General features: G+C 47.4%; 1 protein-coding gene and 1 long non-coding RNA gene across 2 annotated transcripts; one reads left to right on the forward strand and one right to left on the reverse strand.

The window, feature by feature from the left end:
• The first annotated feature begins 24182 nt into the window (after positions 1 to 24182).
• Positions 24183 to 49676, forward strand: Vps26c (VPS26 endosomal protein sorting factor C). The gene is made up of 8 exons (XM_048422333.3): positions 24183 to 24647; positions 30426 to 30569; positions 31909 to 32058; positions 36930 to 37010; positions 39713 to 39787; positions 42798 to 42948; positions 46035 to 46187; positions 48380 to 49676. Exons 1-8 carry the CDS (start codon positions 24591 to 24593, stop codon positions 48460 to 48462), a joined length of 894 nt encoding a protein of 297 aa, XP_048278290.1. The 5' UTR covers positions 24183 to 24590; the 3' UTR covers positions 48463 to 49676.
• A 4030-nt stretch (positions 49677 to 53706) lies between these two features.
• On the reverse strand, positions 53707 to 60293 carry LOC146895739 (uncharacterized). The gene is made up of 3 exons (XR_015000663.2): positions 60197 to 60293; positions 58817 to 59015; positions 53707 to 54112 (listed from the first exon to the last, which is right to left on the reverse strand). It is a non-coding gene; the product is annotated as an uncharacterized LOC146895739 (long non-coding RNA).
• Between the last annotated feature and the right edge of the window lie 655 nt (positions 60294 to 60948).

A 60948-nucleotide genomic window follows, 5' to 3' on the forward strand; every position in this document is an offset into this window, starting at 1 on the left:
TGCCTCTCTGTTATAAACTAAATTTGTGGTGGCAAGGGTAGAGGAATAGAAATCTCAATAGACTCAGAAAAAACTTCTGACAAACTCCAACATCTCTTCATGTAAAAAGTCCAGAAGAAACTCAGAATAGAAGGAACATATCTCAAAATAATGTGGAAATTTATGAATATATATATGAATATATATAATATACATTATATTAAATGGGGAAAAGCTCAAAGTATTTTTACTAAAATCAGGAACAAGACAAGGGAGTCCACTCCCTAACTTTTTACTTATTTATTTTTAAAACAATCTTATTTTTAATTTTACTTACCAATCCCAGTTCCCCCTCCCACCCTTCTCTCCGCCTGCTCCCCCCACCTTCTCCCCACCCCACCCCCATCCATCCCTCAGGGAGGGTAAGGCCTCCCACGGCCACTCCCCACTTGTATCTGACAACACAGAAAGCCTTATTGAGAAGAGAAGGACGGGAGACGAAAGGAAAGGGAGCAGTGGGAAAAGAAGCTCAGGGACCCATTTGCTGTGACAGGATTCTGTACAAAGGAGGCCCAAAGGGCTCTCAGAAAACTCACAGAACTGAACTTTTCAGCCAAGTAGCAGGATGCAAAATTCATATATAAAAATCAGTAGCCTTCTTATATAACAATGGCAATCATACTGAAAAAGAAATCAGGAAAATAATCCTATTCAGAACAGCTTCAAACAATAAAGTGCCTTGAAATATCCCCAACCCAGGAAGAGAAGGACCTGTATAATGAAAGTTTTAAACACTGGAGAAAAAAATTGAAGAAGTCACTATTAGATGGGAAGATCTCTCCTGTCTGTGGGTCAGTAGGATTAATGCTGTGAAAATGGCCATCCTACCAAAGCAATCAACAGATTCAGGGCACGCCCCACCACGATTCCAGTGACATTCTTCACTTAATTAGAAAAAATAAAATTTATAGAGAAACCAAAAGGAGCCTGGATAGCCAAAGCAATTCCAAGGTGAAAGCCCACTATGAAAGCAGTCACCTTGCCGAAGTTCATGTCATACTACAGAGCCACAGTGGGGAAAACAGCAAGGCGCTGGCCCAAGGACAAGACGCATGGACCACGGAAGTAGCATAGGAGACCCAGACACAAGGTCATGCAACTGCAGCCACCTGACTTTTTACACAGACGCCAAAAATACACACACGGCGCAGGGGAACCGCATAGCTGTACGTAAAAGGAAGAAACCTGATCCATATAGCTCACCCTTCGCAAAACTCAGCTCCAGGTGGATCAAAGGCTTCGACATAAGACCCCAAACTCTGAAGCTGCTAGAAGGAAAGGCAGGGAGTACATTTCATGAAGGAGACACAGGTAAAGGATTCCTGCACAGGACTCTGTTCCCTCGGGAAACAGGGCCAGAAACGGGCAAACGGGACCTCCTGATGGTAAAGGAAACCTTGTCCATCACATGAAGACACTGACTGCAAAATAAAAGAGAATCGTTGTCAGCTAAACATCTGACAAAGGGTTAGTGTCCAGAACTTAGGATACAAAGAACTCAAGAAGCTAAACAAAATAATCCAATGAAAAACTGGGCTATAGACCTGGACATCATTTTCAAAAAGATGAAATACAAACCGTTGACAAGCCCTTTGAGGTTTTCAACATCATTAACCATCAGGAAAATGTTAGTTAGAACTCTCTGAGTGTCCAGTCGTCAGAATGGCTACCCATCAAAAAAAAACACATCATAACAAACACTGGTGAAGATGTAGGGAAAAGGGAATCCTTATCCATTGTTGGTGGGGGGTAAATTCATGTGGTCACGTGGAAATCAATGTAGAATTTTCCCTAAAACCTAAAAATAGGACAATCATATGACCTAACTGTACCTCTCCTTGGCATACACACAAAGAATTGTACAGCCTACTGGTGAGTGGGTGAAGAAAATACGATACAAGTACACAATGGAACTTTATAAAGAAAAAAACAAGTCAAGCAATTTGTAGGAAAATGGATGGAATTGGAAGATAATAAATTAAGAGAAGTAACTTAGGCCTGGAAAAGACAAGCCCTGTATGTTCTATCTCATATGTGGATCCTAACTTCAAAGATTTAGACTTGTGATTTAATTTGGAGTATCTGGGGAGGTCCGGAAGCTAGAAAGACTCCTGAGGGGGAAGGAGGGAGAGTCCTTAAAGCGGGGGGGAGTATCGTAACACATGTAATGAAGAACTATGGGGAGGGATACTGGGGTTAAAGGGTTAAGCAGGGATGGGAAGGGGGACATGAAGGAGAGGAGAGTGTGGGTAGCAAGGGTGTATGAAAAAATCTTAAAAACTCGGTTTTGTAAACTAATGAAAATTATTATTTCTTTTAAAAAGAAGTTTGTTGTTTTTTAAAAAATATTTATTTATTTATTTATTATGTATACAATATTCTGTCTGTGTATATGCCTGCAGGCCAGAAGAGGGCACCAGACCCCATTACAGATGGTTGTGAGCCACCATGTGGTTGCTGGGAATTGAACTCAGTACCTTTGGAAGAGCAGGCAATGCTCTTAACCTCTGAGCCATCTCTCCAGCCCTTAAAAAGAAGTTTGAACAGAAATGTCTTGCCCAGGTAGACAGTGGTTCACTTCAAAACCATAGGTTTTTAAATGGAAGTCTTAGGGCCAGGCATTAGAAAATTCCCTATGAGTTACTGATCAGAGACACCTAGAGACTCTCCAGACAGTGCAGGCTGCTGTTGTTGCACCTGGTTGTCCACAATACTGAGATGGCACGTCCCTATTGCTGAAGACACCAGACACTTGGCCTGCAGGCCTTAAAAACAAACAAAAACTGTATTGGACAGGCGGGAACCTTTCTCTCCACTGACTGGTTTGTATAGTGTCAGAGGGTACCATATAAGGGAATGGGGAGACAGGCCAACAGAAGATCTACCCAGCGCTGGACACACAGGACCAATACAACATGTGTCTATAGGTGTAATAGTGGCATAGCTGCTATGGGAGGCAACTAACTGCTTAAAAAAACAACCACTTAAAAAATTAAGGGTTGAGGCTTATTCAACCAGAGCGAGTCCGTGCTCGGTGCTGTAAACATCGTCAAAAGCCTGTATTTGGGGAGGTCGTCCCTAGAGGGAAACTTAACTATGATTGCTTTGATAAATGGACATGTCGGCAAACGACCTGCTAAATATTTATGTTTTCACGTATAGCTTAGTGCTCCTTTCAGCCTAGGTCAGAGAACCGTCTGTCTGCGGTGAGCAGCAGTCAGCAGAGAGAGGCGGCAGGACCAGGAAGGGCTAAGACTAAGTGACTGTTGCCTGCTCAGCTCTGATTGGGACACAAGGCTCAGGGAACACTGTGGAAGAGGAAGAGCTGGAGGATCGGGTGGGGTGCCGCTTCGGAAGTGCTGTGCCGTTTGTGTTCCGGACGTAGTAGGGCTGCTATGCTAATGAACTCACAGCCAGCTGCTGTGGTTACCGTCGAGCCAGTCAGCATCCTGGCACACCGTCAAGCGCTCCGGCACAGATGCAGAAGTGACGGTGCTGCTCTAGATTGCTCTTTCTGATTAGGATTGTTTTGGCTATTTGGGGTCTTTTGTGCTTTCACGTGAATTTTAGGGTTATTTTACCTAGTTTTGTGTTTACCTTGGAGATGTGATAGGGATTAAAGTGACCCTAAAAGTGGCTTTCAGTATCGTAGCCGTTTTTAGGATAATAATCCCGTCTATCCATGAGCATGGGGGCTCTTCTCATCTTCAACTTCTTTAGCATTTAAAGTTTCCATTGTAGAGATCTGTCTCTTCCTTGGATGAGTTTATTTTTGTATATTAGTGTTTTAAAAATGAAATCGTGGGTTGAGGTTGTAGCTCAGTGGAAGATCTTGCCTCAAACGCATGCTCCCCTGGGCTCTATCCCCAGTATTAAACACAAGGAGGAGGCTGGAGCCTCAACGTTACAAGCTTACCCGACCATGTCTATCTTTATCTCTTCTGGCTCAGTTTGGTTTGAGTTCTGATTTATCAGCTATCAGAATCCACTCTCTTGATATATTGACTTGTCCTTTTGACTCTCAGTCTGTGGTAATGTCAATGGAGTCTGTTTCACAGGCAGCAGAGTTGTCTAAAAACAGATCTTGTTTTTTAATCCGGTCAACTAATCAGTATTTCTTTATTGGTGGGTTAAACCTATTAATATTTAAAGTTATAATTGAACAATATTTAATAATTCATATCATTCAGTTGGTCATTTTTCTGGCTGATTTGATTACTGTTATTTTCTTTTTCTCTTTATTAGAACTGGGGATTTGGGGCTGTCAGTGTTAGACATGCTAGATTCCTTCCTAGCTCCCTGTGTTAAACATTCTGTCACCCCAGACAGAGACCAAACCTGGCGAGGCACTGAGTCTTGTTGGGGTTATTTATAGGCATATGTGTGAGGGTTCCTTAATAGAAGCAGGAACAGCTCAAAGGCTCAGCATCGCCAAAAGCCCGCCCCACTTCATGACAGTTGGACCCTGGAGTTCACTGCACAAGCTGCAGATGCCTGGGAGGTTGGAGAGAGTCTCTTCCAGGAAGCTCAGCCACTGGTTTCTGTCCCTTGTAGGTAGATTGTCTTGTCTCTCTTTTTCAGGCAACTCTGTTCTGTCTCCTCAGCAGCCTTACTGGTTTTATAAACTTAAGGAGGGAAGGGCCTTGTGCATCTGGTCAGTTTCAGGGACTTCCTGAGTCTTTTTGATTTGTTTGTTTGTTTTGTTGAGCCTTGGCAGGCCTGGGACTCACTATGTAAACCAATCTGGCCTGGAACTTGGAACTCACAGAGATCTCCTGCCTCTTTAATCCTGAATGCTGAGAGTAGAGCTGTGGGAGAAATAAACCATGCCCCGTTTATTTCTCAAATCTTAATAAATCTCCCTTTAAAGAATGTCTGCCTTTAGAATTTCATGAGTCTTGAGCTTCCTTTAGAATGTCTGAAATCTTGAGGGGTTTCATAGGAAATTACTACCAAATAATCCCCTTTGTTCACCAATTTCCCCCAAGAAATGAAAAGTTGCCTGTGCCTTCATGCTTCAGACTGCCTTCCTCTTCCCGTGTACAGTACTCCATTAGACATCAGAGGATGCGTTGCTGGCTTGGTGGTCAAAAACTGTCATAAGCTCGTTCTTGTCCAGAATGTCCTTATCTCGTCAGCAAAATAATGTTGCTAAATACAATTTGATTGGCAGTTATTTTCTTTTGGGGTTTGAAATACATTGTTTCATGCTTTCCAGGATTTTAGTGTTTCTGATGCATCTGATGCTATTCTGATGGGTGTGCCTTTGTAGGTGGCCGCTGCTTTACTCCTTACAGCTTTGAGTGCTGTTTGTCCTTGCCTTCAGGATTGCAATACCCCACAAAGAAGCCCTCTGGACATGCCTATTTAGGGTTCTAAGTGCTTCTTGTATTTGGATGGCCATTTGTTTTTCTAGGTTTAGGAAATGTTCTGCTTTTATTTCACTGACTAGAGTCCTTAGGTGTTCAGTTTTTATTCTCAACTCCTTTTATGCCATCTTAGGTTTGGCCTCTCACTCATATCCTTGGGTTCTTAGATGTTTTGGTTATGAATGCTTATTTTTTTCCTTATTGAGGTTTGAACATGGCTCTTCCTTTGCCCTGTCCTCCATCTTTGATGTCCTTTCTGCTGCTTGGTCAAGTTGGTTGGTGATGTTTTCCGCTGTGTTTTGGGTTTTTTAACTTTAATTTTTACTTTATCACCGTTATTGTATGTGTTGCCCGTGTGTGTTCATGAGTGTGGGGGTTCCTGTGCCACAGTGAAGATGTCAAGGTCAGGAATTCAGAGCCCAGTTGTCTCCTCCCTTACAGGGAGGGGCAGAACTAAAGTCACCACAAAAGGCCAACCCTTTTACCAACTGAAGCGTCTCCATGGCCCACACCAAGTTTTCCATTTCTAATTTTTAAACAACCTCTATTTCTTTGCTGACGTTTTCCTCCTCGAGTTCATTGACTTTTTCCTCTGACACTGGTTTTCCTTCCCAGGTCCTGGACGAATTCACCTGCTCTCTGTGTCCTCTTTCAGGAAACTTTTGACATCTTGATCTAGCCTCTTACCTATCTCAGGGTCCTTGGGTTCAGTGGGCTGGTGCATCGTTTCTTCTACTTACTCTTGTCCTGAAGGAGTCACACAGAAACTTCCAGAGTCCACCACTTGTTGTGATAATTCCTTCCCTAGAAAGGTTTCAACAACAAGCCTGAATAAAGAAAAAAAGAAAGGAAGAAAAGAAGGAAGGAAGGAGAGAAGGAAGGAAGGAAGGGAGGAAGGAAGGGAGGAAGGAAAGAAGTAGGGAGGGAGGGAGGGAAGGAGGGAAGGAAGGAAGGAAGGAAGGAAGGAAGGAAGGAAGGAAGGAAGGAAGGAAGGAAGGAAGGAGAGAAGGAAGGAAGGAAGGAAAGAGGAAAGGACATGTCTGTTCCCTGGTATAGTGGTGGTGAAGGTTTACTGTAGATAAAATAGAGACACAGCCAGAAACAGACATCTGGGAGAGTCCAGAGTGAACATGACCAGACTGAGCTGTGCCATGTGAGGAGAAGGGAGCAGAAAGGAGCCACTGAACAAGACAGACACCTTGGGCCTAGAGATTGACCAAGCATGTGCCAAAACCAAAATGACTGAATTGCACAGGAAAGGACAGCGGGGAGAAGAGAAGGGATTCTAGCTGAGGGTCCAGTGACCTCCCCAACCCCTCCTTCTCTGAGAGAACACGGACTGCTGACAGGCCTGCTGCTCTGGTGACTCCGTCTGTCTTGCTCAGGGGACATTTGACCTAAAACCTCTTTCATTTCTAATGCCACATAAACATGTATCTTGTCCTTTATTCTCAGTTAGTTTGGTCAGAATTTACTCACATTTATTGATCTTTTCAAACAAATTGTTATCTTCTCGTGTGTGTGTGTGTGTGTGTGTGCGCGCGTGTGTGTGCACGCGCACACACACATGCGCACGCGTGTACTAGGTGAATGTGCTACCATTGAGCTGCATCCCTAGCTCTCTTTCTACATGTTTGTTTCATGATGGGCTTCACCAAAATATCCCAACCCGACAGTCCTTGAATGTGTCATCTCCCTGCCCGTGGGAGAAGAAGTTTTAGGCCTGAAGAGCACACCCAAAAGCCTTTGACATAATAAAAAAATGCTTTGTATAACATGTTCAAAATATTAGAATAGTCTCAGTGAGTAGCGTCTTCTTGGATGTTTATTAATAAATATTAGCTGTTGTTTATAAATAAAGCTGTAGCATTTGCTATCTGTGGCGCAGATAGTTCACGTTACCAACACCACGTTTTCCACTGAGCAAGTGCCTCGGTCGCTTGTCTGTTGCTGGGCTAAAACACCATGACCCAGGCAACTTACACACAGGTAGATTAGCTCACAGTTCTAGACAGTCCTTAACGGCAGGGGCAGCGTGTCGACAGGAGGCCAGCGCAGGTAACTGAGAAGTCCTATGTCTTACTACATGACACAGAGAGGATGAACTGTCAGTGGGATGAAGCTACCTCGAAGGCCACCCACCCTCAGGGGCACCCTTCTTCCTGCAAGGCCGTACCTCCTAAGTTCCCCCAAACACCACCAGCTGAGGAGTGGGTGTTCAAAAAATGAGCCTCTGGGGGTGGGAGTGTTTCTCATTCAAACCACCATGTTTCCACGTTCCATCCCTTGCCCCATAACCTCATGGCCGTACAATGAAAAATATGTTTGCTTCAACTTCAAAAGTTCCCACAGCAGGCGGGCAGTGGTGAGGCATGCCTTTAATCCCAGCACTCAGGAAGCAGAATCAGGCAGACTTCTGTGAGTTCAAGATCAGACTGTTCTACAGAACGAGTTCCAGGCTACACAGAGAAACCCTGTCTCTAAAGCAAAAACAAAACAGAAAGTGTGCCCACAGTTTCAACAGTGACTCTTGGAGGGAACCTTTAAGCCATAGCCTTGTACAAGGGCCTCAGCCTGGGTGTGTTGGTGCACGTGGAATGAAGGGTAGACAAAGCTAATGGGGCATGTCAGGGGCTTGGGGGGCCCTTGGAGTTGGTACAGGATCCACTCAGACCACAAATTCTCAGCACAAAGGAAATTTATTACCCCAGGGGTAAGTGCGGGGAGGGGAGGGGCTGCCTCTGGATCGGGCAAAGACTGACTACAAGCAGCAGGTGTTGCTGAAGGAGTGACTTTTGAAGGTGAAAAGCAGAAGTCTCTACTAGAGTGAACTGATAAATCCTGATTGGACAGGTTAGCTGCATAGCCAAATAATGCATTTTGATTGCTGGACCTTGGTGTTTAGTCTCAGGAATGAGTTGGTGACCAAATAAGGGAATAGACTTTGGGGGCCAGCTTCAGGAATCCAACAGTTAGAGGGGAGGGAAAAGGGCACGACTTGTCACTGCCAGGTTTGCAAATGTTCTGGCCTATTACAGAGCTCTTCAAAGCATACCAGTCAGGTCCTTTCGGTAAACAGAACTGATCGATAAATACACATGATTTAATTACATGATACAGTTTGGGTAGTCCAACGATGGCCTTTCACGTGAGACTGATCGAGAATCTGGTGGTTTTTCCGTTCTCAAGGCTGGAGGCCTCAGCGGTTCCAGTCTGTTGCTGAAGAAGCTGAGTCAGTGTCAGTGGAGCAATGAGCAACTAGAGAGGTGGACTTGCTCGTAGAGCAGAGGAGAAAAAGCGATGCCTCCTTCTTCCACACCCCTTTTGTCTGAGTCACCGCTGGGAGGCACGACCTACATTTATGGTGTATCCTCCCATTGCAGACATTCTGACCGAGAAAATCCGTCAAGGGGCTCCAGTGGCCTTCCAGTCAAGTTGACAACCAGATTAACCATCCCAAGGAGAAAAGACATACCACCAAGGAAGGAATGGGCCTTGGCAAACCAAAATTGCATGGCTGGGGAATCCTGGTCTCAGAGTTAACCTCCGAGGTCTTTCTGTGGGAGTAGTCATGGAAGCAGAAGGACAAGGGGTTGGTCAGGCACACAAGGAGTGGACGGCTTCCTTGGGTCCTGATGCAGCGAGCAGACCTGGAGCATCTGGAGCATGAGCAGGTGTGGGAATCAGCGGAAACCATGACTTCTGAGGAAAGCTTAACACTTCCTCCCAGATCCACACCTAGGAACCGCCGATGGCCACACGGTACGCATATTACAAGTGTATTTGGATGCTTTGGGTGCTCTGGAAGCATCCGCCATCACCTGCCTCCCACACACTCCTAAGAGGAAGACCTGCGTGGATCTGCAGAGCCTTTTATAGCTGCTGGAGAACTCCCAAGATGCTTCAGTTCCTGACTCGTATGCCTTCAGCCTATTAAGAACCCGTTCTACTTGAGGCAGTTTCTCTTATCTTTAAATCTGCCAAATAACTTTTAACGAAATAAAACCCATTGAGTGTGCAGCTGGGGGGGGCAGGGAGAGGGTTAATTTATAAAAGAAACCTGCAGATCTCAGAACATTTTATCTGGATTGCATCCTAAAAGGCGAATTGGACACGAAGCCCAAGTCATCAATGTCATGCAAGGGAAAGAGGACTCACTCTGTGCTTTGATTCCCAGCTAGCTCCATGTAGTACAAGACCCAGCCTCAACCTGCAAGGCCTTTGGAACTTCACCTCTGGGTCTCAAACCAAAGAAGGTTCATTATACTTCAGAATGCTGGTGTTTTGTGTTAGCTCAGAAGAAAGCCCCCAAATCCGAGTTTTAAAATCTGTGATTATGGACAAGTGTCTTAGTTTCTTCTTCCTTGCTAAGATACAACACCCAGACAAAAGCAACTCAGGGGAGAAAGGTTTATTCTTGCTACAGGCCAAGGGAACAGTCCATCACGATGGGGAAGTCAAGGCCGCAGGAGCATGCGGCAGCTGCTCACAGAGCAAGAAAGGCAAGGGCTGCTCAGCTTTCTTTCTCCACCAACAGAGTCCAGGATCCCTGCCAGGGGGTGGCACCACCCACAGTGGGCGGGGCTTCCTACCTCGATTAGTGCAGTCCAGCTAATCCCTCACAGGCCTGCTCACTGGCCTCCCAAGTGGTTCCTGACTGTGTCAAGTTGACAGTTAACGTTCCCCAGCACAGCAATGTTGAACACACACACAAGAGGCTGACTAGTACAGCGAGCCTTCTTAACCACAGTTGGCGACTAGCGGCTGCTCACTGTCAGCCAGCCTTGGTCCATTTACGACCTTGGCCTCCTAATTTCTGATGGTGTTCTGAAATAAATCCTGACTCCTAATCATTTCAAGTATAAACGTTTCAATATGTCGTTATAAAAGACAAATATTTCAATAAAAGACAGCTCCAAAACTCCATTTGTACATCTTTGTAATAAATTGTAGACTTTCACCAAGTCTAGTTAACAATTCAGAGCAAATCCTTGTGAGGCAAGGCTTCATTCTGTGTCGTAAGAAAGCTGATGATGTGGTCTGGGGCCTCTGAAAGCCAAGCAAGGTGGGTGAACAGAGGGCAGAGAGAAATGCCACCTACCTGCCTTCCTGCGGACTCTGAATGCAGGACAGACTTGGAGCACCACCAATAAAAGACCCTTCTTCAGTAACACCAGAGTGTTTCACGGGACTGAGTTTAGATCCTGGCCAGGCCTCTGAAGAAGACTACAGAGCATGAATGTCTCCCTCTGCTCATCTAGATTCCTATGTTACCACCAAGAAAGCAAAATACAGCAGCTTTTTAGCTTTTTAAAGTAATTTTGGGGTCATATTATATATATGTATATATATTTATATATGTATATCATGTTGTATTTATATATATATTTGTACATACACATACATATAAGATAATAATCAAAGAAAAGAGGCTATTAATTCAGGAGTGGGAGGACAAGAGAGGGCCTGAAGGAAAAGTAGCTGGAAATGGGATAAGGAGGCAGGGGAAAGTGATCTAATATTATTTTAATTTAAAACATATTTTTAAAAATTGTACTAGAGTGCCAGGCAGTAGTGGTGCATACCTTTAATCCTAACACTTGAGAGGCAGAGGCAGGAGCATCTCTGTGAGTTTGAGCCCAGCCTGGTCTGAAAAGCTAGTTCCAGGCCAGCCAGGGATACACAGAGAAACCCTATCTCAAAAGCAAACAAACAAACAAAAAACACTTTCTTATTCTTAGTTCACCTTAAGTAAGAGTTTTTTACTTTTTTTGTTTTTAAATAATTTTTGTTTGTTTCTGGACTTCCTGAGACTCTTGAGTTGTTTACTTACTGAGTCCCTCCCTTCCTTCTTCCTCTTTCCTTTCTTCCTTCCTTCCTTCCTTCCCTCCCTCCTTTCTTCCTTCCTTCTTTTTGTTTGTTTGTTTTTGTTTGTGTTTTAGTTTAGTTTTGTTTTATTTTTTTGAGACCGGGTCTCTCAATGTAGCCCTGGCTGTCCTGGAACGCTCTCTGTAGACCAGGCTGGACTGGAACTCACAGAGCTCCACTTGCCCCTGCCCCAAGTGCTGGGATTAAAGGTGTCATCAGCACGCCTGGCTTTCTTCTTTCCGTTGTATGTATGACCACACATGCAGAGGACAACTAGACCTCAGCTCTCCCTCCGCCACATGAGCTCTGAGAATTGAATTCACGCCTCCATGCTTAGCCGAAAGCACCTTTGTCTAATGGGCCACTTTGCTACCCCCTCGTTATTTTAATCTCAGTCTTTGAGGCAAGGACTTCTGTAGCCCAACCCTGCCCAAGCTCGCTGTGTACCCATCACCTGTGCTCCTTCTGCCTCTACCTCCTCAGCACGGGGATCACAGGGGTGTACATCACCTGCTTGATAACAGTTTCAAAACTGTTTCCTATCTATGAATGTTTGCATGCATGCAGGCGTTTGCATCATGTGCATGTCTAGAACCCGAGGAGGACAGCGGCTCCCTGGAGCTACATGTGGTTCTAAACTGCCTTGTGGGTGCTGGGACCAAACCCTCAGTCTTTCTGCAAGGGTATCATTGCTCTTTACCTCTGAACATTCTCTCCAGCCCCTACTCTAGATGTCTTCATTGACAGCGTGGGGCTGTAGCTCAGGGGCAGAGCTATTGCCCGCCACACTCAAGGACATGACTAGATCCACGTGGAGGGATTGCTTGTGATTCCAGAGTTAGGCAGCACAGCTTCAAATCAAGTCAGTGTCGATGGCTGAGGAGAGGAGACTGTTTCTATGGAGGGGGATGGGCAGCAGAAGCAGAAACAGAGAGAATGGTGACTCCAAAGGGACAGAGAAGGCAGGGCCGGAGAGAAAGAACCACAGAAAGACAACCGATAGGCTAACATCAGGTTCCTGTTGTGTAAAGATGAAGCAGAGGGAACTCCATCATCTCACACACTGAAACTGGCCTGGTTTAGAAATCTGGCTGCCACCCCTCACTGTTGATTTCTTGGAAGGCCAAGGTCTGCTTGTTGATGTGAACTTTGGCATGGCTGACCTCATTTTTATTTTTAGTCTGGAATTTTTGGACCCAGTGGAGGAGCTTAGTTCCAAACAACAGCTGAGGCTGGAGATGTGGTGGCGCTCCTGGTGGCAGAGCTCTTGCTTAGCGAACATGAGGCCCTGGGTTCCTTCTCCAGCACTGGAAACTACACCAAACCAAGAATGGCTTCTGTAATGTGGGTTTGAGCCACTCAGTTCTCCTAAGCACACTGCCTGCAGAGGGAACCAGGTGGCCAAACTTGTGGCCCCTCGGGGACATTTCTCATTCAAACTACACAGTAAAGGTCTTAGAAAACGCTAGTGGTCACCACTGGTCACCTCTGGGCTACAGAATAAAAACCAGAGCGAACAATTGTGTACAGGGTCTTCTGGGGAGGACAACATTCTGCTTTCCCCAAAACAGGCGATCTTATCAGGGTTCTGCACTTGATTGGGTTATCACACTCAGCCAAATCGGGCTTTCTCCCCCACCTCAGCAGGGGTTTGAACCAGAGAGCCTTCCAGACTCCTCTACAGGTCCAAGAAAGAACCACATTACATACAACAGGCAAACGTTTAGTGTCTGTAGTACAGCCTTGTCCTGCAAGGTCCTACAGGAGAATCACTTCAGAACCCGTGCCCAGTTACCACTGGTGTGGCAGCTGGGGAAGAAGTATGTGTGAAACATGCAGGGAGATCAGGCTATGAAGCAAGTCCAGCCTCTCCCCAGGACTGAAACAGCAGAACCCCCATATGCTACCTCATCTGCAGCCTCTGAGGGCTTGAGACAGACTCAGACTCTCATTTCCACAAATCCAGTGCCTCAGCTCCACGGGCCCAGCTTAGAAACCTGTCTGGCCAATCAGGGGAATCTGATGCTCACCCAAGTGTGACAGACAACTGCTGTGGACAGAAATGTTAGTTCTAGAATATTCCATTCATTCTTTTGCCCTGAAGATGGATTTTCCTATTCCAGTTTGCCTGCATTTCTGTGGTGACGGCGGTGTACACTCAGCAATGCCACAGTTGTTAAGGAAGGCGTGTAAGCCTACACCCCGGATACCTTTCCTCATGCCGGGAGCTGCCCTCAACAGCTGCCCAGTCAAGAAAAGCTCACAGAGCTCTTGCTAGCTCCCAGGCACATCACCATCCTCCCAAGTGAGGGAAGGGCTCCATTTGTCGCCCTAAATTTAACATGCTAATATTCTTGGCCCGGCGTTGGTATTGTGAGCTAACGGAAGAATTATGCTTAGAAGTTGCAGATTCTGGTTTGTGAAGGTCTCCAAGTCTGACTTGACATAATAGTGTCATCTAACACCGTTGGGAGGTGTGGTAGTTTCTGTTAGTGTCACAATTGAGCGGTGACAGGTTGGTCCTGACAGAGTCTTTTAATTAAAACCAGAAACACCCAGCTTCACTTTAGGTGTGATTTACATACCCCAAATGTCAGCAGTCACAGGGTACAGCTTGGTGAGCTTTAGTGAGCTGACACACTTCTGGGCCATCCCATCTCAGTTTTCCAACATCCAAAAGGTTCCCCTTGCTCTTTGACAGTTACTCCTGCTTCAGCATCCATTAACGTGCTCCATAGTTTTGCCTTTTCTAGATATATCATGTAAACAGAATTATCCATTCTTCTGACAAATGCCTGGAACAATTAACTTAGAAGTAGAAGAGGTCAGTGTTTTGGTTCCCGGCTCCAGAGGTCCCAGTTCAGGCTGATGGACCTTTTGGGCCTGCAATGAGGCAACAGCAAAGCTGCTTGGCTCAGCCTGCACTAGGATGTGAAAACCAAAAGGAAGGGGCCACCTCGGGGCCCTGTGGGTCATGCGCTCGCTGATCCTAACATCGATCGGTTAAAGCAGACAGATTAGAGTTCCCCATCTATAGATGCTCTGCCAGCTCCCAAAGTGTCACAGCGTGGGTGTCTTTGTGTCTGAGCCCTCTCACCTGAGGGTCACCTGTGCTATTGCACAGACCCGCCATCATTCCCCCCAGGGACCTTCCTTGGTTCCGTCTGCGTTCTGAGGTAACACCCAATGTCTCCACGTTGCACGGACTGAGAAGGACTGTACTCAGCAATTCCAGCACTGGGAGGTTTCCTGGGACTGGGTGTTGTCAGAAGAGACCACACCGCACTGCGCGGACTAACAGGGAAGGGGTTTCTCAGTGCAGCCATTTGGTTCAACACTCAGATCCTGATTGCTTTTTTATTTTTATCACTATTGCGAGTGTGATGTGTACGGTGGGGTGTGATCATGCCACAAAGCGCACATGGAGGTCAGAGGGCAACTTGTAAAAGTTAGTTAGTCCTCACCTTCCACCATGTGGGTCCTGGGCAACAAACCGAGAGTTAGGAAGGTGAGACGTCTTGCTGACCCCGCCCCTTTTCTCTCTCTCTTCCCCTCCCTTCTCTTCTTTTTCTAAATAAAGTCTGGCTCAGGCCAGCCTCAAATTTCCAGGCACCATCCTTCTGGCTCCCAAGTGGCCACCAGACCACTCTCAGCTTGTATTTTGGATCTCATTGAGTGACGTCTATTCTCAGTGGAAATTCTCTTTTTCAGAAGTCATAACTTTTAAATCCAGTTATTTCCTGCAACATGCTAATGCTGTTTACTACCTATGAGCTTAAGATGCATTTTCTGTGAGACGATCAGAACCAGGTGGAGTGAGCTGCTGCAGATAGCTGCCAAGGGCTAAGGATGTGGCTCCAAGGTAGGACCACGGAGAGGTAGGACCACGGAGAGGCGGAGCAGGCCGGGCACACTCCTGCTTGGCCTTGTCACTGGGCTATAGCAGTTCCCAAACCCGGTGCGAATGTGACCTTGTGTGCAGATGTTCTGTGCACTCCTTTCAGAACGTGAGGTCTTTGGTTCCAATATCTTCATTTGTCTATGACTTTGGAAGCTCTTCCTCAGCTCCCGAGGCATTCTCCACACCCCGACACAGGCGCAGGCGCACAGCCGGCACGCCAAGGTATTTGCAGAACAGCTGAAGTCTCCGTTTCTAGCAGCACAGCTGACTGACCCAAAGAGGAAAGAGCACCTAGTCGCTGGAGAATTCAGTTCGGTGGGCCTGCGGTTTCTTTTTTTTTTTAATTTCTAAAAATGAGATTAACTAATATTTTGACAGCACAGGAAATTGGGCACGTGCTTATTAAGTGCTTTTTTTTTTTTGAAAAGGGCACCATGCCAAGTATAAGGCAACGATTTATATGTTCTGCTCATCAGATAGAAATTTCAATACCATCTCACGACCCCACCACACCAGCACACGTACTGGTAATTCTCCGTTCAAGGAATTAACAATCTACAAGAAAGGACGTGACTTCCGCATTATTACTTGAACGATTTGCATATTGCTGAGAGACTTTGGTTTGGGGAGTTGAAGATGCTTTGTGTCCTCTGAAAAGAGAGCCTGTGCTCCACTGGTACTGCATCATGTGTGTGTGTGGGGGGGTCAGTGGACAGCTTGCAGGAGCTGGTTCTTTCCTGCTACCACGAGGGACCCCAGGATCAGACTCGTATAACCAGGCCTGACAGCACATGTCCTATCAACCGGGCCATCTCACCGCACTCCTGTCCCTCTCTATTGTGGTTTGAGGTTTCCATATTAAGTGTCCCACAAAAGCTCATGTGTTGAAGTCTTGTCTCCTGACTGGTAGCAGTATTGAGATGTGTGTGGCTTATAAGGGTGACCTTTTCATAGATGAACAAACAGGTTGCTTGGTGTACAACTCTAATGGCCGTACCTCTTCCCTGGATTGTCATCATTCGGACCTTCATTCATTCATTCAGTCTCTCTCCATCTCTCCTTTCGCTTTCTCTTTCTTCCTGCTAAATTTATGGTGTGATAACAGAGTTCAAGTTAATTTTCCTTCTATCAAGCCATTTATTGAGTGAACAGCCCTTTGTTCTCTGTGAGTCTGTGATGCCTCTTTTACTGTATGTTAAAGTCTCACAGCCAGTCATGTAGTGCACACCTGTAATCCCAGCAGCTGGGAGGCAGAGGCAGGAGGATGGAGGAGTTAATGGTCAGCGACATCTGGCTACAACTGGGTCTTGTGGGAAAAAATAGTTTCCAATTTAAATATATACAATAAAACAATAGAATGCATTATATGCACATTGGCCTCCAACTTGAACCTTCTATTCTGTCTTGATTTTACTCCAGAATAATACAACTTTAACTGCTTGTTTGTTTTGAAACAGGATCTTTCTACATAGACCTGGCTGTACTGGAACTCACTATGTAGACCAGGCTAGCCGCAAACTCATAAAGAACTCCCTGCCTCTGCCTCCTGAGTGCTGGAGTAAAGGTGTGTGCCACCACGCCTGACTCTAGTTTTATTTATTTATTTATTTATTTATTCACTTACTTCCTTACGTGCATGAGTGCTCTATTTGCACGGATGCCTGCGCGACAGAAGAGGGAATCAGATCCCAGTACAGATGGTTGTGGGTCACCATGTGGGTGCTGGGAATTGAACTTGGGGCCTCTAGAAGAGCAGCCACTGCTCTTAACTGCTGAGCCACCTCTCCAGTCCCTAGCTCTCATTCTTATTAATGTTTATTAATCTCCTTTTAAATTTTTGAGATAGCATTTGGTATCTCGTCAAGGCTACCCTCAAACTCACAGTTCTCCTGCCTTGGCTTTCCAAATACCAGGATTTCAGGCTTGTAGCACCATGCCCAGTTTATCAACTCTTAAAAAAAACATTTAAAAACATTTTTTTCAGAAGGAATTTTAAAATAGTTTCATTGAATTTTCTCATTCAAATTGTATTGTGTTGGTCAGAGGAACTAACTAGAACTTACTATAATTGGACATTTAACAATGCTTAGACTTTTTATTCAGAAACACTGGACGTCTCTCCATGTGATATGGTTTAACTCAGCATCGTGGCCTTACTCATATGGTCCTAGCACATATCACATTTCAATTACTGCAAATATTTTATGTTTTTATTGATATTGAGAATGTACTCCTACCTTCACCTCATCTCCTGACTGCTTATTGCTGTAACTAGAAAGGCCTATTGATTTTTGAATATGTAGCTATTTCAAAATTTACAAGCACAACACAGAAATGTTCAAGAAAGAAAGAAAGAAAGAAAGAAAGAAAGAAAGAAAGAAAGAAAGAAAGCATTCTCTATAAATTAACACAGTTTGGCAATCCAGTAACCATTTCTGCTAAGGGAAAATCATTCTTGCAACCAGCTGGAACCCAGCTGTTGGTGTTTTAGAAGTCTGTCTTCACATCCTGTCTCCTCACCTTCTGACATACCCACCTGGAATAAACCCATGCTTGCTGGGCATCTGAGCACAGCCTAGCTGAGCACTGCGTGGGCCATGGCAGGCTACAAGAATGGCTTGCTCCGGCCTGACCCCCACATTAGCTGAGTCAACCCACAGTTCAGCCTTCTGATTCTATGGATCTTGGGTCCTTTCTGCTTAGGGATCTAAAGTCATGGTTTCTGTGACCCCGCTCTTCTCCATCCCCAGGTGGGTCAGATGTGACCCCAGGACTTCTCTCTCTCTTCTCCTTCCATATCCTTCCTCTAGACCTGGCTTTCTTAATATTTGGAGGGTTTATCACACAGTCTATGACGTAAGGTAAGTCTGTCTGAGAGTAGGGAAGAACCTACAAAGAATGCTAAGGCTTACATTTAAAATATGTTACCTGACGTGGTGATTTACCTTCTCTCCCCTGAGAAGTCTAATGTGTACGAAAGTCCCCACCCCATCTTCCACAACGATCAACATTTGTGTTTGTATGTGTTTGTGCAAATGCTGATGCTGGAGGTCAAGGGCTGTTCATGTTTACTTTTCATGTTTACTTTTCACCTTTCTTTCTGAGTAGGCTTGGCTGTCTTGCGTGTTTGCTGCACTTCTTACTCTATTCATTAGAGCTCTCAATGCCTTCACGTTTAATCCAATATGGAAAACTGGGTAGTGTTACAATCTACCAATTGCCTCAGTCCATTGACCCTTACATTTCTGATGCATATATTTTATTGCTACTTATATTTTTGTTTTTCGAGACTGTGTAGCCTTGGAGCCTGTCCTGGAACTCATTAGGCCTCTAACTCACAAAAACCTGCCTGCTGCTGCCTCCTGAGTGCTGGGATTAAAAGCATGCACCACCACCGCCTGGCTATGGCTACATATTTTAGGTTGAATTGTGTCTCTGCCAAATTCAAATCCTAACCCCTAGGACTTGAATCTTAGACTTCAGAATGTTAATTGTATTTGAAAATAAGGTCTTCATAGAGATCATTAAGTTAAACATAGGTTGTTAGTGTAGACCTTAGTAGGAAGGGCTAGGGTATTTCCAAAGAGGACTAGTGTAGAGAGATATATACAGGGTGGGTGCATGTGATTACCAAGATGCATTTAAACAAACAAACATGTAGAGTCGCAGGAAGACAGCCAAAGGGCAAGGCCTGGTACAAACAGTCCTCAGAGACTTTTTGACAACTTTTCAAGTCTGTAGCCTGCATAAATATGACAGGGTGTATTTCGGTTGTTTAAGTTGTGCAGTTTGTCAGGGAAGCCCTAGAAACTAGCGCGCTATGCTACTGTGCAGTGTTTGTAGTCTGATGAAGGGGAGTCCCACCTCTCTTCACGTTAGAACGCCCTCGACTATGATACAGCACCCCTGCTGGCTCTCTCATGTGACTGGCAGTCCTTTATCCAGGCAGACACAGTGAGCACAAAGGAAGCAGAGTGATCAGCCATGGCCTCTGGCGTCTCCGGAGCTGGGAGGGGTGGCTGCCAGACTCTTACAAACCCCAGGAAAGTGTTGCCCAAGTATTTTCCTTCCTCAGATGAAAAGATTGCAATGTTCCCATAGCGTAAGTGTGTAGTCTTGTCCCACATGTTAACCCTAACTACAGAGCCCTTGGGCTGGCGTCACCCATTTTTACTTGGCTGCATGTATTTCAGCATATGACTGTTTGTGAGTTCACACTACTGAGTAAGGTGTTATGCTGCACCTGATAGTAGAGGGAGCTCTGGACCTGAACAACCCTCAGGGTTGTCCCGATGGGGAGGAAGGAACAGTCTTCACATCCTAAGTCCGTCAGTCATCACACACAGGTTGCCTTTGAAAAGGAAGCATGACCTTGGGGAAAATTCAGTGCCTGAACGCTACAGGCACGATTTGAAGAGCGGTATAGTTAAAAGCTGTTGGGACTAAATTACCAGCAGCTCAGGAAGCCTGTCCTTCAGTCCTTACAGAGAGCCCAAAGGAGAGAGCCTAGTTTAAAACGTCCAGTGGGACTGTTGCTGTTGACCCAGAATTGCCAGGTGTGATGGCTAATATGGTCACCCTGGCCGGGCTCTGGATTACCTTGGAGATGACTCTCTGAGCAAGCCTGTAAGGGACCTTCTGGACTAACTGAGGTGACAAGAGTTCCTTAGTGTGGATGGAACAATCTGTTAGACTGGCTGGCATTGTGGATCGCACAAAAGGAGAAGCTTGGAAGACCAGCATTCATCTTCCTCTGCTTCCTGGTTGTGGATGGGATGCGATTGCTGCCATGACTTCCACGCCAGGGTGCACTGTACCCTCCAACTCTGACCACCATAAACTCTCCCTTCCTTGAGTAGTGTTTGTCATGCATTTCACCACACCAATGACAACAGGAATAAGGCTGGAGAGCTGGCTCAGCAGGTAAGAGCACTGCTGCTCTTGCAGAGGGCCCAGGTGAGATTGCCAGCACCACACAGTGCCTCACAACCATCTGCAACTCTGTTCCAGATTTGATGCCCTCTTCTGGCCTCCACGAGCACCAGGCACGCAGGTGGTGCATAGATATGCATGTAGGCAAAACACCCATAACGAAAATAAAAATCTTAAAAGGAACACACACACAGACACACACATATTGTCCCTGTAAGATGCCTACAATTGGAATTATCTTCTAGAACTTAATAAAAAGATGTACATCTAATTCTGCTTCAACCATTTTTTCCCCCATGTCTTCCCTCTCCCTGGTCTGTACAGGAAGAACAGAACGTGAGGAGGAGGCTGCAGCCTTGTGACCTAGTGCTGGGAGGTGACCCAGAGTGGGAGGATTGTCTTCCCGAGGTATCAGCGGTGACCATTGGCAGGAAAGCCTGTTTCATCACCACGCTAGCCTATTCTCATGTGTCCAGGGAGACAAGATGATCAAACAGGGATGGCATGGAAAATGTCATAGGACAGTCTCCTGTGTGGCAAGGACCGGTAACACTTAAAAATAAGCTTTCATTTAGAGCGCGTGTGCACATGTGGAGGTCAAGGGACAACTTGTGGGTATTAGCTCTCTCCCTGGCCCTTACTCACTGAACTCAAGAGACCCCAGGGAAGGTAAATGGTCTTGAACCATCTTTCAAGAATGGCAATCCACCGGGTGTACTGCTGGACGCTGGCAGTGCAGGGATAGAAAAGACAAGCTGGAGACAGATCCTCTCCCATGAAGCTGTCTGGGGAGAAGGACTTCCCCGCCTTCCCATCTATTATTTATGAAGGTTTCCGGACACCGTCAACTCGGAGTATCGCAGCTGTGCTCTATTAGGGTGCTCGCCTCGTTTCCATGCCAGAATCACAACTTCCATTTTATTATTCCAGCAAAAGACCTAGGGTCCCACCTGAGCCACAACATTGTCACTCTGAGGCAGTCCTGATATTTAGTAGCTGAAACTGACCAAAGGCAATTTTACTTTATGTGAGATTAAGATACAAAGAAGGCTTAAAATGATCAGTGTTTGGCCGGGCAGTGGTGGCACCACCCTTAATCCCAGCACTCGGGAGGCAGAGAGAGGTGAATCTCTGTGAGTTTGAGGCCAGCCTAGTATACAAAAGCTAGTTCCAGGACAGGCTCCAAAGCTACAGAGAAACCCAGTCTCTAAAAACAAACAAACAAACAAAAAACCAAAAACACAAAAAAAGAAAAAACAAAACAAAAAAAACAAAGAAAGAAAGAAAGAAAGAAAGAAAGAAAGAAAGAAAGAAAGAAAGAAAGAAAAAGATCACTGTTTGCCAGGTGATGTTGGTAAAAGACCTCTGTAACAAGGAGACTCTCACTCAAGTCTCGGAATACCATGACCCCCCAGGAACTCACGAGAGACCGGGAGACCATCCTTGCTGCAATCATACAAGGTTTATTGACAGGGCAGGAGCCAGTGCACTGGGGCCGAAACCCATTTCCCACGCAGGGGTAGAGAGTTCGACCCCGAGTAGCTGGGAGAAGGGGTATTTAAGGAAAAAAACCACAACCCAGTAATCCAAAGTGGGTAGGGAGGACGTCATTGGAAAATTCCGAAAATACCAGTGATCATTGAAAAATTTCGAAAATAGCAGTGACTCCCTGTTTTCAAGATTATTTTCAAGATTATAATCTAACTTTATCTTCAGCTAGTTCCTAAAACAGAATCACGGAACCGGCTAACCTAGATTTTTGGCTCTATTTTTTCTGCTAGAGGGGTCTGGATTTATCCAGGTCTTTCACTGGCACACACCTTTAATCCCAGCCTCGAGGCAGAGGCAGGAGAATCTCGTAATTTGAGACCAGGAAGATTGAATTGACAGAGTGAGTTCCAGGACAGCCAGGACTACAGAGAAAAAACCCTGTCTCAAAAAACAAAAAAGTCGAGGAACACGGTATGTATTCACTCATAAGTGGATTCTAACCATAATTAAAGGTCTTTGAGCCTATTATTTGTGATCCTAGAGAAGCTAAATAAGAAGATGAACCTGATGAAGATTATTTAGATTTAGCTATCCGCCAGGAGGTAGGAAATAGACAAGAGTCCCAGGTAACCTCGGGTGCATGGGGGGGGGGGTGGGAGGGTTGTCGGAAAGGGAGAGGGTTAGAGAGAAGGGAGTAGGGGAGGATTGGGGAAAGATCGGGGGACTGGGATGGGGGGGAGGGAGGAAGGATGGATATGGGATCAGGCAAGTATATACCTCAACTAAGGGAATCATTTTAGGGTTTACAAGAGACTTGATTATAAAGGGGATCCCCAGTCCAAGGAGAGATCCCCAGATGGTTCTCTGGACAGAGGAGAGGGTGCCTGAACCGGCCTTGGCCCACAACCATACTGATGAATATTTTGCATGTCACCATAGAACCCTCATCTGGCGATGGATGGAGATGGAGGCGGAGAACCACGTTGGAACACTGGACCTAGCTCCCTAGGTCCAAATGAGAGGCAGAAGGAAAGAGAACGTGAGCAAAGAAGGCAAGGGCAGAGGAAACCTTCATCCGACGTTGGATGGCGATACAGATGGAGACCCATATTGGAACACCGAACTGAGTACTCCACGGTCCAAATGAGGAGCAGAAGGATGAAGAAAATGAAAAAAGTAATCAGGACTGCAAGGGATGCGAGCACCCACTGATACAAGGGGACTGATATAATGAGAGTTCACCAAGGCCTGTTGGACTGGGACTGAACGAAGACGTGATCCAACCAGATTCTCTGAATGTGGCTGGCCTGGAGCCTTTTTGAAAAGCCATTGACAATGACACTGGGACTTGCTTCCTCTGCATATACTGGATTTTGGCGCTCCAGTCTGTTTGGACTCTCACCTTCCCTGGACCTGGAGGGAGGGGGGAGGAACTTGAACTTCCCACAGGGCAGGAAACCCTGACTGCTCTAGGGGATGGAGAGGGAGGAGGAGAGGGAGTGGGGGGAGTGGGAGGGGGGGCTGAAATGGAAACTTTTATAATTTAATAAAAAAAAAATTTTAAAAAAAACAAAATAGTCGGTGTTCGGGCAAAGTGAACTTCTGATTCTTGATCAGAAGCCACTGCAGAGAACGACTCAATAGATAAAACTCTGATAATTCTTGGAAGGAGCAGTCTTTACAGCCTTTCTTAACCATGTGCGCAACTTTCAAGGAAGAAGCCTGGCACACCTGCCCTGGAGGAACAAGACTGTCTAAGAACCAGGCCTGCCTGCTGTAACAAACAAGCCTAGGACGGGGACTCATGGAAAGGAACGCTTTTCTTTTCTTTTCCCTGCACTGAGTGATTTTTTCCCCCCAAACTGAAAATGCTGGTTGAGTCTGGGAGAACAGGATCCACTTCTCGGTGTGTAATAGTCTGTGACTGTAGGTCCCGAACAGCTAGGCCAGGCTTTAAGACACATGGGAAAGTCCTGAGGGCAGACAGGAGCTGAAAACGGATCTCTTAATATTCAGGAACATCTCATTTTAACCTTCAGAAGCGACTGCGGCCGTCGCACGGCACTTTCGGCCTACGGAACGCCTCAAGAGCAAGGCTCCTGGCATGCACGAAACCTAAATCTGTCATCTTAAAAGCGATGGGTACTGAAGAAAACCACAATTAAAGAATCTAAACATCATCTTTGCACCACATCACTTTGGGTACCAAGCACTAAGATTTGTCCTGTCTACTGGGAGAGAAGTCGTGATGCAGGAACGAGGCGGCTGGCGGAAACGTCCCCTTGCACTTCCGGCGTCCACTGCGGCAACTGCTGGAACCACGGCGAGCGCGCAGGTGCGTGTCGGCTGGGAACGCGGCCTTCCTGCCCGCGCAGGCGCCGGGCGCCACTTCCGGGACCGAGCCCGGGGAGCATCCAGAAGCCCTCGCGGTAGAGCGAGGTCACCCGGCGTTTCCCGAGACCTTGGCCCGGCGCCGGGGGCGTGGCTTGCGGGGGCGTAACCGCGGCGCTCCGCCAATCGGCGAACGGCGAGCCGCTAGTGCGGGGCCACGCCCCTGCGCCTGGCACGGACGGTCCCTCCCGGGAGACAGGAGCACCAAGGACGGAGGAAGCTGACTACAGGGAAGGAAGCGGACGACGGGGAGACACAGTCCGCTATCGCTTCCGGAAACCCGCTTCCACTGCGCAGCCCCCCGCGCGCAGCCTGACGGGAAAGCGCCGCCAAGCGGCCTCGCCTCGCCCCCGCCGCGGGGCACGCCGGGAGAAGCGCGAGCTCCCTGCGGCCTCCCCGGAAGTGTGTGTGGCTTCCCTGCCCTGTTCGCACTAAGTCCCGCCCCTGTGCCGGAAAGAGGGAAGTGTGAGGAGTGGAGCCAGCGGTGGTCACGTGGCACCAGTGCGGAAGCAGCGGGAGAGGGGCGGGGCAGTAGGCGTGGCGACCAGGTCACGAGTGGCCGGAAGTGGCGGCCTCTGCGGATCAGCGGATCATCGGAGATGGGGACCTCCCTGGATATCAAGATCAAGAGAGCGAATAAAGTGTATCACGCCGGGGTGAGTGGAGGGGCGACTCGCGGTCCTGCGCGATGACGGCTGGGGCGTCCGCGGGCGGGCGGGCGGGGTCCAGCCCCGAGCTGTTGCTCCTAACGGGGCTGCAGAAGGTGTACTTCAGTCCCTGGTCAGTCCCACTTTCGTGGTTTTAGAACACGATCACCCTGGTTCGATCCCCTGGATACACCAGCGATTGTAACACACAGCTAGCGTCTGCACACAGTTGAGTACAGCGTTTGGTCATACAAATGCAGTGTGCTGCTGAAAAGGAAGACATCCCGGTGAGCATCTTAAATGGACGCTGAAAACCGGAGACCTGACAGTTATAAAGATTCCAGTGACCCACACCACTTCCACCCTCACCACACAAAGCCACATTCAAAGATCCCCTCCCCCCAAAAACTAAACCCCAAACACCAAGGTTCCATCATCCCGTATAAAAGGGACTCTGGACTCTATGGCAAAATGCTAGATCACTGACAAAATACTTAATCAGTTTATAAAAGAAACAGTCTGTCCTGCCTCAGTTGAGGGAAACTGTCAATCGATTGCCATATCCTTGTTTGTTTGTTTGTTGTTTTGTTTTTCAAGGCAGGGTTTCTCTGTGTAACAGCTCTAGCTGTCCTGGAACTCACTCTGTAGGCCATGCTGGTCCTGAACTCACAGAGATCCACCTACCTTTGCTTTCTGAGTGCTGGGATTAAAGGTGTGCGCCACCACCTAGGTGCCAGCATGTGCAAAGCCCTGGGTTCAGTCCCTGGCACTGCATCAAACCAGCTGTGGTGGTGGATGCCCGCACCCTCACCACTTGGAGTTAGAGGTAGGAGGATCACAAGCTCGTGGTCACCTCAGCCGCATACCGAGTTTGATACAGCGTGGGATCCATGCTGGTTTCCCAGCACCCATGTCAGGCCACTCAAAACCACCTGGAACTCCCACTCCAGGGACTCTGACACCTCTGGCCTTCACTTGCACCTGCGCTCACACATGTCCACTCACAGACAACGTGCTGAACTTTGCCGTCGTAACCTCAGAAGGTGTAGCCATCAACTGTGGCTGTGCATAGGGACCTGCCTGTGTGTGCCGAACAAAATGAAATGTAGCAAAACCTAAGACTTCTGATTCCAGTCGAAAGCTATGTGGCTCTACTTTTCCCCCCAGTTAATATTTTGTAGAGATAAAATTTATATATAGATACACACATTAGAGATGTAATTTGGATACAGCAAAAACCAGCCCTTCATTTTTCTATTTATTTAAATGTTTATTTTGTGTTTTGAGACAGGGTTTCTCTGTAGCCCTGGCTGCCCTGGAACTGTCTCTGTGACCCAGGCTGGCCTCGAACAGAAGATATCGGGGTCTTAATACCAAGACATATGGCCTCCGTAGCCTTGTTCCCAGGGCAACCACCTTCTCCCCAAAAGTCTTCCCATCAGGTGAAAACCTGACGTCTAGTTCCATAGTTGGAGGACATTTTAATTTCCTGTGGGAGTATGTAGTATGTTCCGTAATAGCATGTGCTTGTATCACCTGCTCATGGCAGAGCGCTGTGTCCTTACCAGCCGTGAGACACTCAGTGGAGGGTCTCAGTGACATGGAAACATGGATGAGAGAATATCTGATTGCTTTTTTCTCTGTTTTCTTTAACGTTTACTTATTTAATATGTGTATGTTAGTATGTACGTAACACACACACAGACAGAGTCCATTCTTTTCTGTCCTGGGGATCAAACTCTGTAGTGCTTGGTGACAGGTACTTCCCTGTTTCTTTGGTCTGTCTGTCTGTCACTGCAGCCGAGGCCACCTGAACTTGCAGCAGTCCCCTGTTGTAGTATCTGGAGTGTTGAGATTGCAGTCAGGTTACTATGACAAGGGCTGTCTGTGCCATGGGGTGGTTACTGTTACCTACCCACCCTCAGAAGACCCCAGAACTCCATGTTCGTATTGTCTTTATGTGGCGTGGGTGTAACGTCTTTAAACTAGAGTAGAAACCTTATACACAACAGCTCGTTATCTAGAAGGAGAAGTTGCAGAATGGAAGTCCTATTTAAAAGTGAAAGCCCAGGATTGGAGAGGTGGCTCAGAGGCTCAGAGCACTGGCTGCTTTTATGAGGATCCTGGTTTGATTCCCAGCATCTACATGGTGGTTCACAACCAACTCAGGATCCCAGTTTCAGGAGAACCCACACCCTCTTGTGACCTCCAAGGGCACCAGGCATGCACAGAGTTCACAGGCATATACTCAGATAAACACCCATACTCATGAAACAAAATAAATAAACCTTTAAAAAGAAAGAACACATAATAGTCTAATTATTGTGCTTGTTTGAATGAGAATGGCTCTGTCAGCTCACATATTTGAATAGTTGGTCTGTAGTAGGTGGAATTTTTTGGGAAGGATTAGGAGGTGTAGCCTTGTTGGAGGAGGCAATATCACTGGGGTTTGAAGGTCCTGAAGCCCACACCAGGCCCAGTCTCTCTGTTCCGTGTTTGTGGATCAGGATATAAGCTTTTAGCTCCTACTGCCCCAGCACCTGCCTGCTGCTGTGCTCCCCACCATGATGGTCCTGGACTCACCCCTGAAAACTATAAGCAAACTCCCAATTAAACACTTTTGTAGGTTTCGTAAGTTGCCTTGACCATGGTGTCTCTTCACAATAACAGAGCAGTGACTAGGCTGTCCCGCTAGATTGCTAACATGAGCTATGGCGCTGTAAGCATGTAACGGACACCTGAACTGGGAGGACTGCAGGGTCTTGTGGAGGGCACTGCACCTTTGAAGCAGCACAGCTATGCGCTGTAAGTGGACCTCTCTCCTCACTTGTCACCTGATACTCCTGAGAAGGCTCGTTTCCTGATTCATAACCTAGTCCTTATGTAGTACATGAAAGATGTGTTGAGAATTATCCCAGCCTGTTTGAAAATGGGGCTGCAGCAAACTTGTCTTTATGGTCCTGTGCTTATCACAGCTGCTCCTGTGCTGGCCTGGACACTGGATCGCCTGCTTGTCCCCGCAGGGTGTTTGACTTGGGCTCTGCAGCTGGATAGGTCTAAGCCCTGCACATCAGGGCTGCTTGTACCGTTTCTCTGCTGAGCCATTGCTTGTCCTTCCCATCTTCATCCTGCCCCTCCTGCTCTATTCTGAGTTCTCTTCCATGCTGCTCACTAGGCCCTGGTGTGGCCTGAAATCTGCGTTCTCCATCCAGTTGTTTGTGCTGCAGTCTGCAGTGCCTGCTGTGTAGAGCCAGCCAGACCATTTGGCAGTTGGGCCCTGTGTTAGTGTCTTCTCATATTGCTGAGACAGTATGCCCCGGCAGAGGCAGCTCAGGGAAACAAGGATTGGTTTTGGCTCCCAGTCCATTGTGGAATCCATGATGAAGGGGCTCGAGGCGCTGGCCAGGCAGCGTCTGCAGTCAGGAAGCTGAGGATGTTGGTGCTCAGCTGCTCTGTAGTTAGGGTGGGCTCCTCACCTCAGTTAACCTAATCTGCACAGTCCTTCCTCACAGGCGGCCCAGGGCTGTCTCCTTTCAGGTTGACACTCAGCAGTCACACCACAGCCCCTCTCTCTACTGTTTCCCATTTGCTAGGTCCTCCCCACTCAGCACCCCATCAATGCCCCAGGCAGAGTCAAGTCCTAATGGCTTGTTCTTGCCTTCCACTGCAGCATACACAAGAGTGCTTTGTAGGTGGTCCTGGTGCCAGCTGGAGTTCATAGAGGAGTGGGAGGGCATGTGTTGGGTTGGGGGCCAGTGTGACTGCAGTTGAACACGGGACAGTCCTCTGTGACACCCATCCCTCAGTGTCATATCTTTGCCCTTTTTTATTGACTGACCTCTTAGCAAGGTAGATCATTTACGTATTCAAAGCGAAGCCACTCCTCTGCTTGCTCTCCATCAGCACTTCAGTTCCAGTTGAGTTTACGTGCACACACACACACACACACACAGCCGCCCCAGCTCTTGAGTGCTGCTAATACATGCTGTTTTCTCTGTGGTTTCTTCTCAACCCCAGACATTACTCTAGGCTTCAGCTTATTATCAGGGAGAATAAGTTTTTTCCATTTCATCCGTGTGTGTCCTTCTGTGTGTGCAGGTCAGAAGATAGCTAGTGGATTTGGTGCTGTCCTGACAGCAGGCTTGGTACCTTTACCCTAAGATTGACATTAGTAGACTGGGAGGAGTGGCCTCTTCCCTCCCGTCTCCTGCACAGGCTCTCACTGCTCTAGAGGAACAGAAACAAACCGGTGTCTGACAGCAGCATGCAGTGGAGAGACACTCACTGAGCTCAGAGTCACATTGTCTTGTCCTGTGATGTCCAGGACCGAGAGAGATCGCATGGTGCAGGGAACTGCTGCTGCAAGCATGATCTCCATGCATGTGCCCCCAGCCCCAGCTGGTCATGCATGACTTGGTAGAGCCACACCCTGGGCTGTGTGTCGCACACTCAGGCCACTGTATAGCTTGCCCACCCAGGGGGCTACAGATGAGCTTTTACCCTCAGCATTTTCTAGAGCAACTCTTTCTAGGCCACATGTGGAAGTTGAACTCTTCTCACATTTGCGTTGTAGCCGTGAAATGGTAACATCGGGCAGTTCCATACCTGAGGGAAAGTGGAAATGTTCACTGAGTTACGCCCTTCAGACATCGTTCATACAGGCATGCAGAGGAGGGATTTTTGTGGACTGCTTCCGTGCAGTGAAGAATTCTGAACAGTTTCGTATAGGACTTGATTATGTAGCCCACACTGGCCTACAATCCTCTTGCCCAGATGAACTCCCTCCCCCTCCTTCATTTTAGAATCTAGGTGTGTACCATCAACTCCAGCTTAGTTTTTTTTTTTTAAGATTTATTATGTATATACATTATGCCTGCTTGTTTGCCTGCACGCTAGAAGAGGGCACCACATCTCACTATAGATGGTTGTGAGCCACTATGTGGTTGCTGGGAATTGAACTTAGGACCTCTGGAAGAACAACCAATGCTCTTAACCTCTGAGCCATCTCTCCAGCCTGCTTAGTTCTTAACTATTTATTGCTGAGTTGTCCAACCTTGCATCCATCCATCTATCCATAGAAGGACATCTGGATAGATACAAGTAAAATTGCTATAATTGTTTATGCAGAGGTTCTGGGGTGAAGATAAGCTTTCATTTTCATTTTGACAAAATTCAGGAGTGGGTAGCGTTATCTCAATTAAAAAATATATATATATTTTTAAAGTGTGGCTGTGTGCGTGTGTGTATGTGAGCGCAGGTGCCTGTAGCGCACTCGATACGGAATCCCGAGTGGGGTTCTACGCACCTGTGGCCGCCTGACTTAGAGAAGCGGGAGCTCTTCCTGCAGGGCCATCTCCAGCCCCGCACTTCATTGCTGCATCACAGCGGCCACTCTGCTCGACCTTCTTCTTCCCGGAACGTCAGTGGACGCACATTCACTGCCCCTTCCTCACTGTGTGGAGAAACACCTGACGGCGTGGAATTTATCCTGCTTTCCAAACAAGACGGGAATGCTGCTCTTCACGCTGGTGGGAATGGACAGCACTGAACTCTCTCCAGCTCTGATGGCCGTTTTCTAAGCCAGAATGGGCTGAGAGCTCCTAGAAAGTAAATTTACTCACTGCCTCACTCTTATTTCCCACCCAGCTCAGGAACTTCATCGTGGTCAGTTTACTTGTTGGGCAGGGGTGGGCAGGGGTGGGACATCTCCACAGAGGGTATGAGTCTCTAAGCAGGATTGTCCAGGGAGCTGTGCTGTGCTGACTGGAGGCTGTCTCTTGTCCCCAGGAAATGCTGTCTGGTGTGGTGGTCATCTCCAGCAAGGACTCTGTCCAGCACCAGGGAGTGTCTCTGACCATGGAAGGGACTGTAAACCTCCAGCTCAGTGCCAAAAGTGTGGGTGTGTTCGAGGCCTTTTACAACTCAGTGAAGGTAAGAGCCAGCACAGTGCTGATGCCGTGCGTGTGCTGTGGTCGCGTTGCAAGGTTCATGGTCCGCACACAACCCTCAGTTGGTGTGTGTGTCTCTGTCCTGCTGGAAGACGTTTGCATGTGTCTGACCCTGGCTATGCTGCGGTTAGAGGAAACCACTAACTTCAGTTGTCCCAGGGCAGAGGTCCAGAAGTGCTCGTGGCCTGTGGTCCGTGCCTGTGGATCATACTTGTACCCTGCTCCTACTGAGCTCCACACCGAAGGAAGACACACTTAGAGTAGGGAGCACTTGTATGATTTTGTTGTTTGGGGTAGAGTTTATATTCTAGAAAGTTCCCCAAACTTAGGTTTTTTTTTTTCCCCTGAAGGCCATGTGAGCTCTTTTAGAGGAAGGAGTTCTCCTCCGAGGAGAACATGAGCTTATTTGGGTTTAGTAGGATCCTGCTGTTGCATCTGTCTAATTTTAATTCACTAGGGATTCTCTTGGGGTGATATTAAACCAAAGCTTCAAAAGTGTGAGGCCTGCAGGAGGTGGAGACCCATGCTTGTGGTCCAGTACTCTGGAGGCTGAGGCAGAGGATTATACAGGGAGACTCTATCTCATAAGATGAAATAAAATAGAAATTGTAAAAATTTGACTTCCTGAGTGATAATCCTATTTTACTCTCTGTGAAGCCCTCTGAGGACTCTTTGTGGGGAGCTGGGACTAGAGGAGAAGCCTGCCCTGCCCACAGAGCTCCAGTGCTGAGGTCTGGGGAGGCTGAGGCTGTGGGAACCGGGTAGCAGTGCTGCGAGATGCCAGGTAGGGAGGAGCCCTGGGCCACATGTCCAGCCTGGCCCCGCAGCATCAGTGCCAGCCTGCTTACTTATTCTGCAGATGGGGTTCTTAGGACAGTCCAGTGAGGCCTTTGAGCAGGACACAGGCACACCTGGGTTCAGCTCCTGCTGTGTACAGCACTGTAGGGCCCTGTGTTTGAAATGAGCCGTGTTGGACCAGTGAGATGGCTCAACCGCTGACAATCTGGATTGGATCACTAGGACCCATACAGTGGAAGGAGCACACTGAGCTCCAAAGTTGTCCTCTGACTTCCACGTGCATACTGGTACGTGTGTGCGCCTCACGCACACTCACTCATGCACACTAAATTAACTAAGTGTGGTAAGGAAAACTTTTAAAGAAGTGATCCATTGTTGTGCAGACTTAAAAACAGAAGCAGCTTACTGATTGTGTCCAGCCGGCACACCAGCAACTCAGGAGCATCCAGGTTCCCTGGTGTAGCGTGACTTCAGGGAGAGACAGACACAATGTGCTGATGGCTGAAGATGATTTGTGTTGACAGCCGATCCAGATTCTCAACAGCACCATTGACGTGCTGAAGCCAGGAAAGCTTCCCAGTGGCAAGACTGAGATTCCCTTTGAATTTCCTCTGCATGTCAAGGGCAGCAAGGTGCTGTATGAGACTTACCACGGCGTGTTTGTGAACATTCAGGTGAGTTCCTGCTCCACATCCTGGGCACCGTTGTCTTCCTGCTGAAGACCAGCTTGATGTTTCCCTTCACTGAAATTGCTGAACTCAAGGCTCTGATAATGGCTTGATTCCAAGACTGCTCATGTACATGCTGTATTGATTTCTCATTCTGTTCTGCTAACTGCATTTCGTGTATGATTTACTATTTGTGCAGTGCCTCATACATGCACACAGAGTTCTACCCTGAGCCCTGTGACCCTTGTATCGAGTAGGAGCCATGGCTATAACTTCTTCCTTCAAGTTCCTTTGTTTCTTTGCATTTTCTCAGGCCACGCTGACACCATCAGGGGCGCAGATCTGCTTCAGTCTCTTTCTGGCACCAGTGCTGACTTGTCTGTTTTATTCTTATGAGTATCCCTTTGTGTAATACCCAAAGGCTGCACTTCAACATAGGCTGTATTCTTCATTGAGCAAGCCTTGTAAATGAGGGGAAGTGGATTTATGACTTCCTGTCTACCTCTGCTGGTGAGGGATGGCTTTCACAGTTGCTATTGTCTCAGGAACAGAGCCCAGCCATGACTCAGCCAGAGCCAGAGCCCCTGCCTTCATTCCGTGCAAAGAAAGGTACTTTTGTGTAGTCTGCCTTGCAGCAGCTCCCTTGCTAAGTGAGAAAACCCAGCAGTCTTAGGATGCACAAAGAGGCAGGAGATTGGAAAGTTGTTTGATTTGTCAATCAAATTTCAATTGATCAAATTTGGACTTAGTAAATGCCACTCATTTGCTTAAAATCTAGCACATTAAAAAACATTTGGGGCAATTAACTAAGGGTTTATTCTAATGTGAGCTTCATGGATTGCTTGAAAGTCTGTCAAGGTTAGTGACATAGGATGGTGTACTGTATTGTCAAGGTGAATGACATAGGATGGTGTACTGTATTGTCAAGGTGAATGACATAGGATGGTGTACTGTATTGTCAAGGTGAATGACATAGGATGGTGTACTGTATTGTCAAGGTGAATGACATAGGATGGTGTACTGTATTGTCAAGGTGAATGACATAGGATGGTGTACTGTATTGTCAAGGTGAATGACATAGGATGGTGTACTGTATTGTCAAGGTGAATGACATAGGATGGTGTACTGTATTGTCAAGGTGAATGACATAGGATGGTGTACTGTATTGTCAAGGTGAATGACATAGGATGGTGTACTGTATTGTCAAGGTGAATGACATAGGATGGTGTACTGTATTGTCAAGGTGAATGACATAGGATGGTGTACTGTACTGCAAAAGCTACCTTTCTGTCAAGAAAATGTTCTCAGTTTTTCTTATATACCTGTTTCAAACAATAACACACACACACACAAATGCTAACACATGAATACATATACATACATAAAATAAATCTAAAAAACAAAAATGGTGCTGGAAAGAGGTCCCAGCAGTTAAGACTGGGTACTTCTCACAACTGCCTGGATTGGAATTCAGGATGATCTCATGCCTCAGGTCTCTGTGGGCACCTAAATGCCTGTGTATTTACCCAGAGACACATACCACACATATACCTAATTTTAAAAACTGAGATCCGCTTGCCTCTCTGCATCCCTTTAATGCTGGGATTAAATGCATGCACCACCACTGCCTGGCAAAAGCTTTACTGTTAAGTTCTCATACTCCCTCAAATTATATAGACATAAGTAACTTTTTCATTTATAATCTGAGCTGCATTGTAGCACCATAATGTAAAAATCATAAGACAAAATAAAGGGTTTAAATGATAACCTACTTTAAATTCCTGACTTGTCAAGGCTTCTAGTTACTTCTGACTGAGTTCTGCTCTTGTGACCGTACTGACAGAATTTTATATTACAGCTCAGAGTAGCACCACCATGTCTGCTGGAATCTCATAGAATGAATTTATAAAAATTCTAGGCTCAGCCAGGGAGTGGTGGTGCACATCTTTAATCCCAGCACTCCGGAGGCAGAGGCAGGTGAATCTCTGTGAGTTCAAAGCCAACCTCATCTACAGAGTGAATTTCAGGACAGCCAGGGCTACACAGAGAAATCCTGTCTCACAACAAACAAACAAAAACTCTAGTCTCCTTTTTTACAGTTAAAAATACTGTACATGCGTGTGAGGGGGGCGGTCTTGGAGAGATGGTTCAGAGTTAAAAGTACTTACTGTTCCTGCAGAGGGCCAGAGTTCAGTTCCTAGCACTCACAGTGGGCAGTTCACAGCCACCTATAACTGTAGCTCCAGGGAAATCCCATGCTCTGGACCCCGTGAGCAACTTCTGTCACATGCATATATCCACATAAAGACACCCACACACAACACAGCATTTTAAACCTTAAAAAAAAAAATCCAGCCTTGTATCTCCTTTGATAACATTGCTGAAGCCTGATCACACTGTACAAGGATTTGGTGTAGGTTTTGTAGTGGGCGGGGTCAATTCAAATCCCACCTCTGTTGAGCCTCCTCCAGCAGCCTACCCGACTTGGCTGCTAGGTTAGTGAGAGAATGACATGAAGAGCTGGGCACAGTCCTGTCACACAGAGTGTCGCTCAGTGAGCATCTGCGGAGTGCTAAACACATGAGTTGACGGCTGTCCTTATAGTAGCCTTACAACAACTCCTTTGTTTTCGTTTGGTTTGGCTGTCGAGACAGGGTTTCTCTGTGTAATTGCCCTGGCTGTCCTAGAGCTCACAGAGCACCATTTGCACTCTCTGGAGTGCTGGGGCATACACTAGTAACAACTCTTTTAAAACGTTTATTTCATGTCTGGGTGTTTCTCTGCATGTGTGTCTGCCCCATATGCATGCAGTGACCAGATTTCAAACTGGAACTGGAGTTAAATAGGGATGGTTTTAAGCCACTATGTGGACACTGGGATCAAATCCAGGTCCTCTACAGGAGTAGCAAGTGCTTTTAACCACTGAGCCATCTCTCCATCCCCCGTGTAACAGCTTGTATATCAGTACTGTAGTTAATTGAGACAGCAGATGAGGGAGGCCTTGACCCCTTCTAGAGCATGGCATGGAAGTTAGCCTTTTTGTTTCACCTTGCTGTCCCCCAGCAGATCACAGGATTCATTGATTTACAAGTGATTGGTCTCACACTTGATGTATAGTGACCGAAGTGGGTGCCTGTGGTGGTGCCTTCCTTTCACAGTTTGTAGAGCAAACTTAACTTCATCAGGGTTCCAGGAGTGTGGGCCCCAGAATGTGTGAGCTAGGCTTTCTTGTGTGCTGGCTTTGTCCCTTGTTAGAGCAAAGCTGGCTACCATTGGACAGGTGTAGCTTCTGTCTTCTGGACCCATGGCTCAGTAAAAGAGGATTCTTTCCTCAAGTCCCTCAAATGGTTATGGCTTTACCTAGCACTTATGAACTATTGAGGGAGGTGGTAGAGGCCAGACTGGGAAAAGAATCAGAGAGCTAAGCCAGAGAGAGGGTGGCTCATCAGTGCATATGCTGTCCAGAAGTGGGTTTTGTGTGTGTGTGTGTGTGTGCGCGTTCCTCTGTAAGCTTGTCTGGTTTGGGAAGAACAGATTGCAGTCTCACTAGAGAATATGCATACCACACATACACATAAATTTTTAGATCCTTGCATGTAAGAAATGATTCTTATAAAAATGCTTTATCTCCCTTGTAGTACCTCAGATATACAGGAACCTATCTCATGTGGAAAGGTTGTTTGTAAGAATGTAGTGTCTTATAAGATTCTTAGCTATTCCTAGGTATGAAAATTATTTTTGACACAATTCAAAAGTTTTTCCTATGTGATTAGAGCAACGGAACAGGTAAGTTGATTAAACAGAAGTTTATGAGGATCTGGGGTCTAATTTCTGATGCTGAGAATGGAACCTAGGGCTGTGTATTTTTTTGTTTGTTTGTTGTTTGGAGACAGGGTTTCCCAGTAGCTATGGAACCAGTCCTGGAACTCACTCTGTAGACCAGGCTGGCCTTGAACTCACTTCCAGGCTGTCCAACAGAGCTATGCACATATTAAGCAAGTGAGTTGGCCACACCCTGACTCCTGAAGTTTTTTCCTAATGTCAAGCTCTAGGGTGGTTTCTGAGCTGCCTCAGCTTATGACCAGGGATTTATGGTCACAGTTCCTGTGCCACAACCAAGTAAGCTTAGAGGCCAGTTCCTGAGGGAGACAGCATCCTCACAACAGGAACTCTAGCAGTGACGAGCTCAGAAAAACCACCACACCCTCCACAAAATGGACAAGCCAAGGCAAAGCCAGTGTCTTCTGTGCCCCTCTCTCCTGACGTCTGGAGAGTGATGGACAGGGCTGGGAGGACGGCTGGGGGCATGGAGCTTAACCACAGCTCTCTCACTTCTGTTTCTCTGTGGATTTAAATGTTAAAAATACCATCTTTATTTCTTCGTTAACTACATAGAAATAGTTTGTAGGATTTCCTTGAGTCTGTTTGGTTTTTTGTTTTATTTTCCTGCTGTCATCATGGCCTCTTGTTGGTAAATGAAAAACTCCTCAGGACAGTGGCTGAAACTAGCTCTGGTGCCACACACCTAGTGCACAGTGGTGGACCCCGTCACAGGCCAACCTCTGTCCACGGGCTGCAGAGGAAGCTGCAGCTCGGGTGTGGTTTGTCTGGGCTCACACGGGAGGTGGACAGCCAGCTGCATGAGCCTTCCAGCCCCGGAGCTCTGCTGTCTGCTCTCCCCTTCCACACCCTGCCTGGGAACGGCTGTGCGTGCTTTCCTTAGACATGCCCTTATTTTGCACATTAGTTTCTCCCGTGTACATCGACTGTGTGAAACACATCCACTGGTCACTGTGTCCTTAAAAGAGGTTGACTGTTTGTCACTTTGTGTGTTGTATCTACTGAGGTGGCGTTTGTCTCTCCTGCCTCTCTTCTAGTACACACTGCGCTGTGACATGCGGAGGTCCCTGTTGGCCAAGGACCTGACCAAGACCTGTGAATTCATCGTTCACTCTGCTGTAAGCTTCACCTCGGGATCCTAGACTCTCCTGTGAGCTGTGGGCTAGCACCTGTTCACAAGCCAGTAAGCTGGGTCTGCCCGGGGCACAAGCACCTGATGTGACATAAGCCCCAGGCTGGGCACTATTTCTGTAGCCCAGTAACGCCCACCTTCTGGGTCTGCAGCTCCCCTTGGGAAACATCATTCTACATCACGCAGTAGGCATACTGTTAATCCTGCAAAGGAGACATCCACTTTGGCCCTCGGTTGTAGTGACACACAGACAAATTGCTGTCTTGCTGTGCCCTGTGAGAACACAGGGACTGTGCAGGCCTGTCTCTTTCTGATGACCACAGTTTTGGCCTATATTCTGCAGTAACAAGTTTTTTAATGCCTTTCCATGCCATCTTGGGTAGCCAGTCCCTTACCACCACTGCTGCAGCCACTTGGGGTAGTTCTAACAAGTCCCCATAGCCTGCATCAGTGGCTCACAGTCTGTTGTGGGTTGTGACCTCTTTGGAGATTGAACAACCCTTTCACAGGGGTCACCTAAGAATGTTGGAAAACACAGATATTTACATTACAATTCATAACAGTAACAATATTAGTTATGAAGTAGCAATGAAAATAACTATGGTTGGGGATAACCAGAAAATGAAGAATTGTATTAAAGGGTTGCAGCATTAGGAGGTTGAGGACCACTGCCCTCCATGATCACACGGAGTCAGCAGTAACAGTATGACACGTGGTGATGGATGCGTCCTCAGCACAGTATCTCAGGCCACACTAGGTCTGGCCTCACAGAGGCAGCCACATGCTGGCCTGTGTCCCCTGGGAGGAGCACTCTCAGCCCTGGCCAGCGGCCAGTTTGTCTCCTCACCATCCTGCTGCCCCCCCATCAGACTGGAGTGTCCAGGGGGTTCTGTGACTCAGTTACAATGCTTGCGAGGGACCTGGGAGAAAGTCTGGACTGGAGAGTTGCCTGGGGTAGCACAGCTGGGTTGCCGAGCAGTATCAGCCAGAGCTACCACAGGGACTTGCTCTGAGGCCTTCGGGGTGCTGGGAGGGCCTGCTGCAAACCTCTGGGGGAGCTGTGTGGGGCAGGGCAGGGGTGTAGTGCCCATGGCAGCTCATGAGCATATAGAGCAGGCTACTTAGTATACCGTCACCATGTTAGTGCTGGGTGAGCCCAGTGGACCCTGCTGTGGCGCTGCACCCCAATGAGCAGGGACTTTGGCAGGGCATCTGGTGAGGGTCGACAGTCAAGGAGCATTTGCACTTTGTGTCACACTATGACGTGACGTCCTTGGGATGTTCAGGAAGTGAGTCCCAGTGCAGGATTGGAGTCGCTGGTGCATGGTGTTAGCAGAGTCGTCACCAAGGCCCTCATTTGCATTCTTTATTTGGGTAGCATTTTCAGGACTCTCAGTGTTGTGGTACAGCTCCTGATTTATGTAAAATATGATTAAATTATTTTTCTTTTGAAAACTACATGTTTTAAAAGTTGGCTCTGTTATTTTCTGTCAAGGTCCTTTAAATAATCTACTTGAAAGTGTTTTGGGCTTTATGTCCTAAAACAAACTTGCAGCGACAAGGAAAGCTTCACATTTTGTGAAGAACAGTGAGTCCTAACTCCGCCCTGAGCCCAGGCCTCTCTGAAGCGCGTGACTGCAGAGCCTCCTAAGATGCTCAGGCCCAGTGAATGTGTTCTCCAAGGCCCATCTCTGCTCATGGGATTCTGTTACCACAGGACCTTCAAGAATTAGATGTTAGTCAAGCATGGTAGCTCACATTTGTAATTCTAGTGTGCAGAGGGCAGGATGCTCACCAGGAATTCAGTGTCAGCCTGGGCTACATGGTATGCTCAAAGCCACCCTGTGCTGTTTACAGACGATGAGATCCTGTCTCAGAAAACCTTTAAAAGGCTGGGTGTGGTAGCATGCACCTTTAATCCCAGAACTCAGGAGGCAAAGATAGGCAGACCTTTGTGAGTTCAAGGCCAGCCTGGTTTATAGAATGAGTTCCAAGACAGGGCTATGTAGAGAGACTGCTTCAAAAATAGGTAGGTAGGTAGGTGTGTAGGTAGGTCAGTCGATCGATGGATAGATAGTGGGAGGCTTCATCCAGGGTACAGTTTACCCTAGCACATGGTTCACAAGTTCAGGGTTACTGTCGGGCAGCAAGAAGAACACTGACTAGAGAGCATGTGCTGGACACGCTGAGCTGTGCACTCTGGAACAGGCCTGGGAAGTGAGTGGACTTGGCGTACTCACTGGCACCCTCTCTCCAGCTGGTTCTTGGGTCTTGCTGGCCTTTTGGATCCTGGCCTGTGGGTGTGGTGCCAGGCAGGCTTCCGTGTAGCCTGACCCTGTGAGTGGATTCTAAAATGCTCCTTCTAGGTAGCCAGCACTGGCCAGTCTGGCTCAGATCTGCACATAACAAGCAAGTCCTTGAGCTCCGTGTACCTTGCTTTCCTCGTGTGTGAGGTGGCAGCAGTTCCTGTCTGCCATCTTTACCTCTGTCCCCGAGGTCTGACTCCCAGTAGACACCTGGACCCTGGCGGTACAGACGAGCTGTACTTTGTGGGTGGACCTGGTGTGTCTGGAGTCAGATCCCTCCAGTTAGTTTCCTGTGCTGCCGTTCATTTGAGTCAGAAGGGAAAAACTGCTCCCTCCACCCATGGGTCCTCTCCCGCTGATTATGGTTTTACCTCCATTTCAGCCTCAGAAGGGGAAGCTGACCCCAAGTCCTGTTGACTTCACCATCACCCCAGAAACCCTGCAGAACGTCAAAGAGGTACTCCTTCCTTACTCCTACTTGTGTGTTGTGGCTTTCCTGGTAGCTTGACCCAGTGACCACTTAACTGCCCAGTTGTTCTTTAGTTGAGAATGGAGTTGTCGGTAACAGGCTTCTGATGCTGTTTGTACCCACGGGGTGTTCTCAGATTGGTTTCATATTGAACTCAGTAATTACTCTGGAAGAAAAAGACAGCACTTAGACTAGACTCCTCACATGATGATCTCATGTTCATGAAAGGGTGACGTCTGACTGGATTGCACAGGCCAGCCTTCCCAGCCATCTTCCCGATTGCAGGCCTGCATCGCTGCACCTGGATGGTCTGTTCCTGCCTGTGCACCTGAGTGTCATGCTTCCCTGTTTTCCTGGTGTGAGGGGCCTGCAGGGGGCCCTGGCTTCTCATCCCCTACAGAGGCTTTGCAGTCTCTCAGTGGCGACCAGACAGAACTGTTCGTGAGGGTGGACAGCAAGAACACAAGACCAGCATGAGAACCAAGGATGCTTGCATCTTGGTAGCAGCTCCCAGCAAACCTGCTGGGTCACCTGCACCAGGCGGTGGTTACTGTGGCCAGCCTTCTTGGGTTAGCACTTTGCTCCACTACTGGAAAATTTCCTGCTTTTTGACTTAATAAATGGTTCTATCTCACAGCTAGTAGTATACTGTGCAGCTGTAGTGGTGTCCTCTGCAGCTGTAGTGGTGTCCTCTGCAGCTGTAGTGGTGTCCTCTGCAGCTGTAGCGGTGTGCCCTGTAGCTGTAGCGGTGTGCCCTGCAGCTGTAGTGGTGTCCTCTGCAGCTGTAGTGGTGTCCTCTGCAGCTGTGTCCTCTGCAGCTGTAGTGGTGTCCTCTGCAGCTGTGTGCTCCGCAGCTGTAGTGGTGTCCTCTGCAGCTGTGTGCTCCGCAGCTGTAGTGGTGTCCTCTGCAGCTGTGTGCTCCGCAGCTGTAGTGGTGTGCTCTGCAGCTGTGTGCTCTGCAGCTGTAGTAGTATGCTCCACAGCTGTAGTAGTGTGCTCTGCAGCTGTAGTGGTGTGCTCTGCAGCTCTTTACTCAAGTCTGCATTTTGCTCATTGTCACAACTGGGCTGAAGGCATGTCTGGGAGATTTGGGACACTGGAGTCATGACTGATGTCATTCTTTGCAAGGGTGTGTCATAGGGAGCCCTTTCAGAAGGTTCTGGAAGGAAGTAGCCATCATGTCCTGGGGCCAGGCAGGTTCCCGTGCCCTACCTGCTCTGCCCCATGTGAAGTCTTTTCTTTGACCCTCCACGTCCCCTTCAGCTGCAGACACAGCGCCCTCGCCCCTCCCAGGCTCCTTGCGTTTATGCTCTTCGAGTACCGGCTGCTGGTCTGTACTTGAGGATCTTTGGTGTAGATTTATTAATAAGATTGTCTGCACCGACCCTGGTGAGACTGTTCTCCTGAGTGTCAATGTGCACTGAATTCTGTCAAGTGTGTTCAGGGAGTGGCAGGTGTGGTAGGTGGCCTTTCTTCTGGCCTTTTATCTGTTCTAGGTGAGCACTGTCATAACAGAAACCTTTATGCTTACTATTGGAAAATGAGAAACGCATGCTTTATTCCTATTTATTTGTTTATCGTGGTTTTTTGAGACAGGGTTTCTCTGTGTAACAGTCCTAGAACTCGCTCTGTAGACCAGGCTGGCCTCAAACCAGAGATCCGCCTGCCTCTGCCTCCCAACTGCTGGGATTAAAGATGTACGCCATCCCCATCAAGCACATGCTTTATTTTAAATACCTTGTATAACACATAGTTGTTTATAAAGTATCACTGGCGGTTTTTCTTTTCTAAGTGAAAAAAAAAGGAATTTGGGGGGAAGAAGAAGAAGTATACAGAAAATGTGGGCAGGCCGGAGCTGAGACTCAAGAGTAGTGCAGGGATGTACATCTTCCACCGTCACTGCAGGAGGGAACACACGTCTGGAAGACTCTTGAGAGCAGCACCGGAAGTCGCATTGTCATAAGCTGCCTAGACGGGTGCTGTTACCGATTTTCTGAACAGACGGCTTATTTCCCTCGTATTTGCTTTTCAAACTTTGTCTTCCACTCACACATTTCTAGAGGGTTCCTCAGGTAAGAATCACTGGTGATTGAGAACTTAACCAATCTGATGGCCTCCTGCCTCCACGTGAGTGCTAGGATGAAGCACGCGCTGCCGTCCCTGGCTTGTGATGCTAGAGATTGAAGCCAGAGCTCCATGCACTGCCAGGCAAGCAGTCTTCTCGCCGAGCTGTATTATTCATAGTTCTCACTGATTAGATGCAGAAGTAATAACATTTTGGATATACTGTTAAAATTTTCGTGTGGCTACCAGAAAATTTTAAATTATATTCATAAGCAATTACAAATTGTAAATGATTTTAAATTTGTGGCTTCTGTTGAATCTACTGGAGAGGGGGACGTGACAGGCGAGGCCTACAGTGACTGTCCAGCTCCTTCCTTTCAGTGCCCCTGCCAGTTCCCCTTGGCCAGCTTCCTGTCTACAGAGAAAAGGTCCCAGAGCTTTTCATCAGGCATTGAGAAAACCGCTCTTTCAGCATCCTTGAAATAACTGGCTTCAAACTCGCCTAATTGGGAACACTGTAAAACTGACTACCTTGTTTTTTCTTAAATCTTTTTCTTTTTTCTTTTTATTTATTTTTCATCCTGGTGGTAGTTGTCCTTAAACACCCTCGTCACCTTCTCAGGCTTTTTACATTTCCTGTCTTGTCGCCTGTGAAGGGGCTTTTTCAGTCCGTGTAGGCAGGGAGTAGACTCTCCAGAGCTAGTCCTGTCTGTCTGTCCCTTTGTGTGCATAGATGGTTGAGGAGTCAGGCTGATGTCCACTGAGAGATGGTAACAATATTTTTTTATTCCTTCTTGTTTTGTACAACAGGTTTCCACAGTTTCTAGAACACTTACCCAACTTAATCTTCAGATTTTATTTGTGCCAAAGCAATCAGAATCACTAACAGCTTTCCCTCCAGTTCTTGATGTCTTCTTATCTCTTTTTATTGTAGAGGGCCTCACTTCCCAAATTCCTCATTAGAGGCCACCTGGACTCCACCAACTGCGCCATCACACAGCCCCTGACGGGAGAGCTGGTGGTGGAGCATTCGGATGCTGCTATCCGGAGCATCGAGCTGCAGCTGGTCCGGGTGGAGACCTGTGGTAAGGCTTCTGGACTCAGTGTGTGAGCCTGGCTGTCACCCTCAGGCAGGACTGGAGGGGTGGAGGGCTGGGTAGTTATCACACACGAGGCTCACCCTCAGAAGTCTCTGCTCTCGGAGAGAGGTGTTCTCAAGCTCAGCGTGTTCACCCGGAGCTCGCTGATGTGTCCCTGCCTAAGGTCTGTTCTCAGTGATCCCAGTGCTCGCTGATGTGTCCCTGCCTAAGGTCTGTTCTCAGTGATCCCAGTGCTCGCTGATGTGTCCCTGCCTAAGGTCTGTTCTCAGTGATCCCAGTGCTCGCTGATGTGTCCCTGCCTAAGGTCTGTTCTCAGTGATCCCAGTGCTCGCTGATGTGTCCCTGCCTAAGGTCTGTTCTCAGTGATCCCAGTGCTCGCTGATGTGTCCCTGCCTAAGGTCTGTTCTCAGTGATCCCAGTGCTCGCTGATGTGTCCCTGCCTAAGGTCTGTTCTCAGTGATCCCAGTGCTCGCTGATGTGTCCCTGCCTAAGGTCTGTTCTCAGTGATCCCAGTGCTCGCTGATGTGTCCCTGCCTAAGGTCTGTTCTCAGTGATCCCAGTGCTCGCTGATGTGTCCCTGCCTAAGGTCTGTTCTCAGTGATCCCAGTGCTCGCTGATGTGTCCCTGCCTAAGGTCTGTTCTCAGTGATCCCAGTGCTCGCTGATGTGTCCCTGCCTAAGGTCTGTTCTCAGTGATCCCAGTGCTCGCTGATGTGTCCCTGCCTAAGGTCTGTTCTCAGTGATCCCAGTGCTCGCTGATGTGTCCCTGCCTAAGGTCTGTTCTCAGTGATCCCAGTGCTCGCTGATGTGTCCCTGCCTAAGGTCTGTTCTCAGTGATCCCAGTGCTCGCTGATGTGTCCCTGCCTAAGGTCTGTTCTCAGTGATCCCAGTGCTCGCTGATGTGTCCCTGCCTAAGGTCTGTTCTCAGTGATCCCAGTGCTCGCTGATGTGTCCCTGCCTAAGGTCTGTTCTCAGTGATCCCAGTGCTCGCTGATGTGTCCCTGCCTAAGGTCTGTTCTCAGTGATCCCAGTGCTCGCTGATGTGTCCCTGCCTAAGGTCTGTTCTCAGTGATCCCAGTGCTCGCTGATGTGTCCCTGCCTAAGGTCTGTTCTCAGTGATCCCAGTGCTCGCTGATGTGTCCCTGCCTAAGGTCTGTTCTCAGTGATCCCAGTGCTCGCTGATGTGTCCCTGCCTAAGGTCTGTTCTCAGTGATCCCAGTGCTCGCTGATGTGTCCCTGCCTAAGGTCTGTTCTCAGTGATCCCAGTGCTCGCTGATGTGTCCCTGCCTAAGGTCTGTTCTCAGTGATCCCAGTGCTCGCTGATGTGTCCCTGCCTAAGGTCTGTTCTCAGTGATCCCAGTGCTCGCTGATGTGTCCCTGCCTAAGGTCTGTTCTCAGTGATCCCAGTGCTCGCTGATGTGTCCCTGCCTAAGGTCTGTTCTCAGTGATCCCAGTGCTCGCTGATGTGTCCCTGCCTAAGGTCTGTTCTCAGTGATCCCAGTGCTCGCTGATGTGTCCCTGCCTAAGGTCTGTTCTCAGTGATCCCAGTGCTCGCTGATGTGTCCCTGCCTAAGGTCTGTTCTCAGTGATCCCAGTGCTCGCTGATGTGTCCCTGCCTAAGGTCTGTTCTCAGTGATCCCAGTGCTCGCTGATGTGTCCCTGCCTAAGGTCTGTTCTCAGTGATCCCAGTGCTCGCTGATGTGTCCCTGCCTAAGGTCTGTTCTCAGTGATCCCAGTGCTCGCTGATGTGTCCCTGCCTAAGGTCTGTTCTCAGTGATCCCAGTGCTCGCTGATGTGTCCCTGCCTAAGGTCTGTTCTCAGTGATCCCAGTGCTCGCTGATGTGTCCCTGCCTAAGGTCTGTTCTCAGTGATCCCAGTGCTCGCTGATGTGTCCCTGCCTAAGGTCTGTTCTCAGTGATCCCAGTGCTCGCTGATGTGTCCCTGCCTAAGGTCTGTTCTCAGTGATCCCAGTGCTCGCTGATGTGTCCCTGCCTAAGGTCTGTTCTCAGTGATCCCAGTGCTCGCTGATGTGTCCCTGCCTAAGGTCTGTTCTCAGTGATCCCAGTGCTCGCTGATGTGTCCCTGCCTAAGGTCTGTTCTCAGTGATCCCAGTGCAGGTGTGGGGTGGTTCCTGGGAATTGGGGAACCCAGCTTTAAAAATGCCTCCCTTGATTCCTGGGAGTGGCATAGGAAAATCCTAGATCCTGTGTGGAAACCAGTGACGTAAGGGACATGGCAGCACAAATGAGTATGGCAGCCTCATTTTGCTAAATTGATGGCCATGTGCCTGTGCTTAAGAAATGTCTTGGAATGGCTTTGGGCCACAGAGATACCTCTTTTGCTCTGAATGTGCTTCCCAAAAGCTGTGTATTAGAAACTTAGTCCCTAGCACAGCAATGCTGAGTGAGAGATTTGGGGGTGACTGTCCTCATGACGGGTTATGGGGTTGTCTCAGTAGAGTAGTGTTCTAACATGGAGCTCTCCTAGGCTGGCTAGCTGTACTTCACCATGTGGTGGCCTCTGCCATGTTGTAATGTAGCATAAAGCCATCAGATGCTGAACAGATGCCTGTCCTCTGCTCCTGTGTGTCTGTGACAGATGTGTGTAGGTACATGTGAGGTTATGAAGGAGCATTGGGTCATTTGGTTGGAACTGTGATGTGGGCACTGGGAAAGGAACCTGGGCTCTCCCAGAGCAGGAAGCAATCTCAGCCACTCAGCTCTCCTGTCCTGCGAACGGAACATGGTGGAGAGATCACATCATGGCAGATGTGCTGGAGACCTCATTTCTGTAACAAAGCGATCCACATGACCCTCTTGGCCTGCTCACCCAAAGACCCCACTTGCAGACAATCATTGGAATACTAATTGGGGCATTGGGTTCCCAGACCTGAGCCAGTTGTGGTGATGTTTGAGGAACTGAGAAGTGGCAGGGAGGGAACTCCTAGCCCTGAAGAACGAACTGGATAAGAGGGTAAATGTTTTGATGCTGCTTGGCGCTGGAAAGGTTTGCTGACCAGTTTGCTTTGGTGTCATGGTATCCTGACCCTATGGTGTTTTCCTCTTTCCCCAGGGTGTGCAGAAGGCTATGCACGTGATGCCACAGAGATTCAGAATATTCAGATCGCTGATGGGGACATTTGTAGAAGCCTTTCTGTCCCTCTGTACATGGTCTTCCCCAGACTGTTTACATGCCCGACACTGGAGACCACTAACTTCAAAGTGGGTAAGCAGTCTCTGCCCGGCCTGAGGGGTCCACAGAGAGGATGCACCTTGCACACACAGGCTTGCAGTGGTCACAGCCCACAGCACTTAGCCTTTGGTTACTCAACAGTGCTTCAGTGAGAAGCTGCATATGCGGGACAGTAAGCCTACTGAAAGCCCCCTTTCAAAGCCAGACTTGAGCCAAACAGAGAACTCATACGTCTATAGAAGAAGCCTTTACAGTTGTCAGACAGGCCGTGTGTGACTGACGACCTGACAAGAGACAGTAGAGGAAGGCGGGCTGGCGCGGGTCACAATTTGGGAGTTTAGTCCATTGTGGTAGAAAAGCCACTACCGGAGGCTGCTTGCTCTCATCTAGGTGGACCACATGACAGAGGTGACAGAAATGAATGCTGGTATCAGGTTTGTTTTCTTAATTGTTTTCTTTTTATTCAGGCCAAGGCCCCATCCCATGGTTGGTGCCACCCATATTCAAGGCAGGGCTTCCCTCATCAGCTAAACATCTCCAGACATTCCCTTGACGATATACCAAGAGATGTGTCTCTCACACGACTCCAGATCTAGTCGCGGTGACAGTAAAGATTAACACAAGTCTGCTCTTTGACAGCTCAACACCAAGACACATCATCTTAACATTTGTTTCAACTTAAAAAGTCCCTTGACTTAAGTTTAACATGGGTCTAAAGACCAGAGTTTCTTCTGAGACTCACCTGTAAATGAATTCTTGTAAGATCCAAAGATAAATCACATACTTTCAACATAGGCGTAGACCAAACTTTCCCATCCAGAAAGGGAGCAATAACAGGGCCAAAGCAAAAACAAAACAAAACAAAACACTTGAAGCAAAGCAATACCAACACCTAGCGGTTCAGCCTTTTGTGAGCGTGTCTAGCTCTTGGCAGCAGCACCCGGGCTCCAGGAGCTTCGGGTAGCCCCTCCCATCCAGTTGTAGTGCACGCAGCAAATGTAACTGCTGTCTTTGGCCAACTGTTCCTGCCTGCAGCTTTCCTTGGCAGGCTCCTCAGTCCCTGCCTCTCCAGCATTCTGGGACTTCCCACTGCAGCTCTGGGTATATCTGTAGAGCCACACACAGTGACCTCTTTCAGGGCCTCTCTACAGGGAACCTGACCCTGCCATCCCCTGCCTGGCTTCTCAGTGGCTTTCTGAAGCATTTGTACAAATTTCCATAACACTATAACCTTAGCATTTTGCATACCCATAAAGTCAGCGTGGCTACTGCTACCACGTTGTTTTCAGCTCTTGCCGTCTTCTTCCACAGATGGAGACGTGCTCATTGGTGACTGACCCTGCTTTTTTAAATGAAGTTTATTATTTTTTTTTAAAATATTTATTTATTTGTTATGTATACAATATTCTGTCTGTGTGTATGTTTGCAGGCTAGAAGAGGGCACCAGACCCCATTACAGATGGTTGTGAGCCACCATGTGGTTGCTGGGAATTGAACTCAGGACCTTTGGAAGAGCAGGCAATGCTCTTAACCTCTGAGCCATCTCTCCAGCCCCGAAGTTTATTATTTTTAAGTATGTGTATGTATATGGGTCTATGTATGACCAGTGTATATATACACCGAAATTGTGCTCAGAGCGGAGTTTCTAAGTGTGGTCCAGGATCTCTTTGCCCATACCAGTGATAAGGACAGGGGGCACTTTTGTCTGGGATGCTTCCTCTTCACATTGATCCCGTGTTGGGATCTTTACCCATAAAGACTAGAAACCAGTAAAGGAAATCTTGTCTGCAGGAATGCAAACCAGGTGTTACAGCAAATGTCTCTGTAGCTGATATCAAAGGAACAGCAGTTGAACCTACTGTATGCTGTTTTCCTTTGTTAAACAACAAGAGAACCACTAGGTCTTGTGTGTAGCATAGGCCATACTGGAACTTAGTCTAGCTCAGGCTGGTCTCAAGCTCACTGCCTTCCTCCTGGCTCAGCTTCTCAAGTGCTGGAATTATAGGTGTGGGCCGCTCTGCCTGACTTACACCACATGCTGACAAGACAAAGTGGAGACATTAGAGTGGCAGTCACAATTAGTAGGGGTCTCACTGTCCTACAGAGAGTACAGGGACACCCTGAAGGGGATGGAAGCAGAACCCGAAGCAGCACCCGCACATTGCCTCACTGTTAGAGTCTGTTTTCCGTGCTTGGTGTGAGTGATCCTCTCTCTCTTCCTGCAGAGTTTGAGGTTAATGTGGTGGTCCTTCTTCATGCTGACCACCTCATCACAGAGAACTTCCCGCTGAAGCTCTGCCGGACATAGTCCAGCTCAGGAGGGGGACAGCCTGGTGGCCATATGGATTTCGACTCAGTCATCTGCTCACACCTGGATTTCTCTGTTTGGTCATCTGCTCACATGTGGGCATCTCTCCAGTCACCTGCTCACATGTGGATGTCACACAGATCATCTGCTCAGATCCCTGGCAGCTGATATTTTCATGATTTTTCTTCATTGCCTCAAAGCTGTTTCCTTCAGGTGCCTTGCCCAGCCCTTTCCTCTGGAATGCAGCAGGATGTCCTCGTGTGTGGTGCAGGATCACAGCACACATTTCCAGCAGCTGTTTCTTTTCAGGTTCAGTAAAGCAGCTGTGTCTGCAGCTTGAGATCTGCTGGCTCCTAAGACCATGAAGACAACTTGCCCAGACTGCTGACAGTAAACGCTTGGCCACCAGCAGGCTCAGAGACTGGTAGCGTTTGTGACACCCTCCAAGGGCTGGCAGTGACTTCACCTGGAAATACGGAGCTGTTTCAAAACCTCAAGTTCTTGATAGCATTGCCCTAGAACTTAAGGGTTTTAGGGAACTAAGAAAAACAGCAAATAAGTACTTGTTTTCAAGGGAATCTGTGAAGAGTGGCTAGAGTTTTTGTGGCCTGTCCAGCTGGCACACACAGGTACTGCTGCCGTGTCCAAGAATCTGTGGAAAGGTGAGGAGGCTGCATAAGGGAAGGACACACACTGGCTGCTCAGTACTAGGTCATTTCTGAGAGACAGGAGGCCATGCTGAGGAAGGATGATGGGCTTGGCCTGTCCCTGACCCCCGAGGGGCCTGTGCTCCGTTCCCCCGCAGCCTCACACTGACGCCTACTGTGTGGAGAGTGTGTTCTCACACTTTCCTTCCTTCCAGTCCTGCTGCTCTGTTGGCCTTCTGCACATGGGCTGCCCTGCCTTCACAGCTTCCAGGGGCAGGCCTAGGAAAGCAGGCCCTGAGCGACAGCCTCCTGCACGGCCACTGTACTATGACAACTGATGGGAAACTGAGGAGACTTAGCCCAGTCGCCTGACAGTGGGTTCCCAGACAATGTATTTTTGATTTATCAATTTTTTATGCTTATATCATAATACTTACCTATCCTGGACATATTCAAACAATCAAGCAACCAGAAAATGGAGGCTATGCTTCCTGGTTAGTTTACAAGGGGTCATCTTCAGTGACATAATTTCTTAACGAATAAAGATGCTAAACAATTTTAAAAGCATTGTGGAGTGTATATTGTTGTGTAATTTCTTTAGTAAGCTTTAGAAATATGCTGAGCATGCTCCGCAGTAATTATTCCTGAAGTGTTACCAGCTGCCCTACTCCCTCTTAGGATTGCATTCGGTCATGAGCAGTTCAGCTGTAGTCCTAAGGCCGGCCACTTCCTCCCACTTTGGGATCTGAGTCTCCATTATGTTAGTAACCAAACCTGACATATCTGCCTGATTCAGACAGCAGCTTACTGGCTAGAGGAGAGGGTGCCCAGGGCTCAAGGTTGCTAGATTCTCCAAGTAGACCAAGAGTGGGAAGGGGAAGGGGATGGAGATGAAGGGAGGAGAACCTAAAACACTGAATTATTTTGCAATATTTGGCTGTTTAGGTGGGGCTGATCCAGGCCAGCATGCTGCCACGCATTTCCCAGGCCTTGCCAGAGCAGCACAAGTTGAGTTGGAAGTGTTACTTGTGTAACACTAAACCACCCTGCCATTGCCAATGCACCTCAGCATTTCTGGTGACCCTTCACCAAAGTGGGGGTACCACCACATTGCCACTGCTGGTATCAAGGAGCTGAGTTTCCAATGAGCTGGATTCACTTGGCACCTGGAATATTTTGTAATGATGGCATCGCTCCTCTACCCTTGTATGTCGCTGGCTGTGCGCTCTTGGCTAGGCACTGTGGTGGTGTTCTCTAAGGGCCTCGAGTGTACAGAAGGGGCTCATCAGGGCCAAGGCCTTTCACACTGGACAGCTGGCACGCCGACGTTTCACGTGGTATGTCCCAGCTGTGGATGCGAGCTGAGAACAAGCTTCACTGCTTTCTTGCTTCATTTCCGTGTCACTGAGGCAGCGACAGCTCTTGCTCTTGCTTGTTCATTTTGCCCATCACATCATTTGCTGCATCACCAGGTGTTAAGAGCCAAGCAGTCTAACTGCCTGTTTTGAGCAACTCCATCCAAATGAAGACAAGCCAAGCTGATCACCTTTAGGGATGAAGATACTGATGGTGTGAACAGGAAGTCCAAGCTGAATCCTACATTGGCTCTGACTTCCTTCAGGTGTGACAGAAATACTAGCACGCCAGCATGCTTCCGTCCCAGCAGCTTCCTGAGGGAGTTTTACCCCACTCCACAGCTGTGCAGGAAGCAGTGACTTGCTCAGGCTACACTAGTGTTGGTGACGAGCTCAGCATTGCCCCGCCATGATTACGGTGTAGTCATCGCTGTGGTGAGACCGCAGCTCTGTTCTTGGGAATCATGAATGGTACTGACACCGCTCTTCATAATTCCCAGTTGGCTTTCAGAAAGACACAGTACATTTTTATGCCAAACTGTTTCATGGTAAGATTTATGGCAGTTCGCTTGTGTGGGGATTCTAGGCAAAGATGGGGACAAGCAGAGCAGCCAGCTATGGAAACACAGTGAAAGCAAGGTCTTTCCATCTAAGTGTTCTGTGGTCTGAGAAAGTCTCCTAGGGCAGGGTCTCCTCTGCCCTGGCTACCAGAGTGGCTAGAAGGTTCCCTGAGAAACACAAGGGTGGCCACCGTGAGGAAGCAAAGCTGTTGAAGGCAGTCACACGTGATGCAGCCCGATGAGAGTATCAAGGAAGGCAGGACCCAGCGATGGAGGACTCCAGATGCAGCTGCCTCAGTGTGTGTCAGGAATGCTGTGGCACCATCTCCATCAGCAGGGGTCTGACGAGTGTTTTTACCCCAAGCCCAGGGAGTTACGATATCTTGCGTATAACATACCAAAAAAAAAAAAAAAAAAATCCACCTTTTGTACCTGTGTCTGCAGGATGTTACCTGATTTTGGGGAGCACCTACTTGGCCTCTACACCGTTGGGTTGTCTGTGATCCGCATCAGCTGTCATTTCTTGGGGATGCCTGGGTTTGGTTCCCTTAATCAGTATCTTGCTGAGTTGCAGGCCCCAGGTGAAGGGCTCTGGAGAAGGCAGCTCCAGAGGAACAACTACAGGGAAGGATTACAGCGGATGTCCATTAGAGGGGAAGTGCTGCCTTCCCATCTCCAGGGTCAAAGACCAGACCCCGCCTGAGTCCTCAAGGCCCGGGGTCAGCATTCACAGCAGCACCGAACATGTGTGTGCAGAGGAGCAGCCCCAGGGGCGACCTCAGAGAATGGGAGTAGCTATAGTTCCTGTGCACAGTGCATGAGAGAAGGAGAACTACAGCAGCTGGGGAATGGTGGAAAGAGCAGAGCAAGCCTGACATCAAACATCCTCCTCTTTTTAAAACAGTTTCCAGCAGTGTGTGTTTAGAAAATCCAAATTCAAATGTGAAATTGAAAACCTCACATTCCGGGCTGGAGAGATGGCTCAGAGGTTAAGAGCATTGCCTGCTCTTCCAAAGGTCCTGAGTTCAATTCCCAGCAACCACATGGTGGCTCACAACCATCTGTAATGAGGTCTGGTGCCCTCTTCTGGCCTGCAGACATACACGCAGACAGAATATTGTATACATAATAAATAAATAAATATTTAAAAAAAAGAAAGAAAGAAAACCTCACATTCCTTTGTACCTTATGGCAAATACATATACTTTAAATCCGTGGCCATTTTGTAAAAGTCTGTTAGAGGCCTGCTACACGAATCTCAAAATTTTAGTAGGAACTGCCCAAACTGCATTCTATAGTGCAATAAAACTAGAAATTACTAACCGAACTAAAAATAAATGTACCTACTTGTACATTTTAGAGCACGAAAGCGGGCGAGGCCAGTGCTGCCACCAGAGGAAAATGCGTAGCCACATTGCCATTATTATTACATCATAAGAATGAAAACTAGTAAGCTGGACGATCAATATCTAGAAAAACAAAACTAAGTGGGAAAGACTTGACAAAATGTAAAAATAACAGAATTTCCAGTATTTTCTTCATAGCCGTTCTTTAAAAAGCCTGCCTCAGTCGGGCGTGGTGGCCACACCTGTAACCCCAGCACTCGGGAGGCAGAGGCAGGCGATCGCTGGAAGTTTGAGGTCGCCAGAGTGAGTTCCAGGACAGCCAGGACTCTACAGAGAAATCCTGTCTCGAAAAATAAAAAACAATTTTGTTTAGCATATCTTTAACGAAACACAAAGTAAGAGGGCAAATGCATAGTTCTCAGGGACAATCTGAGATGAAGACGATCCTAATGCAGATGTTGCTCTGAACAGCAGATAAGATGGTTCAGTGGGAGGTACCCGCTGACAGGCTGATAACCGATGCTGGCTCCCCAGGACCAACTGTGCAGAATGTCCTCTGACCTGCTCACCTCCATCATGGCTCAGGTGCAACCCCACACGTGTACACGTATTCACAAGTACAACCACTGTTAAAAATTATAACATGTACGTTCTCTGTTAAGTTTATGAGCTTCAGTGAAATGCAGAGGAGTGTAGGAAAGGCAGACAGCCTGAGTAAATCCCTTTGAAGAGTCAAAAGGAACAGCTCTAAGAACGTCAGTCCAGGGAGTTCATAGTGTCTGTCCAACCTTGAAGGACCTAACAGTTCCTTGCTGTTTAAACCGTTACAAGTCCTACAACATGATGGAACATCTAATTGATTTGGTGAGCCAAGCAGGACCCTAATAGCAAAACAGATGTCTTAGGAATAGGTTTTTCTGTGGCTAGGAGAGCCCCAAATTAAGGATGGCTGTCTTAGGGTTTCTGTTGCTGTGAGGAAACACCATGACCAAAGCAAGCTGGGGAGGAAAGGGTTCTTTTGACTTAGACTTCAGCATTGCTGTTCATCACTGAGGAAGTCAGGACAGGAACTCAAACAGGGTAGGATCCCAGAAAGCAGGAGCTGATGCAGAGGCCCTGGAGGGGAGCCGTTTACTGCCTTGGTCCCCATGGCTTGTTCAGCCCACTTTCTTATACAGCCCAGGACACCAGCCCAGGGATGGCACCACCCACCATGGCCTGGGCCCTTTCCACTGATCACTAAATGAGAAATGCCTTACAGCTGGATCTCAAGGAGGCATTCCCTCTGAGGCTCCTTCCTCTGATGCCTTTAGCTTATGTCACGTTGACACACAAAACCACCAATACAATAGTTTATACAAGATGCATAAAGGGGCTGAACAAAATGTCAAGTTAGCCATTCAGCGCATTAAATGCCACCATACGTGAACAAAGGGGTCTGTTAAGGTTTCAAGGACAGTTCAACACTAGGATGTTTGTTAGTGTCATATTCCTGGGTTAAAAAGGCCAAGGCCATACCGCAAATGTCACCTTACACTAGATGCTGGAAAATTAAACCATTTTCTTCAAATCCAGGAATGAGAAACTTTTTCAGTACAGAGCTCAAGACTTGGCCGCAGCAGCAGGACAGGAGGAAGAAACAGGAAAGGAAGAGGTCCATTCATCCCTGTTTGCAATGGGCATGTTACCTTGTTTTAAATGCCCCCAAGATTGTACCGGAACACTCCAAAATCAGGTCAACACTGCAAGGAAGTAGAGGACATAGTCAGCGCACAGGCATGCTGAGACAGGAAGTAGAGGACACAGTCAGCACACAGGCATGCTGAGACAGGAAGTAGAGGACACAGTCAGCACACAGGCATGCTGAGACAGGAAGTAGAGGACACAGTCAGCACACAGGCATGCTGAGACAGGAAGTAGAGGACACAGTCAGCGCACAGGCATGCTGAGACAGGAAGTAGAGGACACAGTCAGCGCACAGGCATGCTGAGACAGGAAGTAGAGGACACAGTCAGCGCACAGGCATGCTGAGACAGGAAGTAGAGGACACAGTCAGTGCACAGGCATGCTGAGACAGGAAGTAGAGGACACAGTCAGCGCACAGGCATGCTGAGACAGGAAGCAGGGAAGTCACCCGCTCTAACTATGAATAACCTAGCCAAGGACGTCGAAAGACCTCCAGAAAGAGAACTTTAAAAACTGGAGAAATAAATTCAAGAGGACATGAGAACACAAAAAGACATCCTGAGCTCCTGGACTGACAGAATTAATATGAAAATGGTCTTATCACTGAGAGTGACCCACAGTTCAATGCAAACCTTCAAAATTCTAATGTATTTTTCACAGAATTAGAAAAACCATCCTGAAACTCACTGAGAAGCACAATAGACACTGAACAGATGAGCCAGTCCCTAGTGGAGAGAGCAATGTTGGAGCAGCGCCTCGTCTCAAATTCTGCTAGAGTCATCGTGACCGAAACAGCATGGCACCAACACCAAAGCAGACAGATTCCAATGGGGTGGGACAGATGATCAAGAAATAAACCAAACAGATACAGTTTCCTGATTTTTTTAAAACAAGAATGCCAAAACTGTATGTTAGAGAAAGCTCATCTACAGCAAGGACTGCCCAGAACACTGTGCCTGTGTGTGGAGAATGAAACTAGATCCCTCCTTCCCTGTGCACCATAGTCAGTACAGAATGAACCACACCTTAAGTTAATGCCAAAATCCTTTAAAATTCTGCAAGAGGACTAGAGAGGCGGCCTATGGTTAAAGGCACTGCTGTCTTGGATTTGGTTCCCAGCTGACCTGGCAGCTCACTGATATTCTCAACTCCAGTTCCAGGCAATGAGGCCTCTTCTGGCTTCTGTGAACACTGCATACATGCAGTGCACTTTACATACATGCAGAAATCCAAGTTTCTCTCCTGAATTCCTACCCTGACTTCCCTGAGTGGTGGGGCCCTGACCTGAACTGTAAGCTGAAATAAGCCCCTTTCTTCCCAAGTTGTTTTTGGTTGTGGTGTTTACTGCAGCCATAGAGACCCTGACTGAAACAACAGGTAATAAATTGGTGCTCCAACGTGTGCTAGCTAAATCCACAGAAAATCTGAGAGGGCTTGGAAAGAAATTCTAGACACTAAAAAACAAAGTTTAGCTGCATTTTTTTCTTTTTTCTTTTCTTTCTTTTTTTTGTTTTTTTTTTCGTTTTTTGTTTTTTTTGGATGGGCTCTGCTTGCTGGTGGCACGCTGCAGCTCCTTTTAGAGAGGTCTTCCTGACTCAGCAGTAGCAAAAACAAAAAAACAACAACAAAACAAAAAAACAAACCTGCGTGGTTTTAAAACGGCAGTTTTATGGTTCACCAGCACAGATGGCTCTGACTCTTTTGGGAGGTCCACTATGGAGCATTCAAATGGGGTCTGTGAGCAGCATGCTACAAACTGATTAATGGCTCAACATAGACCCACTACATACTTGGAACTGGGGCAGTGTGCATGGGTTGCAGAGGCATTGAACATGCTTCTACCATGCTGGACTAGGGGGAGCAATCAGGCAGGGCCCTGTTGGCCCTAGCCTTGCCCGCTTAGCTTTAAAAAAAAAAAAAAAAACAGTGGTTATGGTCAGAAAAGGATTACAGTATGCAATAAAGACAGATTCAGATGAAAAAGACCTCTAAATGGATCACAGTGTTTGATAAATGTACATAGGCCTAGGAGAGAGTAGATCAAGAGTATATAAAGTTATAAAAAGAAGTAAATCATTTTAAAAAGTAAATAAACCAAAGCCTTTAAAAAGACAGAAAGACAGTCATAGATTAAAGAAATAAAAAAAACAAACCACATAAATATGGGAAAATGCACCGAGAGTCTGGATTATGTATATTATTGTGTTTTCTTTGAATTTTTTGACTGTGAAGGAGCTAAGTACAGAGAGATGTTTCATTTTATGGGCTGCAAAGCTAAACCAATATATGTATTTTAAAGGTTTCTTGACTTCAAAATTTGAGTCTAAGGATTTGTTGCTTTGGAAAAGAGGTTCTTCTTTTGTTTCCATGGTGGATTAGAACCTGTGGAATCCTTTCAGACTAATGAGGTTTGATGCACCAAAAACCCCTGAAAGGTCACCATGAATACCCCCCAAAATACTTCACCCAACAAAAATCAGGAAGCAGTTTGGAGAGAACTCCACCCATATTTTCCAAATACTTTTTATAAATATTTGTTTTCAGAACTGGAGAGATGGCTCAGAGGTTAAGAACACTGACTGTTCTTTCAGAGGTCCTGAGTTCAATTCCCAGCAACCACATTGTGGCTCACAACCGTCGATAATGAGATCTGGTGCCTTCTTCTGGCCTATAAACATACGTGCAGACAGACACTGTATAAAATAAATAAATCTTTAAAAAATATTTGTTTTCATTTAAATGGATATGCTATAGAGATGGATACTTTGCATTGATATGGATCTTGGTTTATTGATACAAGTTTAATGTCAGTTTTGTTATATGTATATTTCTGCTCTTGATTAAGGTATTGTGTTTTTGCAGTTCATTTAAAAATATAATAATTAAGAAATATAGGTGAATAGATAGTCATCTATAATAGCCAAGCTTGTAGTCATATTAATTAGGTTTTCTAGATGTACAAAGATGTATTTCAGACGTATAGGCATTCTTCAAACCTTTCAATGACTAACAGAATATGGCATTTAAAATGTTTTAATAACTTAGGACTTTTCCTGACAATGAGACACATCTGCTCCTGACAGCACCAATCTACTTCAAGAGGATGATGAGCATTAAAGAGGCTCCTTATGGAGTTGGTTAGCCATTTGGGCAAGAAACTGCTCTTGCCTGGACTGCTTCATGGTATTCTGTATGAATGGGACATGCAGGACCCACAGAGAAACAACTGCTGAACTTGCCTAAAGAAGGTGAGACAGTTCTTCAGGGTTCCTGCTTCATGAATGAGTCTGCCAGACATTCTGCAAGACACAGAAGAAACTGACTGACAAACTGCCAATATAGGTGGAACTGTCTTTGAAATTTCTTGCTACATGGAAAATTCTGCAGGATATTATAGGCCTGTAGGCTGGAGATGGATGCTCCAACATTACAGAAGACCTTTAGTTGACTGTCCAGGCAGTGAGATATCTCTGTCAATTCTAGAGTTTTGGAAGTTGCTTACAATACACTTCCTGCCAAACTTAGGTAATACTATATCCTTCTGGGGTCTTTGATGGAGGTGAAAAATAGTTATAGTTTTCCTTAGCTATGATAAAAGATAAAGTATATATAAGTATTATAACTGTAATTCTTGTTTGATACTTGTTATGTAATTTTACTGTGTTAAAGTTAAAATTTTCCTTTTTACTTAAATAGAAAAGGGAAAATGGTGTGGGAAGTCCTTCTGTCTATGTGTTGCTTTTAATGGTTAGTGAATAAATCTGTTCTGGCCAGTGGCTTAGCAGAAACAGAACTAGGTGGGAAAACTTAACTGAATGCTGGGGGAAATAAGGTGGAGTCAAGGAGACACCATGGAGCCACCAGAGCAGAAAGATGTAAGTTGCCAGCTGGAACCTTGGTGGTAGGCCACAAACCTCATGGTAAGAAATAAAATAGTAGAAATGTGTTAATTTTAGATATAATAATTAGCCAGAAATATGCTTAAGCTTTGAGCCAAACAGTATTGCAATTAATACAGATTGCAATTAATAATGTGTGGTTATTTCGGGACTCTGGGCGGCTGGCAAATGAACAAGCGGCTCTAGAATATATAAAAACTTGCAAAATTGAAGCCCTAACAATCCTACTTAAAATTACAAAATAAACCATTCTCAAAAAAGATGAATTACAAACAGCCAATAAATACATAAACACGCTAAGCATCCCCAGTCATCAGGGAAGAGTGAATGACAGCTCCACTAGATCCCATCCCCACCTCGTCATGATGCCTATCATTAACAGTGAACAGTGAACACTGACTACGACAGTGCCAGCCGGGGGACACTTCCCCACTGTTGGCAGCGACATGTGTGACAAACCAAGCTAAACCAGCACACTGCACATGCCTGCACTCAAGTTCACTGCAGTACTCCTCACAACAGCCAAGCTAACACCATGTGTAAGTGTCTGAATAGTTGAATAAACAAAGATCATGCAGTGTGTGTTCACAGTGATGTTCACCCACCCATAAAGAATAAGGTTTAGATATTATAAAGAGATCATGAGATTAGGCGAAGCAGTCGGACTCAGAGACACGCCTCAATCCTCTCACGTGCGCACTCCAGATCAACGCGCTCCATAAACAAGAGGACACACAAGCAAAAGAAGCTGATCCATTTGTGGCAGAGACGAAGCCACGAGGGAAGTGGCTGGGGCGCTTCTCAGGGAGGCTAGCAGCAGGCTGGCACCCCAGTGTCCACATGCAGATGTCTCCGCCTTACCCCTCTCCCTGCTTCTCTCTGAACGGTTGGCGCTGTTTACATGCTGTTGTCTCTGGAAGCCTGCAGGCGGGAGCTATCTCTGCCTGGCCGGGCACATGGCCTTCACAAGCGCTCACGTGGCCTCTCCTCTCTGTGGTGGAATGCTTGACAGGAGCAGCTCCGGGGAGAGATCTGCTTTGGTTCACAATTCCAGGAAATCCTTTAAGGTGGGAAGACATGGCACCAGAAGCAGTTTGGTCTATGATAGCAGTGCTTCAATGTGGCACCGACCAGGAAACAGCAGCATGGGAAACAGGGCTTGGCTACAACCACCAAACGCATACCACTATGGCCTTATGTTCACAGGCTAGGGTGAACAAGTCCAGAAGGTTGTGTAAGATCTCCGAAGCGCTGGGGACCAACTCATGGAGCAGATGGGACTGTAGGGGACATTCTGCACTTCATAGTGGGCAGTGTGGACAGTATGCTTTGGCCAGCCCTTCAGCTTCATAGACACAAAGCAATGCCTGAGGGGACAAGGTCACCCATCCCCCTGCAGCCGCACTGCAGGGCAGGCATGTCTTCTGTGTATTGTCTGGCTTTGGGCCCTCGGAGAATGGGTGCTCAGCAAATGTCCGTTGCGTGAGTAGAAGGATGGCCTGGAGAAGCCCAGGGTGAACATAGGCCTGCAGTTAGAACTGCCGAATGCACCCCACTCAGAAAAGTAGATGTGGTTACAACCCAAGTTAACGCAGCCCACATACAGGGCGCCAGGCCTCACTCCATGGCAAACAGCAAGCTAAATCCTTATCCAGAAGAAGAGCCCTCGGCTTTAGGCTTGCTGTGTGAACTCAACTTCTTGGCCGGGTGTCTGGGCCGGAAGTGCCAGGTCCTAGGAGCTGATACAGTCCTCCAGCATGGAGACATGTGATTAAAGGGTGTCGGCTGCCACAGTGGTTGCTGTGTGTGTGCGGTGGGTGGGGGGGCTTCATTCTCCTTGGCCTCTTGCCTTCCGGTGAGACATACCATCGAGTCAGAAGGGAACCAGCTTTCAAGCACCCAGGGTTAAGGTTGGAATACTCTGAAAGTTCATCTCATTTCATCCTCTAAGACATGGTCCTCTTTCTTCCTTTGTCACAGAGAAACGGAAAGAACAGAGTGCACATTCCTGGGAAGTACGCTGTGTGGTTTCCCTGCTGGTGTATAACCATCTGTGGACCACTAGGCCACTAACTCTTCTGCACAACCTGAAGGGAGTCAGGGAAACTCTCAACACCGGGAACTCGGGAGACATGTGGGCGTTAGTAGACCAAGATCAGGCACCGAATTCTCAGGTGCAGACCAAAAGAGCTGACATTTCAAAGGAGTTATTTCTCTTTTAGTAAGAACTCATTATCTTACCTTACGACAGCTATGTGTTTTCACCACGTGGCTGTGACGTCATCTGGACTCAGTGGGCTTCCTCCACTCTGCGGTGGCTGTGGTTTTCATCTGAAAAAGTGAGAAAAGCGGAGTCTTCCTCTGCTCCTCTCCTGTGAGACCACAGCTGTGGCTGCTGCTCTGCTTCCAGGGAGGAGGGGGACGGGACTCAAAGTCAGGGGCCAGAACCCTCCTCAGCTGTGTGGTCCACCAACGGTTTTCCCTGCTGCTGGCAGAGCACAGTGTTCTTTATAGCCACAGCTGGTCTGGTACTATCCAGCCAACCCTCTCTCCCCTCAGTGTGGATGGTGGTAGTCTTATTCACTTTGAAGATTTATCTAATTATGGATGTGTGATGTCTGTGTACTTGAGTGCAGGTGCCTTGAAGAGGCCAGAGGCATCAGATCCCCGGAGCTGAAGTTACAGGCTGTTGTGGGCCACGGATGTGGGTGCTGGGAACTGAACTCGTGTCCTCTAGAAGAGCAGTGCATGCTCTTGACCCCTGAACCATCTCTCCACCCCTGATTTCCTTTGCTTTAAAGTCAGTGTTGCATGCTTTAGCATTTTGGGTGTCAGCCCGGAGGCATGGTGATGAGCTTCACCATGCACCGTCAAGTACAGGGCCGCCAGTACCGCATGGTCTGCCGTGCCGTGGGTGGCAGACAGCAAAGCAGTTACTACCTGCAGAGACTATGTTTAGGGTGACAGACGTTAGACGGACAAGAAACTGTCAG

Source organism: Myodes glareolus, chromosome 2, assembly GCF_982192425.1.
Source record: "Myodes glareolus chromosome 2, mMyoGla1.1, whole genome shotgun sequence".
Taxonomy (NCBI): Eukaryota; Metazoa; Chordata; class Mammalia; order Rodentia; family Cricetidae; genus Myodes; species Myodes glareolus.

Excerpts from the sequence above, each read along its gene's own strand:
- Vps26c (XM_048422333.3), top strand. The coding sequence starts at position 24,591 with ATGGGGACCTCCCTGGATATCAAGATCAAGAGAGCGAATAAAGTGTAT. Across the intron at positions 32,059-36,929 it reads GCGTGTTTGTGAACATTCAG|TACACACTGCGCTGTGACAT; the intron begins GTGAGTTCCTGC and ends CCTCTCTTCTAG. Across the intron at positions 37,011-39,712 it reads AATTCATCGTTCACTCTGCT|CCTCAGAAGGGGAAGCTGAC; the intron begins GTAAGCTTCACC and ends CCTCCATTTCAG.